At 37.0% G+C, this 72,089-nt stretch overlaps 1 protein-coding gene across 1 annotated transcript; it reads right to left on the bottom strand.

The window, feature by feature from the left end:
* Nucleotides 1–47,184: 47,184 nt before the first annotated feature.
* Nucleotides 47,185–71,019, bottom strand: ALX1 (ALX homeobox 1). The gene is made up of 5 exons (XM_065935481.1): nt 70,930–71,019; nt 70,380–70,841; nt 67,056–67,360; nt 63,928–64,056; nt 47,185–49,771 (listed from the first exon to the last, which is right to left on the bottom strand). The coding sequence occupies exons 2-5, from the start codon at nt 70,603–70,605 to the stop codon at nt 49,451–49,453; spliced, it is 981 nt and encodes a 326-aa protein (XP_065791553.1). The 5' UTR covers nt 70,606–70,841; nt 70,930–71,019; the 3' UTR covers nt 47,185–49,450.
* Nucleotides 71,020–72,089: the final 1,070 nt, after the last annotated feature.

Genomic DNA, 72,089 nt, shown 5'->3' with positions numbered 1-72,089 from the left:
CCTAGAGAATTCTATGGACAGAGGAGCCTGGAGAGCTACAGTTCATGGGGTCACAAAGAGTTGGACATGACTGAGCGACTTTCACAGTGAAATGACAACAAAATATAACACATGATTCTGAACTCGTTTCTTGTGCTATGATGGACATGGTTGAAATAACTAGTAAAATTTTAATGAGACATGGGTTTAATCCCTGGGTCAGGAAGATCCCCTGGAGTAGGAAATGGCAATCCACTCCAGTATTCTTACCTGGAAAATTTCATGCGCAGAGGAGACTGGCAGATTACTGTCCATGGGATCCCAAAGAATCAGACATGACTGAGCAACTAAGTACACATGCACAGTATCACCAGTCTAGCCAGGCTCTTGTAGGGATTGAATGAATCAACTGATCAAAGAGCTCCAGTACAGTGCCTTACATAGTTGATACTCATCATCTATTCCATTTATTTACCAAATCTTTATTGAGTAATGTTCGAGTCCCTGGCATAAAATATGCTCTGGGACTACAAAGATAAATAATACACATCTGTATCCCCAAGGATTTCATAATCTAGTGGATAAAATACACATTTTATGATATATGGAGATAAAAAAAGAGAGAGATGTATCAGGATAAGCTTCCCGGGTGGCTCAGATGATAAAGAATTTACCTGCAATGCAGGAGACTTGGGTTCCATCCCTGGGATGAGAAGATTCCCTGGAGAAGGGAATGGCTACCCACTTCAGTATTCTTGACTGGAGAATTCCATGGACAGAGGAGTCTGGCGGGCTATGGTCCATGGGGTCACAAAGAGTCAGACACAACTGGGTGACTAACCCTCATGTGTCATGATGTCATGAAAAATATTAGGATAGAGACATTCAACAAATACCACTTCTGAAATGTCAGAATAAATAAAATCATCACTCCATTCCAAATCTAATATTAAATATCAATCATTTTCTATTATTTTATGAGGCTGCTATAGAAAAATATGCTTGAGAGATGAATATGTAGGAGAAGCATGTTTTGTCAAATAATACAGTCTTTATTTAACAGCATGATTTGGGGCTTACTACATCTGAATAGGGCTTCCCTGTTGGCTCAGAGGTTAAAGCGTCTGCCTGCAATGCGGGAGACCCAGGTTTGATTCCTGTGTCGGGAAGATCCCCTGGAGAAGGAAATGGTAACCCACCCCAGTATTCTTGCCTGGAGAATCCCATGGAGGGACGAGCCTGGTAGGCTACAGTCTACGGGGTCGCAAAGAGTAAAACTGTCTCATTCTACTGTATTTTAAGTAAAATAATCACATTTAATACTCACTAAGGACTGTGTGGTGTTGGAGAAGACTCTTGAGAGTCCCTTGGACTGAAAGGAGATCCAACCAGTCCATCCTAAAGGAGATCAGTCCTGGGTGTTCACTGGAAGGACTGATGTTGAAGCTGAAACTCCAATACTTTGGCCACCTGATGTGAAGAACTGACTCATTTTAAAAGACCCTGATGTTGGGAGGGATTGAAGGCAGGAGGAGAAGGGGACGACAGAGGATGAGATGGTTGGATGGCATCACCGACTCAATGGACATGAGTTTGAGTAAAATCGAGGAGTTGGTGATGGACGGGGAGGCCTGGCGTGCTGCGATTCATGGGGTCGCAAAGAGTCAGACAAGACTGAGCGACTGAACTGAACTGAACTGAACTCCTGTCTTAGAAAGTCTTTCCTCTATACTTGTAAACCTTCTCCTTCTCCAAATGCTATATTCCCAGTGGAATCTTTCCTAATGTCCCTGTCAAAAGTTCACCTCAATGTATCCCTGCATTTCTTATCTGTCTCCTTATTTCCTCTTTTTCCTCACAGCACTTCACTAATTTGTATATGTTTTTGTTATTTTTGTCTATTAACTGTGTCTGCCTTCCCCCACTAAAATGTAAGGTTCATGACAGAAGGAATTTTTGTTTATGTTGTTCACTGTTCTTTCCTGAGTACTGAAATAGAGGGTCTGGCACATACTAGGCTCTTAATGAATACTTTCAAATGTTTGATCAAACTTGCCTCATGTAGCAAGAGGCAGAATCAGAACTGAAACCCAGTGATCTGATTCCAGAGTCTCTGTTCTTACTCTTTGTATTGTACTTGTGAGATTACCTTTAGCTCATCTCCATCTCAACCCTGAACATCGGTTCTTTTCATCACTCCTCTCAGGAAGCTGGACCACTTCCTAGAATTTCTTCAGTGTTGCAACTCTGACAATATGTAAAAATTGAATTAATGAATGCAAAATATTGTTATAGAAGAGTGGGTGTAAGAGGGGATGTACTCCTGAAGGAGCTCAGAATATGTCAATTAGGAAGATACCTGATCGTATGTCAAGTCATAACAAAACTACATATGGTTCTAGAGTCAGTGCGTATGTATATGAGCTCCTGAAATACAGCCAGTAAATTTGGTAAACGGTTTCTAAGCAATAGAAAACTTTATACTTTACAGATTATCTGTAACATACACACAAAAACATTCTACTCCTGTTCCCTCTAAATTGGCACTGATATTCCGTAATATTCTCCTCCCCAAACATAGACACACCTGCATAGGTTAGTATGAAAGCCAAGTTGACAGCATGTTTTATGCACTAGCTTATTTCTTGGCCAAAGATTTGTTTTCTGTCATGGATACCAGGCTTTGGAGCTGTTTTTAATGCAGCATAATAGAACACATATAAAGAGATCTCAGCCAATTTAAAAAGTGAATATTGAACACCTTCTCTGTCCAAGGTGCAATGAGGCTAGAAAGAAGGGCAAAACATAGTTGTGTCCAGGAGTTTGCAATTTGGATGAGGAAAGAACACATTATAATATATACATAAAATAATTATCAAATAACTGAGACAAATTATAATCCTGACTGGAGAGAATTAAAGTAAAAAGATGGAACTATGAACCAAAGCAGTTAAGGAAGGCTCTGTGAAGGCATGAAAAAGAACACTTGGTAAGCACCTGCTCTGTGCCAGGTGCTTTGCATATATTGCCTCACTTAATCATCATAGTAACCATATGGGTCTGAATTATTATGTTACATTTCTAGGTGAGGAAATTGCATTGAGGTTAGTAGAGCAAGAATTTATTACCAGGTTATTGCAACCATTTTGTATCTTCAGTTTGGTATTATGTTCCTGGCTGAAGATACAAAATGATTATTTTCTGCCCTTTTTGAAACATCAATCTTAGCTGAAGGGGTTGGTAACAAGATAGGTAAACATAATTTCAACTGAATGTTGAATCATAATAATAGGACTAAGAAGCTTCTACTCAAATTTCTGTGGGAACAAGAAGCTTCTACTCAAAAATGTGGGTTCTAAGGAAGTTTTTCTGGAAGAGGAATGTCTTTACTGAATCTTGAGTGATGACAATGGTGATACTGTGATTTTCCAGACAGAGGAGACTGCCAGAACAAAGTCATAGAATTCTGATACTGGATGACATGTACATTAGTCAAAGTCATGCTAACTGCTATAACAAACCAACCTGAAAGTGTAAATTGGCTCAAACCTGATTCAATTTCATTTTTCTCATGCTTCTACTATCAAAGTAAGTGCCCCTGATGTCAGAGGCTGCTCTGAAGGTGATGACTTGGGAACCCAGGGTCCTTCCATCTTAAATCTCCACCATCATCAATGTGTGGATTCCAAAGTCTTCAAACTTTTTGGCTTCAGGTTGAAAAAAGGGTAAGAAAACCTACAGAAGTTTCCTTTCAGGGCTGGAAGCAACTGACCTTACTTCCATTTGCCTAGAACACCATGGCCATTCCTATCTGCAAGAGAAGCTGGGACTTCAATATATATATATATATATATATATATATATATATATTTTTTTTTTTTTTTTTGTGGGGGGAAGGAAAAATTTATTTTTTTGCACACACTAGTGGTGTCTGCCAAAGTATATAAACTCTGTATTGCTGTGGAATAAAGTTCAATGGGGAAGAGAGGAAGAGCCCCATCATAGGACAACCTTTCATTTGATGATAAATTTCAGTTCCAAGCAACAAACATTTATTGAGCATAGCCGGATACTATATTCGGTAGTAGAGGGCAAATAAATCACACATTTGGCCTTCAAGCTGGTTATATTTTAGTAGGCTTATACTGAAAAGTACATTGGTAAGAGAAGATTCGATTTTCATCTTGTAGGTGATGGAGACATAGGGAAGGGAGGAGCATTGAAGTAACGGGATGGCATGATCTGATTGACTTCTACGTGTATCATTTAGAACAGCAAGCATGATGCACTTGAGAACAAAAGACTAGAGGGAAACATAAAATTTTGACTTAAAATAGGTAAGTGTGAGTGGAACGGAAAGAAAAAATGAAAAGTAAGAAGTGACAATTTACTACATATGGAGAAGAAGGAAAAGGCATAGATGACTAAGTTTCTGACTTGAGTAAGTGAGGGGATCGCTTTACCAACAACGAAGGTGTGGAATGAGGCTTCCCAGGTGGCTCAGATTTGGTAAGGAATTCACCTTCGAATGCAGGAGTCAGACACGGGTTTGATCCTTGGATAGGAAAGATCCCCTGGAGAAGGAAATGGCAACCCACTCCAGTAATCCTGCCTGGGAAATCCCATGGACCGAGGTGCCTGGCAGGCTGCAGGAGTCCATGGGGTGGAAAAGAATCAGACATGACTTAGTGACTAGACAACAGCAAGAAACAATAACAAGTATGGAATACAAAAGGGAAATTTGATCTAGGAGATAGGATAATAGAGTGAATTCAATTTAAAGTTGAGCTTGAAATGCCTGTGAAACACTTAGCTGGAGATATTCATTTGAATTTTAGGCATAGTGGTAAACTGCAAATAGCCCACAGATATGCTTATGCCTCAATGCCTGGAAATTTACATGGTAAAAAAGACTTTTTATGCTAATTCACATGGTAAAATGGACTTTGCAGATAGGAATAAATTAAGATGCTTGAAATGGGAAGATAATCCTGGGGTACCCAAAATAATCCAATGAGCAGAGTGGCATCACAAGGGTCTTTGAAAGAAGATATCAGAGAGAGAAGATAAGAGGATGGAAGCAGAGGTCTGAAATGAGAGAAAATGCTACGCTGCTTGCTTTGAATGTGAAGGAATACAAGAGCCAAGAAATGCAGACTTGGAAGAAGAGGTGGGAACGGCAAGGAAGCAGATGCTCCCCTCCAACCTACAGAAGGAACTAGCCCTACCAACACCTTGACTTTAGCCCAATGCAACTGATTTTAGACTTCATACCTCCAGAACTGTAAGAGAATAACTTTGTGTTGCACTAAGCCATTAGAGCTTATGACCATTCTAGCAGCTGTAAGAAATGAGCACGGGCACACAGATTCACGTCCCAGGAATAAACATGTAAGTAAATGACAGTTAAAACCATTAAACTAGGTGCACACCCAGAAAATGTGAGGAAAATATAGAGGATAGCATCCTGGGAATTACAAACTTTCAGAAGAAAAATACTTATGAGGATTGAGCATACTTCTGATACTGATGAGTAGTACAGTATCAGAAGAACCGGAAGGTCATGGCATCATAGAACTCAAGGTTAAAAACAGAATCAGGATGGGAAGAAGTTATTAGCAGTTTCAAATGCAGGGGAAAAAGTGTTCATAACCGGATGGACATAAATTTCTTGAATGGGAACATGAAGGTGTTAGGCTGGAAAATAGATTGGAAGAAAATATCAACTCGAAGCATATATATTTGGAAGTATTAATGATTCTGTGGACCTTTCTGATTTGAAGTTTTCATATTAAATCGGATTCAGGACTTAACTCCACTGTGGGGGTGAGATAGGGAGGGAAGAGGTTTCCCATACCTTCGACAAGCAATGTTCTAGACACCAGCGAGGTGTCCCACAATTCAACTTAATTCTGACACTATCTACGTAGAGATAGCATCAGAGTCCACAAGTTAAGGGGTTAGAATTACTAGACTGACACCCCCCTCTCCACCCACTTCAGATGCCATTTGCAAGCCTAAGTTGTTACCTGCCCTTCTAACTGACCAGCTACAGATAAGACATTTCTACAGTCTCCTCCTTGGATCTTAGACACCAGTAGCCAAGTCCAGATTGTCACTTGTCCTTCTAAAGGAATGCCTATGAATCAGCGGTTCTCAAAACTCCCTCCTCTGGGTTAGTTAGTACGCTAGGGAGGCTCACAGAATTCAGAAAAGCATTTTACCCACTAGAGCACCAGTTTATTCTGAAAGGATATATGTAACTCAAGAATAGCCAGGTGCAAAAGATATATAAAGCAAGGTCTGGGAAATGGGCAATCACATTTCATGATCTCTCCAGGTGTGCCACTCTCTAAGACTCTCCATTTGTTCACCAACCTGGAAGGTTTCTGAACATTTTCCTTTGGGGTTTTTACAGAGGCTTCTTTACAAAGTCAGAATTGATTAAATCATTGGATATTGACTATTGATTCGCCTTCCAGCACTTCTCCCCTCCTGGGTTGGGGGTTGGGGGTGTGGTACTGAAAATTTCAACCCTCTGACCACCTAAGCTGGTTCCCCTAGCAACCAGCCCCCATCCTTGGGTTTACCTAGTGGTATGTATCTCATGCATGCTAAGTTGCTTCAGTTGAGTCCGACTTTTTGCAACCCTATGGGCAGTAGCCTGCCAGTCTCCTCTGTCTATGGGATCTCCAGGCAAGAATACTCAAGTGGGTTGCCACACCCTCCTCCAGGGGATCTTCCCAACCCAGGAATCAAACCTGCATCTCATGTCTCCTGCATTGATGGGCAGGGCCTTTAACACTAGCGCCACCTGGGAAGCCCAAAACTGGCCTAATAGTGGTATGTTTACCTAGGGACTTTCCAAAGGTTGCCTCATTAACATAACAAATAATACCTTTATTGTTCTTATCACAAGAGGTTCCAAGGGTTTTAGGAGCTCCAAGCCAGGAACTAGGTAGAAGACCAAATGTACTTTCTTATTATAAATCACAATATCACAGATATCAAGTTCAGCCTGTGTTTTGTTTTGCTTTGTTTTTAACTCCTATTCTGTCCATCTGCATGGCATTCTAATGTTTCCAATTGATACTGCCTTCTCCTCTTTGTAATACAACTTACTTCATTGGATATGTAACTGATTTTTTTTAAAAACGATGTAATGTGATACCTATCTTTGGAGTATTTTTATTCCAAACTTCTTATAAAATAAGATTTTGTTCTACTTAAAGGAAGACAAACATCAAGAAGGTGGGGTTTCTGTGAGAGGAAGTAGCAGATCGATTAACAGTGAAATCTGAATGGTTTGACAGTGTTTTTCATGGTATCATGGCTCCTCTGCATTGAATTGACTTTGCATCATTTCTTTCACATGCCTGACTCTTTATACTAGGTAGGTTAGATATCATGATCTTCAATTTACACATGCAAAACTACAGATCTGAGAGTTTAACCAACTTGCTCGAGGCCATAACTAATAAATAGCAAAACTGGATTTTAATCCCTACCTACTTCAATCAAAATTCCAGTTCATTCCACTGTTCTATTCTATGTTGGTCTATAGAATGAAGCAAATAAGAAGGAAATTGTGTTTTATAGGCAATAAATTATTAATCTGTCCCCCCTAAAGTGACATTTTATTAATAAAAGGAAAGTCTTCAATAATTTTTTTTATATAATGGAAAGTTACATCATTATATTTTTTAATACGGGTTAATTTTATTTGATTAATGCAATATGCTTCTCAATTGATATGTACTTGATGAAGATAAAACATAATTTTCACTTTTACCACTTCAGTGACTTTAGCATTTGGTAACTGAATTTAATGTATGAAAAAGTATTTTAAACTTTATAAACTATTAAAAAATATAAATTGGTATATATTCTGTAATATTCTCCCTAAGTTAATAACATATGATGCTGCTGGACTATAGCTTTTATAAAGGCTATAATTATATGAAGTGTGCAACATATAATAATAAATTCTGACTTCCGTATTTCTCAAATATTCCATACTTTTCTCTAAATGAAGTGTTTCCTCTATAAACGTTAACTGCTTTATTGTTTTCATGTTTTCCTCACTTTCAGAGATTTTCCTGCAATTTCACTTCAAGGATTGACCCAAGTGCAGCTGTGGTTTTTAAGGAGGTGTTTACACCACTTCTTGCACAAAGAGTTCATCCATCTTATTATACTCACATACTTCATGAATTAAAATAAGAATGACAATGGCAAATACATTTGACACAAAATAGGACTCCAGAAATGCAACATACATAAGGAAAAGTTGAAATCAACCAAGTCAAAACATAAATATAGGGAATATGCCTATATGACCTTTTGCTCAAATGAGTGTAAAAATGTTTAAGATTTTAGTCTCCAGCTAGGTTTAATATTGAATATATGTTTGGCATTGAAAAGACATTATTTTAAAAAACTGAAATGTAAAATTGCAAGATTTACTTCTCTTTTCACAAATCACCATTTCCAATGAGTTTGATATTTCTACATCCCATCCTTTGGTTCAAGAAAGTGAATATCAAAGTCGCTCAGTCATGTCCAACTCTTTGCAACCCCAGGGATTATATAGTCCATGGAATTCTCCAGGCCAGAATACTAAAGCAGGTAACCTTTCCCTTCTCCAGGGGATCTTCCCAACCCAGGGATGGAACCCAGGTCTCCCATATTGCAGGTGGATTCTTTACCAACTGCGCTATCAGGGAAGCCTGCAGGGAAGAGCCTTTTGATTTAAGAGGATCTTTTTAAAAACAGAAAAATTTCATGCTTCTTTCCAATAAATTTGATTGACTTCCTCTGGTTCCCACAGAGTAAGATTAAAAGTGCTCTACTACAACATCCTCAAACCCTTTATGATCAATATGAATTATTATTCAGACTTACCTCTTATCTTTTCACTGTTGCAGAATCATCACTGTATTTACTATATCCCAAAACATTGCAGATGCAATCAAATTATGTATATACTGTGTAAGAGCAAAGTGTCTGGCAACAACAACAAAGATATTTTTTATTAAAATCTATCAGAAATGTGTATCATTTTCTCTGATGCCTACTCACCTATTAGCCCATGCTTCACCTGTCAGGTGAGATGCAACCTCTATCTGAAATGATTCTATTTATTCCAGGCTATTCACTCCCTAGGGACTTCCTTGGTGGTCCAGTGGTTAAGACTCCATGCTTCCAATGCAGGGGGTGTGGATTTCATTCCTGGTTCGCGAACTTAAATCCCACGTACATTGTGACACAGCTATGTCATGAGGCCAAGTAATGCTCAAAATTCTCCAAGCCAGGCTTCAACAGTATGTGAACCATGAGATTCCAGATGTTCAAGCTAGATTTAGAAAAGGTAGAGGAACAAGAGAACAAATCATCAACATCTGTTGGATCATCGAAAAAGTGAGAGAATAACAGAAAAACATCTACTTCTGCTTTACTGACTATGCCAAAGCCTTTGACTATGTAGATCACAACAAACTGTGGAAAATTCTTCAAGATATGGGAAATCAGATCACCTTATTGGCCTCCTGAGAAATCTGTATGCAGATCAAGAAGCAACAATTAGAACAGGACATGGAACAACAGACTGGTTCCAAATTGGGAAAGGAGTACATCAAGGCTATATATTGTCATCCAGCTTATTTAACTTATATGCAGAGTACATCATGAGAAATGCTGGGCTGGATGACGCACAAGCTGGAATCAAGATTTCCAGGAGAAATATCAATAACCTCAAATATGCAGATGACACCACCCTTATGGCAGAAAGCGAAGAAGAACTAAAGAACCTCTTGATGAAAGTGCAAAAGGAGAGTGAAAAAGCTGGCTTAAAAGTCAACATTCAAAAAATGAAGATCAATGGTATCTGGTCCCATCACTTCATGGCAAATAGATGGGAAAACAATGGAAACAGTGACAGACTTTATTTTGGGGGGCTCGAAAATCACTGTAGATGGTGACTGAAGCTATGAAATTAATAGACACTTGCTCCTTGGAAGAAAAGCTATGACCAACCTAGACAACCTATTAAAGAACAGAGACATTACTTTGCTGACAAAGGTCCATATAGTCAAAGTTATGGTTTTTCCAGTAGTCATGTATGGATGTGAGAGTTGGGCTATAAATAAATCTGACTGCCAAAGAATTGAGGCTTTTGAACTGTGGTGTTGGAGAAAACTCTTGGGAGTCCCTTGGACTGCAAGAAGATCAAACAAGTCAATCCTAAAGGAAATCAGTCCTGAATATTCATTGGAAGGGACTGATGTTGAAGCTGAAACTCCAATACTTTGGCCATCTGATGCAAAGAACTGACTCTTTGAAAAACACCTTGATGCTGGGAAAGATTGAAGGCAGGAGGAGAAGGGGATGACAGAGAGTGAGATGGTTGGATGGCATCACCAACTCGATGGACATGAGTTTGGGCAGGCTCCAGGTGTTGGTGATGGACAGGGAAGCCTGGTGTGCTGCAGTCCATGGGGTCACAAAGAGTCAGACACAACTGAACGACTGAACTGAACTGATTCCCTCCCTCCTCTGTCCTCTCATCAAATCTCTAATGGAACAAGTCATGCATTGCATTGAAAGCGTATGGCTACCTGTCTGTCTCAATTGGACTGTGAGCTCTATGAAAATAGGTACCATGTCATCTTCTTTTACTTCAGATCCCTAAATCTCAACATAGTACTCAATTTTAACTCCATCTCTGAAATTTTGTCTTGATGGAATCCAAAATCTTTTGGACTTTAGAAAAATGATATGGTCCTATTGATATGTAATCTCTAAGAGCACATCCAGGTTTCAGGGACTGGATCCTGTAATCACCATTACATTTTTAAAGTAAAGCAGTTTGATACTCATTAGTTTTATTTACCAAATATATGTCCATTCCTCTTTCCTTCCAGGCACAGGGTAGGATTATACTTCTTGTGATTCGGAAAAGCCATGTGGCTAGTTTTGCTTGTGAGTGGAAGTGATGTGTGTCATTTCTAAATTCAACTGTTAATTGTTAAAGTGAGATTGTCCATAGCTCTCTACCCTTCTGGCATGACAGTCAGTGGTATTTGATGTGGTAGATAGCCCACCAGCCTAGGTTCTTGAGTGATTATACCAAACTATAGTGGATGTGTTGTTTCAAAGTCATTATATTTGGATATTGTTTATTGCTACAGCATAACCTAACTCTTCCTGACATATAGGTAAGTATTCATACTAAATCAATAAAAAGTTACTGTTTTATCTGCTTGTTTTATAAAAATTACATATGTAAATGGTAATAAAAATAAAATAGTGTAGATCCACTAATACTTATCTTTTGCTTTTATTTTATGCAAGGGAATAGAAGCAAAAAGGAGAGCAACTAGTCTAAGATCACAAAATTAGGAAGTAGACCACATCTAGACAATCTGACCTCAGAACCTATGCTCTTTACAACTATATCACAGGAACGATGCAGTAATTCTTCAACCTAAGGAAACAAAAATACCCACTAACACTTCTTTCATTTCATTTGTCCTGCGTCTCATTCGTCACTGCTGCTGTGCTGTGCTGAGTCGCTCATTCGTGTGTCCAACTCTTTCCAGCCCTAAGGACTGCAGCCCTCCAGGCTCCTCTGTCCATGGGGTTTCTCCAGGCAAGAATACTGGAGTGGGTTGCCATATCCTCCTCTAGGGGATCTTCCAAACCCAGGAATTGACCTGGGGTCTCCTGCAGTGCAGATGGATTCTTTATCATTTGAACTGTTGCAGGAAGGGGAACCCCTTCCAGGGCCTGAAACTGGGCTCTTGTCTAACACTTGGAAATGAATTGTCTGAGGAGACACATGCTGACAAAGCAAGAGATTTTATTGGGAAAGGGCACCCGGGTGGAGAGCAGTGGGTAAGGGAACCCAGGAGAACTGCTCTGACACGCGGCTCACAGTCTCAGGTTTTATGGTGATGGGATTAGTTTCTGGTTGGTCTTTGGTCAATCAATCTAATTCAGAGTCTTTCCTGGTGGCGCATGCATCGCTCAGCCAAGATGGATGCTAGCAAGAGGGATTCTGGGAAGTGGACGGACATGCGGTGTCTCCCTTTGACCTTTCCCAAACTCTTCCGGTTGGTGGTGGCTTATTCGTTCCATATTCCTTATCAGGATAGCCTGTCATAAAGTAACTCATGCACATGGTTACTATGGTGCCTGGCAGGGTGGGCGGTTTCAATCAGTGTACTTCCCCTAAAAGAACTAGCAGGGAATCCCTCATTTGTCATTACCTTAATTATTTTTTGGATCCCCACTGAAGTTCTCTTTGAGTTCTTTGATCCTGAGTGGTTGATTCCAAAATTTCTAAAAGAATCAGCATCAGAGAAAAACTGCTTAACCCAGCAATATTATATCTGTATTGTCTTTAAACATTTGTCTTTAAACATTGTCTTTAAACATACCGTTTATATGTTGCTGATCCATATTTTGCCAGTCATTAAATACAAAGTTTATATTTTGAGAAAATATGTTACAGACACCCATCTTTCCATTTTAAAATGCCTTTCAAGAAATATTTCCATTGAATGCACAATAATAAAGTTAATAGTAGCTACTACTTATAAACACATAATATCTGCCAGATATAATACTAGGCATTTTGCATTCATTACATCACTTGGTCTGTACCACAGGCTTTCAAGTTCTGTATTCTTAATTTTATTTTACAGATGAGGAAATAGACTCAGCATAGATTTAGTGTTCATAATTTACTCAGAGGTAGAGCAGTTATTTTTTCAAATGCAATCAGGCCAGCCTGAAAGAATGTCTTCTGTATTCTACAGAATATCAGGTATTTGCATTGCCATTTCACAAGTAAACAGGCCAGAAGCATCAATATTCCACATAAGGGTTTTGGAATTTTTCCTCTTTCTTTTTTCTTTTTGTATCTCAAGAAAATACCATAATAGTTGACATAAAAATGCATTCCATTCCAGTATATATTTTAAAAATTAGTGAATTAATAAATATTCTCTCAGAAAACTGTAACAAATCAATTTATACAATATTGTAGCACATAAACTGGGAAATTGTAGTTTGATTGATTTAAGAGTTTACCTTATAAAATTCAAATTTACAATGAGGTATCTCAAGGAGGCATAATCATTTCTTGAGCAACAAACCAGGTACTTTTCATTTCAAAATGTAGCCCATATAAGTATTCCTTACGCAAAGACATATGGTCTTCCTAGCTCTTTATAGGAAAAGTATATTTTAGCATGTGTTTTCTGTAGCTGATCCACATCAACAAGCTCCAGTGCATACGACCCTCTTAAGAACTTTGATGAATTCAGTTTAAAAAGTACATCCTGATGAAAAGACGCTCAACGTTGCTAAATATTAGAGAAAGGCAAATCAAAACTACAATGAGGCACCACCTCACATCGGTCAGGTTGACCATCACGAAAATGTCTATAAATAACAAGTGATGGAGAGGGTGTAGAGAAAAGGGAATCCTCCTACCCTACTGGTGGGAATATAAATTAGTGCACCCATTATGGAAAATAGTGTAGATGTTCCTTACAAAACTAAAAATTGAGTTGCCATATAATCCAGAAATTCTACTCGTGGGCATATGTCTGGACAGAACTATAATTTGAAAAGATACACGCAACCCTGTGTTCACAGTGGCACTATTTACAATAACCTAGATGTTCATCAACAGACGAATAAAGAATATGTGGTATATATAGATAGATAGATGCACATATAATGGAATATTAGTCACAAAGAAAGAAGGGAATAATGCCATTTGCAGCAATATGGATGGGCCTAGAGATTATCTTACTAAATGAAGTAAGTCAGAAAGAAAGACAAACACCGTATCACACAAACCTCCCTGGGCTTCTCGATGGGGCAGTTGGTAAAGAATCCACTTGCCAACGCAGGAGGTGCAAGAGATGCAGGTTTGATTCCTGGGTTGGGAAGATCCCCTACAGAAGGAAATGGCAACCCGTTTCAGTATTCTTGCCTGCAAAATTCCGTGGACGGAGAAGTTTGGCAGGCTACAGTTCCTGGGGTCGGAAAGAGTCAGACATGACCAAGCGACTCAGCACACACACACATGCATGAACCTATTTATGAAACAGAAAACGTTCTCACTGACACAGAGAACTGACTTTTTGCTGTCGAGGGGTAAGTGAGGCGGGGGAGGGATGGAGTGGAGTGGGAGATTGGGGTTAGCAGATGCAAATTATTATATATAGAATGGATAAATAACAAGGTCTTATTGTATAGCACAGGGAACTATAGTCAATATCCTGTGATAAACAATTATGCAAAGGAATATAAAAAAGAAAAAAATACACACACACATATAACTGAATCACTTTGCTGTACATATTAGAAGTTAACACAATGTTGTAAATTAACTTAATTTCAACTTTAAAAAAAGGTGCATATTATTTTTTAAAATGCATGCATTGCACAATTTAATAGATAGTTTGGTAGAGAATATGACAACACTTATACCAAGAAATCTATTTCTAAGAAATTGTGGTGGTTATCAGCAGATACTGCCTAGTTTTCCTTAGGAATAAAATCGAAGCAATCAACTCCAGAAACACTCATGTCTAAGAGAACACCAGAAGCAGCAAAAATCCACTCACAAGAGCAATAAAATACCTTTCCAAAGAAACCAAATCCAGATTCCATACCATAATTCAGGCAGCACAGCCCATCATAAACAAAAATTCATTATGCTTGCTGTGTGGAAAAATGTTAAGCAAGAAGAAATAAACAGAATGTTTTAACAAATCATATTAGCCAAATGAAAAAAAAAAAAAGGGACAAAGCCACAGTTCTGAATGAGTCTGCCAATAAAGCTTACAACCGAGCCAAAATTTGGAAGAAATCTAAACACAGCCAGACCAAGTCTGAGTCTTCCTAAGACATTATATTCTGGTGTGTTTTTTTTTTTTTCCAACTATTTCCTTTAGTTTATAGGGGAAACCTTGACCAGATCTAGAGATGTAATATTAAACACACACAGAATGAATCTGAGTCTAAACTGAAGATGCAATCGAATGAAATTTAAAGACATGAAACAGAGCATCATTCTCATACAAGAATTACAAAATAACCTAAAGAGAAGATGAAAATGTTTGCAGTTCTAGAATGCTGCCTTTAGAAAATTCTAAAAATGGTTGTTATCATCCAGTTCTCCATCAATGTGCAAAACCATGAGTAGATGCACTATGAATATTCTTCAGAAGTTGAGCGGCATGCTCAACACTGTTATTCATGCTATAAAATGTCCTGGTCTGTGCAGCCAGTACAATCAAAATATTTTTTTTATTTGGCACAACCCACACAATAACAAAGAGCTGCCTAAGAAAATCTAAAGTAAAATGAAAACTCCCAGCATGAAATAAAATCTGTGATTTGTAGAATAAGGCAATCATTTGGTTCTCTTCTACCCTGTTCCTTCGGTCAGGTACTCCCTGCCTAAGGCAAGTTGACAGATATAAATTGATTTCACTCTATGGCTGAGAGAAGGTCCTCTTCATGTGCTGGTCATTGCCCACAGCTGTGATCTTGCAAGAGGAAGGAGATAAAGTGAGGGGGAGAAGAAGAGGGAAATGAAAAGAAGACACTTTACAGAAGAAGGTAGAATCTGACTGCTTCACCTCTGCTGGGGAGATTGGAAAGTTAGGCACACCTTTCTTTCTTGGGGAATGTTTCTTACACATGTGTACAAGAACAAGCTGGGGTGCAGAGGCAGGCTAAATGTATCTTTGTGAACTATTCTGAGATCTTAACCACCATTTTTAACACTATTTACTACTGGAGTTATTAAATTCCAATTAACCAAATCATGAAGGTGTTTTTAGAACACAATACCATTAGAAACTGTCATATATTTTATATGGTATAATGGAAAGCCTTGGGCCAAACACTTTCAAGGTACTGAAAGTATTGAAACAGATCTGAACAGTATTGAAACAGTTGAAACAGATCTCTCTATATTCACAGTAGGGACTCTAAAAGAAACAAAAGATGAACCATCTGAAAGTTATAATTGATTAGATGATTATACAAAAGCTGTGTCACATTCTTCAGTGTTCAGTTCAATTCAGTTCAGTCACTCAGTCGTGTCCGACTCTTTGCAACCCCATGAATCGCAGCACGCCAGGCCTCCCTGTCCATCACCAACTCCCGGAGTTTACTCAAACCCATGTCCATCGAGTCGGTGATGCCATCCAGCCATCTCATCCTCTGTCATCCCCTTCTCCACCTGCCCTCAATCCCTCCCAGCATCAGGGACTTTTCCAATGGGTCAACTCTTTGCATGAGGTGGTCAAAGTATTGGAGTTTCAGCTTCAACGTCAGTCCTTCCAATGAACACCCAGAACTGATCTCCTTTAGGATGGACTGGTTGGATCTCCTTGCAGTCCAAGAGACTCTCAAGAGTCTTCTCCAACGCCACAATTCAAAAGCATCAATTCTTCGGCGCTCAGCTTTCTTCACAGTCCAACTCTCACATCCATATATGACCAGTGGAAAAACCATAGCCTTGACCAGACGGACCTTTGTTGGCAAAGTAATGTCTCTGCTTTTTAATATGCTATCTAGGTTCTTCAGTGTAGACTTTTAAAAATAGTGTTCCAAATACTGAATTCGTTGCTCATGGAAACATTTCTGAAATAGATGTGTGCTTTGAATCCATCATTGTTTCTTTGTATATTTCATAACTATATATACTCAAGTGATCTTAAAGAGGGAAAGAGAAAACAGAGAAAATGAAAGAAAAATGTGTAGCGCATCTTGTCCTCACACCTGTCTTATCACTTAGTGTCCTAAGACAAGTCTCTCCCGCTCTTGTCCCTTCTTCACACTTTTACCTTTTATACACTGAAACTTACCCATTTTATTTAAATTGTTGTTTTCTGATATCGCTTTCTAAAAGAAGAAAGAGGTTGTATGGTGGAGGGAAAGAGAGTACAGAAGTGAGAAACTCAGTAAAGACCATGAAACTCTGAGTATCAGAATTGCTAGAATGAAACACAGGTGTCATCAGGCAGATAAAAACTGCAAATATCTGCATGCTCATTATGGTCTTAGTCCTAAACTAGGGTGAGGCTAGTTATCTAGCCAATTTTTGAAGGCGATTTTTTTAACTCTCCACGCCTAATTTTCAGTGAATGTATAGTTTTATTTCTTCTTTGGTGTCCTCTTTCTCACCAGAAATGCTAACAAGTTGAAATAAGGATTTGAGGTTTCTCTCTTCAGTCCCTACAGTAAAATTAATACATGTGTGCTTCTGTGTGTGTGTGTGTGTTTATGTGTGTAAATTGGGAAGAAACAGTGAGTCTACAGTGAATAATTAGACTGAAAAAAAATGAGACTCAAAAAGGCTGATACACGGTTAATTCATAAATATTATAGGACACGGCTTGCAGACAATATTTTTTTTCTTATAATTTACCCCAGCCTTATTCTGAAACACAGTAAATTTTGAAGATGACTGAATTCAGCAAAAAAAAAAAAAAAGGTAATAACCTTGTTTATTGCCTGATTATTATCAGACTTACTTATTTGTCTAAACATTTTTAATTGTTTATTTTTAATTTATTTTTAATTGGGGGAATGCCTAAATTCTTTAAAAATTTGTTTTGAAAAAGCCTAAAAAATGTACTCATCAGTATGAAGCTAAGACTAAAATTTCCTCTTCAGGCTTTAAAAATACCAGAAAACAAAGACCCGATTATTTATTTTCATGACATCTACTATTTCACATCCTTTAAATGCTATCAGAATAAAAATTATAGCAATGAATCTTTTTCAGACTAACAGCTAAATATTCCAGCTAAAATAGACATTCTTTCTTCCATGTGCTCTTCAACAAAAGCGTTCCTTATACTAAACTCAAGGCTGACAAATTCTAGTTAATTTACTGAAACTGAAATGTCCATATTTATATGTATCACAAATTTTTAACTTAGCCAGATTACACTAGAGATTTCAGTGATAATTCATTATAAGCAAATACAATGTGGAACTACTGACAAGAGGAAACATTCAGAACTAGAATAAAAAGGAAAGATGAGGATTGCTTTTTGAATAAGCTGCTTTACCAAATAATCTATGTTATTTTAAATTTTTCCATATCCTGTTTGGGGGAAAATGTTTGTTTTTTTATGCTTTCAAATAATATACAAAGTTGTGTTTTCACAAGTAATATGAAATCAGATTACTGAAAAATAATAATTACACTGAATAAATGTCTCATATAGCAAAAATTTTAAACTTTTTGAGCTATTTCTTCACTTTAAGTTATGCAGGCATATTGCATAATCTTTGTTAAGAATAAAAACCTGAGTTGGTTAAATTCATCAAACAATTATCCTAATTTGACATTCTGTTGTTGTTGTTTAGTCATTAAGTTGTGTCTGACTTTTTAGCAACCGCATGGATTGTAGCCCACCAGGCTCCTCTGTCCTTGGGATTTTCCAGGCAAGAATACTGGAATAAGTTACCATTTCCTTCTCCAGGGGATCTTCCCAATCGAGGGATCAAACTCAAGTCTCCTGCATTGGCAAGCGAATTCTTTACCACAAAGCCACCTGGGAAGCCCAATTTGATATTTCACTGTATATTTTAGAAAGCAAATCAATATAATTTTAAAATTTCTTAGAAATGGAAATATCTTCTTCTATTTACATTTTAATTAAATACCCACACTTGTAATACTAAAAGTTTGCATTATCTATATAATTGTCATTCACGATTAGCATTCTAATTTTTAATAGCAATTTTTAATTGTCACTTTGGGTAACAAAGTATATTTAAAAATTAGAATATATACATATTCTGCTGCTGTTGCTGCTGTTAAGTCAATTCAGTCGTGTTCGACTCTGTGCGACCCCATAGACGGCAGACCACCAGGCTCCCCCGTCCCTGGGATTCTCCAGGCAAGAACACTGGAGTGGGTTGCCATTTCCTTCTTCAATGCATGAAAGTGAAAAGTGAAAGTGAAGTCACTCAGTCGTGTCCGACTCTTAGCGACCCTGTGGACCGCAGCCTACCAGGCTCCTCCGTCCATGGGATTTTCCAGGCAAGAGTACTGGAGTGGGGTGCCATTGCCTTCTCCAATATACATATGCAAAAAGTTTTAATACTCAGATTACATAGATATGAATACATAGAGAGTAAGTATAAAGATACAAATGTAATTGTTCATAAACTCCGTTGCTCACCGATCTCCTGCCAGAGGCACAAACATAAACATGCCACCCTACAAATGCATCCACTCACATGCATATTTCTTTCCTCTTTTTCTCTTCTTCCTTTTCACTCTATTCTTTACTCTGCCTGCAAATGTGTACTTATGATAAATCAATACATAAATACACTTTTAGATGGTTTTACTTGTCAAAGTACTAGAGTACTTAGATGGATTTATTATATTTTAGAAGTTGTAAAGTGGAAACATTTAAATAGATAAGGAGGATCTGTATCATTTTTATATCTATATTCATAGGTATAGTGTGTATACATTGATATACATAAACATCCAGAGAGCACATGTTAGCAATTAAAAGTTACATAAACTTAAATCTAAGTAAAATGTTCAAAGCTTGTTGGCATATGAAAAATGTACATTGCCTTTAATTCAATGAAGAAGGCAAAAAATACTTTCCATAAATAAGCACAAGAATTCTTCTATTATCTATTTTTTTCCACAGATCTATAAATTCAGGGAGGGGAATAGGCTAAAAACGAGCTAGTCTCAATTTTTGCTAAGTATAACCTAACTAGTCATTAATATAGTGGTGTCATAACACTTTTGCTTGTAATCAGGTATCAGATTTCTTGCTGCCATTTGTTTATGATCTTTCTTTTCTTTTTTGGTTACTGTTAACTCAAAATTTTAATTTTGAAAATCAGAATGCAAACATTCACCTATTTATAGAATATGTTCCTAGGCCCCTCCTAAATAAAAAGAACTCTATGAAATGCTAAAATTATTTAAAAAAAAATACTCTCTGTAGAATGTATAATCTAGCAAAGGAAACATTTGCTTGTTCGGCTAACTCTAACACATGAAGTAATGGAGGTATGATCAAAGTGTAGCGGGAGCATTTGAGAGAGAGCGAGGATTTCCAACTAGGGGTTAAAAAGCTGGAGACTTCACAGATATCTTTCTTAAGAAACAGTAGCAGCTGATTTCAAAGAAAATGTCATAACTTGAAATTTACAAAAATGTCAGGGAACCATGGCATGTCATAACAAACAAGACAGAGAGTGATGCTGTCTAGTCATATAAACCAGTTTGATGTTTTGACTGACTTAATCAGTCAGGTCACGAGAAAAAGAGAAGGGTGTACCCTATGATTGACATGCCTAATACAGACAGACAAAACAGCACCCTGGTGTGCGTGCATAAAGAATCAGTGTGCATCTGTGCATCCATCGCACGGGAGAATCACGGAAGTGACAGAAGTGACTATGCTAACGTATTTAAGGGTCAGATTGCTCTTTACCCTGCAATGTCCCTGAAAAAGAGATGAAAATGGTAAAAGGAAAAATAGAATTATTACTGCTAAGGAAATATAGAGAGGAATTATACAGTTAGGGGTGGAGAGACAGGGTCAAAAGTTAAAGAAAAGCAAGATTTGGCAAAATGAAAGGAAGGCAGTAAAGAAGAAAGAAAGAGGAAGGGAGGGAAAAATGTACATCAATCAACATAGAGAGAAACATGTTGAAGAAATACTGAGGAAAGACGAAGGTGAACATCTTTAAGTGCTATGTTTTGGGGAAGAGGGAAGAACAGGCAAGCTTATGCCCACAGACAACAGGGCTCACACTAAAACGCTTTCTTTGATTGTGTGTATCTAGAAAAATTTTCTGTTTATTTATGCTAGTCTGGGAAGCCTTTGGAAAGACAAGTTCTATGTTTTAAGCACTTTAAAATTTCTATTACCATTATCCATTGAAAATGCACATACAAATCTTGAATAAAAATGAACCACACTAAGATGTTTAATGAAAGAATTTGAAGGAAGTTATTTCATCTTAAGTTTGTTTTCTTTTGGCTTAGGATGATAAGGAATGAAAAATAATGCCATTTGAACAAGCTAGTGAATTGCCAATTGCCAAGCCTATTTCAGTCCCATAGAATTTATTGTTCCTCTTTTTTCAGCATCGTACCCTACCTAGAGCATTCTACCTATGTTCATAAATGAGCTACAGAAACTTTGCCTTTTTATTTTTATTTTTTGGTATTTTGACATAAAAATGAATTTGATATAATAATCATTAAATTAGAATATGTACCATTATTTTCAAGGACTATTTTCTACTAAGCTAATCTACTGTGTAATCAGCAAAATATCAAAATTACAGCTTTGGGAGCACTCTTCAAAAGACAATATTTATGTAACGTTAGATGGCATTCAACAGATACACGCTGATTCATAGACAGCACTGTTCTATTCCTGCTTCCAGACCTGGTAGAGTTGATGTCGGCACACATACTCCCAACTGAGAACTTCAGATGTGGAATACGAACTGTTTTTTAAAATTTTTTTAGTTTATTTTTTAATTGGAGGATACTTGCTTCATATATTGTGTTGGTATCTGCTGTACAACAGTGTTAGTCAACCATAACTATATATATATGTGTGTGTGTGTGTATATCTCCACACCCTTGAACATCCCTCCCATCCTCACCCTCCAACTCACCCCTCAAGGTCATCACAGAGCAAGAGGAGGCTACGCTCCCTGTGCTAGATAGCAGCTTTCCATCAGTTATCTACCTTTTAATTCCCTTTAAAATGTGCAAGGATAATTTTCCCTTAAAAACTAGAAATGGAATTACTGTGAAAAGATAAATACAGTTTAAATATATGTATATGGTTAAACCTCTTTACAGAAGAATTCCAAATAATAAGTGCAGAAGAAATGAAGGAAATAGAAATTCACCACTAGAACACCACAGTAATGATAGTTGACTACAGGCAAGATCCATGAATGAACACTATAATTAGAGATGAAACTTTAAGGAAAAACAGGATATTTGTATATCCTCAAAGTACCTCCTCCAATATTTATTAATTTCTGTGGTGGTTTTAATGTATGTCCACAAATCCTTTGATCTTCTTCCTCCCAGGAGGTGGAGTTTAATTACCCTCCCAAACAGATCATGGTTTGGTCAAGATTATAGTAACTTTGACAGTGGAGAAAATAGTGTCAAACACTGCCTTAACCAAGTGATCAAGACTATACTCACCAGTGGTGATCCACGTTGACATCACGTACCCCCGATGCAGAGTATTATGGAAATGGCATTTCACTTCTGAAGGTATTCTTTCCAAAATCTCATAGCGCTACTTGAATCATAAGTAAAAACAAAGACGATGAATCTAAACCGAGGTATATTCTACAAAATACCTGACTCGTACTCTTCATTAAACTTTAAGAAAAGGAAAAACAAAGGAAGATTGAAAGGCTGTCACAGACAGGAGTATGTTAAAGAGATGTGACAATTAAGTGCCATTTAGTATCCTTAATGGGAACTGGAGGAAAAGAAACAATAGCTGTAGAAAAACTAATGAATATGAGTAGAATCTGTAGTTTAGTTAATAATATACACAAAAGGGCTTCTCAGTGGTAAAGAATCTGCCTGCCAAAGCAGGAGACGCAGGTTCAATCCCTGGGAAGGGAAGATCCCCTGGAGAAGGAAATGGCCACTCACTTCTTGCCTGGGAAATCCCATGGACAGAGGATCCTGACTGGTTACAGCCCATGAGGTCTCAAAGAGTCAGATACAACTTAATGGTTACACAGCAACAACACTGTACCGATGGTAATGGATACATTTTGGAAAATGTACAGTGGTATGAAAAATGTCAGGGCCTCCCTGATTTCCTGATAGTGCAGTCAGTAAAGAATCAGCCTGCAGTGCAGGAGACCCGGGTTCAATCCCTGGGTTGGAAAGATCCCCAGGAGAAGGAAATGGCAACCCACTCCAGTATCCTTGCCTGGAGAATCCCATGGATGGAGGAGACTGGTGGGCTGCAGTCCATGGGCTGCAAAGAGTCAGTCACGACAGAGCAACTAACACTGATGAAAGATGTCAACATTAGAGGAAGCTGATCAGAGTGTAGGAGGAGTCTATGTACTGTCTTTCTGTTCTTCTGTCCATCTAACATTTCAAAATAAAAAGTAAAAATGTCAAGTTCTTATAGTAGCCCGCAGGTACCTTAGTGAATGGTCTCCTTCACACTTGGCCTCACAGAGAGGGGACCATCCTCCCCGGGGTCCTGCAGTCATCTCCTCGGTGTCATCGCCTGTGTCCCCTGACCATTTCGATTATAAGCGTAGCCCTTTTCCATTTCCCTACCTTCTCTTTCCCCTTCATTTTTTTTTAAACTGAGCACTTCTTTATAACATACCATGTTTTCACTCATTCCTTTAGAATACAGTCTCCATGGGGACTAAGAATTCTGCTCGTTTTATTCACCACTATATAGCATGACCTACAAGAGTGTCTAGCATTGATGAATAAATATTTCTTGAATGAATGAACTAATGAATTCTATAAGTATTGCATTTCTGATATGTTCCCGATTCTCTGATCAAAAAGGACATCGTCCCTATATTTGTGAAAAGTGATACTGCAGTGAGGAGATAAACACTGGAACAGCTGTAAGTACAATACTTGCTACAACCAGGGAAACAGAAGGTGAAGGGTGACTTTGAGCAGAACCCTAAGGTCAACGTTGCAAATGGTCAGGAAAGACCTCCTGATATAAATGACTTGATAAAGAAAAACAACACATTTTCCAGGTAAAGTTAGTAGAAAAGAATCTCAAAAGGAAGGACCAGTTCAGATGGTCCTTCCACCAAGACTCTGAGAATAATTACAAGGAATACTCCTTGTGGTGCAGGCTCTAAGATTTGGGATCATTTTCAGATCAGAATCTACAAGTGATTCACTGATTTACACAGTCCTTCTGAGACAGTCAAGTAGATTACTTCCATCAGTACTGAGCCAGGAGTCCAGTCTGAAGTCACCATTGCAGATGCTTAAATCAGTCTATTTAATAAACTGACAGTCAGTTGTTTAAAAAAAGAAAAAACACCCAAACCCTAAAGATCAAAAGAGAGCATAGAGTGCATTCAGGAACCAAACCACAATTAGCCAGGAGATAGAGATGTTAACAGATGCTGGATCACAGAATCCCTTATCAACCATGTTACAGGGTTCTGACCTCAATCTAATGCACTTGAAGACACTGAAGAGTTTGAAGCAGAAAAGTGATTTGACATAAGATGTGAGTTTTACCTCTTTAACAAGTGGTGCTGGGAAAACTGGTCAACCACTTGTAAAAGAATGAAACTAGATCACTTTCTAACACCATACACAAAAATAAACTCAAAATGGATTAAAGATCTAAATGTAAGACCAGAAACTATAAAACTCCTAGAGGAGAACATAGGCAAAACACTCTCCGACATAAATCTCAGCAAGATCCTCTATGACCCACCTCCCAGAATATTGGAAATAAAAGCAAAACTAAACAAATGGGACCTAATGAAACTTAAAAGCTTCTGCACTACAAAGGAAACTATAAGTAAGATGAAAAGACAGCCCTCAGATTGGGAGAAAATAATAGCAAATGAAGAAACAGGCAAAGGATTAATCTCAAAAATATACAAGCAACTCCTGAAGCTCAATTCCAGAAAAATAAATGACCCAATCAAAAAATGGGCCAAAGAACTAAACAGACATTTCTTCAAAGAAGACATACAGATGGCTAACAAACATATGAAAAGATGCTCCACATCACTCATTATCAGAGAAATGCAAATCAAAACCACAATGAGGTACCATTACACGCCAGTCAGGATGGCTGCTATCCAAAAGTCTACAAGCAATAAATGCTGGAGAGGGTGTGGAGAAAAGGGAACCCTCTTACACTGTTGGTGGGAATGCAAACTAGTACAGCCACTATGGAGAACAGTGTGGAGATTTCTTAAAAAACTGGAAATAGAACTGCCATATGACCCAGCAATACCACTTCTGGGCATACACACCAAGGAAACCAGATCTGAAAGAGACACGTGCACCCCAATGTCCATCGCAGCACTGTTTATAATAGCCAGGACATGGAAGCAACCTAGATGCCCATCAGCAGATGAATGAATAAGGAAGCTGTGGTACATATACACCATGGAATATTACTCAGCCGTTAAAAAGAATGCATTTGAATCAGTTCTAATGAGATGGACGAAACTGGAGCCCATTATACAGAGTGAAGTATGCCAGAAAGATAAAGAACATTACAGCATACTAACACATATATATGGAATTTAGAAAGATGGTAATGATAACCCTATATGCAAAACAGAAAAAGAGACACAGAAGTACAGAACAGACTTTTGAACTCTGTGGGAGAAGGTGAGGGTGGGATGTTTCATAAGAACAGCATGTATATTATCTATGGTGAAACAGATCACTAGCCCAGGTGAGATGCATGAGACGAGTGCTCAGGCCTGGTGCACTGGGAGGACCCAGAGGAGTCGGGTGGAGAGGGAGGTGGGAGGGGTGATCGGGATGGGGAATACGTGTAACTCTATGGCTGATTCATGTCAATGTATGACAAAACCCACTGAAATGTTGTGAAGTAATTGGCCTCCAACTAATAATATAAAATTAAAAAAAAAAAAAGAAGAAAAAAAAAAAAGATGTGAGTTTTACAGCTGATTGCAGCATAGAGCTGGGTTATGGATTGTGACAGATAGGACGACAATCAGAGATGTAGGGATTCAGGTAGACACAGGAAATAGATTACATTTTTATTACCATGTGGAATTTTTTTTTAAAAAGTTTCTTGTTTTATGTGGAATATTTAGGAACAGCTATAAGGAAATGTTGCTATTCAGTCACTAAGTCATGTCTGACTCTTTGCGACCTCATGGATAGTAGCACACCAGACTCATCTGTCCTCCACTGTCTCCCAGATTTTGCTCAAATTCATGTCCATTGAAACAGTGATGCTATCTAACCATCTCATCATCTGCTGCCCTCGTCTCCTTTTGCGTTGAATCTTTCCCAGCATCGGGGTCTTTTCCAGTGAGTCAGCTCTTTGCATCAGGTGGCCAGAGTATTAGAGCTTCAGTTTCAGCAACAGTCCTTCCAATGAATATTAAGGGTTGACTTCCTTTAGGGTTGACAGATTTGATCTCTTTGCTGTCCAATAGACTCTCAAGAATCTTCTCCATCATCACAATTTGAAAGGATCAATTCTTTGGCACTTACCCTTCTTTATGGTCCAACTCTCACATTTATACATGACTACTGGAAAGACTATGGCAACCCACTACAGTACTCTTGCCTGGAGAATCCCATGGACAGAGGAGCCTGGCGGGGTACAGTCCATGGGGTCGCAAAGAGTTGGACACGACTGAGCGACTTCACTTCTTCACTTCACTTCACTGGAAAGACTATAGCTTTAACTACGTGGACTGTTGTCAGCAAAGAGATGGTGATGTCTCTGCTCTTTAACACACTGTCTAGGTGTGTCATAGTTTTCCTTGAAAGAAGCAAGCATCTTTTAATTTCATGACTGCAGTCACAGTGTGCAGTAATTTTGGAGCCCAGGAAAATAAAATCTGTCCCTGCTTCTACTTTTTCCTCTTTTAAAAAATATTGATTTATTATTTGCTGTGTGGGTCTTCACTGGTACAAGGGGTTTCTCTAGTTGTGACGAGCCGGGGCTCGTCTCCCGTTGCAGTGTGGGGGCTTCTCATCCCAGTGGATCCTCTGTTGTGGACCACAGGCTCAAGGGCATGCAGGCTTCAGTAGGTGCAGCGGGCAGGCTCAGTACAGCACACGATCAATAGTTGTGGCTCAAGGGCTTAGCTGCTCCGTGGCATGTGGTATTTTCCTATATCAGGGATCGAACCTATGTCTCCTGCATTGGGAAGCAGATTCCTCACCACTGAGCCACCAGGGAAGCCAGGAAATAGGGTCTTTATTTGACTGAATTCTTCTATAAGGTACTGGTCTACTTAATAGTGAAACTTCAGTTTCTTAGGAGCTACATGAGTTCTTTAAAGAGCTAAAGTTATCTATCCCTGCCAATGGAAAGTCCAAATTAAAATACTTTTAAAGTGGGATTTTTTTTCATTCACTCAAAGTCAATTTAATGGAACTGACATCACATAAGATTTTAAACATTTTTATGATCATGGTTAAACTATAAACCCCAGAAGGCAGGATCAACATCTAAGGATGCATTCCTGTATCCTCCATGATACTTAACACAAAGTATACATTCAGGTTTGACAAACAGCTGTATTGTCCATATCTGACCCTAAATTAATTCAACAAAATTTTATTGAGAACTTCCTATATGCTATTCATGGTGTGATGTATTGCTGCCCATCAGTAAATCTTATCACCTTATTTTTTTTTTTAGATTTTATGTATATTAAAAGAAGCGTTAAATAACATGAGAAAAAGATACATAACAATGCTAAGCAACAGAAAATAAAATAGAAAATTATATTCTCAAGTATAGGTATGCAATTATATTTATTATAATGTAATTAGTATTTCAAGTGTGCATAAAAATGGATTCCAACTAAGGTAGTATTGTAAAATAGTTTGTGACAATAAATATATGAAAACTTTTTCAATTCTTTGTCTCTTTCTATACTTGGAAATTTTTCTGTTCTGATCAGGTATGACTATTATAATCAGATAAAACAATACTTCAGTTTCTTTTTTAATTTGATATAGAATAGGAGGCAAAGACAACATATGATTTTACATCAATTTTTATTTTGTTATTGTGTAGTCACTAAGTCATGTTTAGTCACTAAGTCATTCTTTTGTGACTCCCATGGGCTGTCGCCCACCAGGCAAAGACAACATATGATTTTACATCAATTTTTATTTTGTTATTGTTTAGTCACTAAGTCATGTTTAGTCACTAAGTCATTCTTTTGTGACCCCCATGGGCTGTCGCCCACCAGGCTTCTCTGTCCATGGGATTTCCCAGGCAAGACTGTCGCTATTACCTTATTTAATTAACATGCTGTGCTAATTATTTCCTTAGAAATACTTTGCACAGAAGGTGATTTTTGGTGGCCGCTCACACCATTAATATCATAAACGAAAAATGTTGTTTTTTATCCTTTCTTTTCTTTTCCTTTCTACACACCTACTTTCAAGAAGTTCTTCTCCAGGATCGCCCTGGCCTCCAGGGCTCTCGTGTCACTTGGCCTCCAAAGGTGTGTAATGAGGTGTCTGAGCCAGCGATAAGCCCCAGAGGTTCTCAGCGTTCCAGAATTCCCTCTCTCCCTCCCCCCTCAACAATGAAAACTTGAGGCCAGTATTTTGGAAAAGCACTTCTGGAAGGCTGCCAGCCCCTGCCCTGGACATTAGTGAGGCTTGATTTTCATTCCATTCATGTGACCATACTTCTTAAAAAAAAAAAAGAAAAAGAAACAATATGGTAGGTTTTTCAGAGGTGGGAGCATTGATAGCAAAGACGATAGACGAAGAAATTAAAGTTGTTTTATAGAAGCCAGAGTGAGAGAATTCAGTTCATTTAACACTGTTCTGCTCTTCTGAGGGCCGTATTATATGCATGCTTATGATTAATTGCACATTTACACTTTTTGATGACTCCATCGTAAAGAGCTTTTGCCAAAAACGAACCCTTGATACTCTGCTTTTCTGTTTGCTGTGTCTGTCTGCTCTCAGATTAACTGGACATATATATCTCAAGGCTTTGAAAGAAGAAATATCAGCACACAAAAGCTTGATTCAGCGATATAAGCTGGAAAATGCCCCAGAAACAAGTGGGACTTCCTGTAGCTGTGCCACAAGCAGGAATTCAGGATGTCCAGTAGATTCCAGGATTCAATCACCACTTCACCACTATATCCACCGTGAGCTTACACTGCTCAGTTTGCATCCTGGGTAATAAGACTTCATAGCCAGGTGTCTGAATGAGGGGCTCTGTAACACAACTTGTGGACGGGTGTGTTGTGAAGTCAGTACTAGGCAGCCAGTCTCCTATGGGACCTAAAAGCATCTTAAAGCCTTACATTCAAAGTTCAAAAAGTGATTAAAGACTTGGGGGCAGTAGGTTTCTCTGAAACTTGTACCCAAACAGCCATGGAAATCAACATGGCTGGCACTTCAAAACATATGTTAAAAGTGAAAGGTTAGTGGAAGGTCAGGAGGGGGTGACAGTTCACCTTCTGTCCTTTCAAAATGGCTCACAGTCAAAAGTACCTTGTTTGCAAGGTTACCTAATTTTCCCCCTCTATCAATGGAATCAAAATTAATAATCCAGAGAAGATCTCTTCCTCCTTGAGGCAGGAAGCTTCCACACTATGCCACTCATATATTCCTTGCAACTGATTAAGATCGCCTTAGATGTGGGAAAGCTGTTTCTGATCCCCTTATCACAGTGTAAAGTAAAACATGCTTGACTGGTTAATAAAAATGGAAGACGGAGTTACAAAGAGGAAAAGTTCACTTGAAAATCCAAACAAAGACCAAAGTTCTTTGGTCACACCCAAGAAAGTCAGACAAGTATATTTTGGAAATAGAGGGTTAAAGGGTCAGAGGCAAAATTTTTCTAACTTACTATTAATTACGAATATATCTAAGAAAAATGGTACTCTATATTAGCTGTATGAATTCAAATACATAAGACAAAATCCCCCAGAATGAATGTTTTCCAGGTTTTAGTTAGGTATGTATTTGCCAAAGGCATCTGTAAAAGTAATTTTTTCATATGTACAGGGAACACTAAATGAGTCCACTGTACTTCATAAGTTATTAATATGTATGATTTTAACGTCTTCTTTCATAAATCACTATTCATTCTCTCTAGATTTTCCATGTATAATAGAATCCATTTTGGACACTGCACAAGCAGTCACTTTCTAAAGTTTTCTATGACAATTAGAATCACAGGGCATTAGATCTTCAGCGAATCTTCAGACTCAACTAGATTTGGCTTTATCTTACAGATGAGGAGTCCAAGACACAGAAATTAAAAACAGAGCTGTGTCAGAACTGGTCCCCTAACAGTGTCCTTTCCAAGGAAGACCACATATACCATGATGGTTACAAGTATGGTTGTGTAGTCCGCTTGCCAGAGTTTGACTCTTTGGATAAATTACTCTCTAAACCTCAGTTTCTTCATCTATAAAGTGGGGAGAATAACAGTATCTGCCTCATAGACTGAATTTGAAGATTGTTGATAAAGTGCTTAGCAGAATACTAGTTAGCTCTACTAACCTTTGTAATATATCAACCATTTTTAATAATCTCACCCCCATTTGGGCTGTAAGAGCTAAAACCAACATTTTTCTCCAGGGTAAGTTTTCTTGAATGAGGATGTTGTTTGGAATCAAACTATCACCATAACAAGTCATTAGTTCCTATATTCCAAAGCCTCTTAGCAGAGTATCTGATACCACTAATTGCCATTTTTTAGTAACATCAATGTCTATTACCCAGTCATTCAATAAGATGCAAGAATTATGAGATCTCTGCATTGTGGTAGACCTGGGTTTGATCCCTGAGTTGGGAAGATCCCCTGGAGAAGGGAATGGCTACCCACTCCAGTGTTTTGGCCTGGAGGATTTCATGGACTGTATAGTCCATGCGGTTGCAAAGAGTCAGACATGACTGAGTGACTTTCACTTTCACTTCAATGGGCTACTACATATATAAAAATATATAGAAAAATAATTAAAAACCAATTATGGAATATAAAGAATATTAAGCATATACTATTTAATTATTATGGTCTTTAGAGGCAAGTTTTCAAGATTGAATTCTTCTAATTTTCAACAGGAAGAATGTCTTTTACTCACACTTGTTTTCAAGTAAGAAGCCCCACCAACTTATATCTAGCTCTTGTCATATCACTTTGAGTATATTTTCTTAAAGCATACCCTCTTCCATGGTTGAAAAGTTCACAAGAGGCCCCTTTCGTTTCTCAAGCCTCACATAAATGAAGCCGTTTCAAGACATTGCTAAGCACTTAGAAGAGTTTGCAATGTGGTTCATTTTAGTGCTGGGAAATCCTTCTTGGTGTTACCCTGACCTCAAGTGGTCTATTTCCTAATGCTTTTAGCAGCAAAAAAAATCATATTACATTCAAACCTATTTTATTACTTATACAGTTTATAAATTAGATAGGAAACACCAATCAACATTAAACAGCCAGTTTTGCTTAAAATATAAAACAGAATTATTCAGAAGGCCGACTTGCTCTTTGCAGTTCATCCTACTTCATTTTCGGTCCTCCTTTTCCTTACCTCCCCTCCAAGAAGCGAGCATCTTTTTATTGTCCAGGACCTCACATCTGATGCTTCTACTTGGTAGTTTCACACAAATCATACCTTTATTTTCCCACAGTGAAACCTGTGTACCTATTCTCTCAAGACCCTGGGCAAAGCAAGATCTATTTTCTTAGCCTTGGTTTCTCCCATGGTGAGAAGTTATAAGGATACCTATATATCAAGTGTTCTGAGATCTACCAAACTGTGGCATTATCACAGCAGAGTGGGTAAGACCGCAGGCTCACAGGTCAGACAGAGATCATTTCAAAGCACTTCTCAGCTTCATACTATGCTTCTTGAGTAAGTCACTTAAGTTGTCATCATCTGTAAAGTGGCTATAAATGCTGAGGCTGACTTCAAGGGGCTGTTGAGATAACTAAATGAAACAAAGCAAGTCGAAAACTTCACGTTGTGTATAACACACGAAGTACTCACAAAGACAAGCTACTGTCAGCGTGGACAGGGGAAGCAGCTGGCACAGTACTTACCATGTGTGGGTAAAGGAGATGATTTAAAAAATTAGTGCTAAGGCATTTGACAATAATAGGAACAAACGCATCCTCACCTCTAGGTTAATAGGAGATGTGTCACATTTCAGATGCAACACCTTGTACATTAACTCTTGGGTGACACTCAGCCCCATTCAGATGATGGAGAGAAGTATGACTTGGAAGTCAAATCTGTGGTTCAGGACTCTCAAACTCACAGGGGCCCGGCCTTGTACTCTGATCACAAAGCAGGCCTGCCCTGACTGACTGTTGCCTTTGGGGCTTCAGCCATATCACATGTGCTTTTCATTAGTGAGAATTGTATTTTACCTTTGAAGTTCTTGTTTTTAAATCCAATAATACTAAATATTCAGCCATCCAAATTATATATAACTGCTTTAGGATTTTACATACCTCCTTATGGGCTTACCAATTTCTGTGTCAAATACAAACTTTATTTTTTATACACTAAATCCCAAAGACATTTATTTTGGAAACTCTTTAGCACTCTCTTTCAAAACAGATGAATGTGACCCAGTGAAGCTACATTTATTCAATAAATTATGTGATCACATCTCTGAGTAAGGCATTCCAAAAACCTGTTTTTAACAATAAAAAATCCAGTCAATATACTTCCTTACCCTGAGGAGAGTATCAAAATCTATATTCCTATTTCCTAAATTAGGTGTTAACTAACAAAAGAAATTCTGTGATTAATTAGACTAGAACAATTCCAAGCATTATATATCACTTCCTAGAGATTCACATTAACATGTTAAAGTTCTGAAAATTCCTACAGGGCAGAAATCTGTTTAAACTAGTGTTGCCTAGCTGATAAACTTATGTGTTTTCATTTGAGTAACACCTATTATCAATCTGAGGAACTAGTGTTCCTTGAGACATATTATGGAGAAAAAAATATTAATTCAGATGACTAATATAAATTGTTTTTCTCTTAGATTGGGTAAATGAACAATATTTGGCATCTGAGCTGTCATGTCCAGCCTCTGGAAAGGAAAGAAATTCCAATCTCTTGCTACAGTCTAGGTCAGTTACATACTTAACGGCCTACCATTGAACTTTGCATACCTCTGTCTTTGCAGTTAGAGGAGCTGAGGTTGGCCAGGAATTAACTGAAAATAATTTATCTAGTTTCACAAAATTCTAGACCAAGAGCTTTAAAGTTAAATACAAAAAGGAATTTCTATAAACATATCAAAAATAGGTGTGAAATATATCATAATAGTTCATCTAATAGCAACCTACAACAGCAAAGTATTAGAATGAAAGGTGTCATATTCATTCACTCAAAAACATTTAAGAAATATTTGTTAAGCACAAAATATTGGCTATCTAGATGCTGGAGCCATGCTGTTGGAAAAGATACAATCTCTGTTCTTAAGGAATGTAGGAGAGATGGATGTATTACACGAATAACAGAAGTGACTACAGTGATGAGGTGAGCATAGGAGGCTATGGGAGCATATCAGAGGGGGCACTTAACCAATCCTAGGGATGCAGTTTCAGAGGTTTCCCTAGGACATAGGGTTGCCAGAAAAAAAAATAGAGAATGCCCAGTAACATTTGAATTTCTGATAAACAATGAATAATTCCTTAATATATGTTCCATGCAATATTTGTAACTAGGTGCCATGTTTTTATTTGCTAAATCTGACAACTCCAACTAGGACATGATGTTGAGGTTGCAATCTGAAGGATGAGTCAAATGGAAAAACAAAAAAGATCAACAGAAGCAAATGGACCCATACGTGCAAAGACGCAGATTTAAGTATGCCTGCAGAGAAGTTCAGGTCAGTATGGTAGACTTAGGAACTGGGGAGTTGTAAACAAATTTTGGAGTGTCTGTTTTCTTTATAGGTGATGGGGAGCCATGGGATGGTTTTATGTTTAGTGTTATCGGATTTGTGCTTTAGATATAGCAGTCTGGAATAGGGCCAGACTGGATGCACGAAAGCCATTAAGAGAGGGCTGTTAGTAAACTTACTGAAAGATGACGGTGCCCGAATTAATATGGTGATAATGAGGATGAAGAGATATGAGTGACTTCAACATATATTTAGAAATTAGTGTCACGGTTGGGGGTTTATATCCTGAAGTCAAACTGCCTTGGTGCTTGTGATCTGTGTCTGGTAATACACCATGGGGTTTAAGAATAAAAAAAATGTTTCAGTCTATTTAGAGAGTCCCCTCTGAGCTCAGGTTTTTACTATTAATATAAGCCTAAATAATAATGTAGGATTATTGTAGTATTACATTAAATAACACATGTGAAGTCCTGAGCACAGGACTTGGTGGATAATCAGCTATGACTGGCTATGAGAGAAAAGAGAGAGGAATCAAGAATGCCATTGAGAGTTCTCTCTGGGAAATTAGAATAAGAGAGGAATAAAATTCACAGTAGCCCAGAGATAGACCCACACAAATATATTCAGCTGATCTTTGGCAACAGAGCAATGGTGATTGAAGACAGAAAGGATGGGGACTTCCCTAGTGGTCCACTGGCTAGGCTCCACACTCCCAATGCAGGAGTCCTGAGTTTGATCCCTGGTCAGGGAACTAGATCCCACATTCTGCAACCAAGAGTTCGCATGCTGTAACTAAAGAACCCACATCCCCGCAATGGAGGTTGAAGATCCTACATGCTGCAAATAAGGCCCGGAGCAGGCAAACAAATAATTTTTTTAAGCTGATTTGAAAAAAGAGAGAGAGAAAGAACAGTCCTTAAGAAAATGGTGCTGGAACAGGTGGGCAGCAACATGCAAAAAATGTGAATCCACACACAGACCTTACATTTTTTATGAAAATTAATGGAAAATGGACCAAAGACCCAAAGATGAAAGCCAAAACTGTAAAACTCCTAGGAGATAATAGAAAAGACAATCTAGGTGGCCTTTGGTTTGGTACCTTTTAGATACAACTCCAAAAGCAAGGTTCATGAGAACAAAAATTGATAAATTGGACTTCTACAAAATTAAAATGCTCTGCTCTGTGAAAGACACCAACAAGAGAATGAAAAGACATGACATAGAATGAGGGGGAGAATCGTCACAAAACATATATCTGATGAACTTGCATCTGACAAACACAAAAACTCTTAAAACAATTAAAGAAATCTGATTTTTGAAATGCACAAAGGGTCTGAATAGACACTTCACTAAAGAAGATATACAGATGGCAAATAAGTATGTGAAAAGATTCTCAACATCATGTGTCATCAATGAATTGCAAATTAAAACAACAGTGAGATTCCATTATGTACCTATTATACATCCATTATATACCTATCAGGAGTGGGGCATGGCAATCCACTTCATTATTCTTGCCTGGAGAATCCCAAGGACAGAGCAGCCTGGTGGGCTACCATCCATAGCGTCACACAGAGTCGGACGCGACTGAAGCGACTTAGCAGCAGTGGCATATACCTATTAGAATGTCCCAAATCCAGAATCCTGACAATACCACATACTGTGAAAATTTGGAACGCTCATTCATTGCTAGTAGGAATGCAGTTAATACAGTCATTTTGGAAGACAGTTTGGCAATTTCTTACAAAACTAAACATACTCTTACTATACAATCCAGCAATGATGCTCCTTGATATTTACCCAAAGTGAATACTTACAACCACACAGAGATCTCCATATATGAATGCTTACAGCAATTTGATTCATAATTGCCAAAACTTAGAAGTAATCAAGATTCCCTTTACTAGGTTAATGGATAAACAAAATGGGGTACATTTATCCATACAATGGGATATTATTCAGTGTTAAAAACACATGAGTCATCAAACCACTAAAAGACATAAGGAAACTCAGATGCACTTTACTAAGTGAAAGAAACCAATATGAAAAAGGTTCCATGGTTTCCTATATGATATTCTGGAAAGGCAAGACTATGGAAAAAGTAACAAGATCAGTGATTGCCAGGGGTTAAGGTGGCACAAAGGGGCAGAGTATAAATGACTTTTAGGGCATCAAAACTATTCTGTATCCTACTGTAATGATGGATACATTTGTCAAAACTCGTAGAATATACAACACAAAGAGTGAAGCCCATGTAAACTATGAACTTTGGTTAATAATAGTATGTCTAAATGGGCTCATCAGCTCTAACACATGTACCACACTAATGCAAGATGCTAATACTTGCAAGATGCTAATACTGGAAGAGGGTTACACAGGAAGTCTCCGTATTTTCTTTTCAATTTTTCTGTGAACCTAAGATTTCTCTCAGGAAATAAACTCATATATATGATTATATGTGTATATATTAAGAGATGTACATATACACACACCTCTCCTCAGAAGAGAGATCTGGTGTTTGGTCACAGATACAGTTATTGCAGCAGAAACACCAGCAAAAAATGTTGAGAGTGAGGAAAGAAGAGGATAAAGGAGAGCAGCCAGAATCATTGCCATTTAGACACAGGAAGCGTGGCCTGGGGAGAGCAGTGAGAGGAAGAGGATGACTAGGGGCCTGGGGAGCCGTGGAAGCCAAGATGGAAGAGAGCATTTGAGGTGGAAGGGGTAGTCAGATTTAGATGTGCCAAAGGGCTCTGAGAATTTGTATGAGTTTGTGCAGGCTGCTGTAACAAAGTGCCACAAAATGGGTGTCTTAAAACCACTCGGAGCAATTGACCTGAAATAAAAGCTTTAGGCACTGCAGTTCTAGAGGCCCTGAGGGAGAATCTGCCCCCCACAGTATCCCAGCTTTTGGGGACTGTCAGCAATCCTTGGTGTTCCTTGGCTTGTAGACACGCCCCTCCAGTCTCTGCCTTCATCATCGTGGGATATGATCTTCCTGTCTGTAAGACAGGGAGGGAATATTATTTCTCTCTTCTTGTGAGCTTAGCAGTCATTGGATTAGGATCCATCCTCAACCAGTATGACCTTATCTTAATTGCATCCTAAAGGAGATCAGTCCTGGGTGTTCATTGGAAGAACTGATGCTGAAGCTGAAACTCCAGTACTTTGGCCACCTCATGCAAAGAGCTGACTCATTGGAAAAGACCCTGATGCTGGGAGGGATTTGGGGGCAGGAGGAGAAGGGGACGACAGAGGATGAGATGGCTGGATGGCATCACCGACTCTATGGGCATGAGTTTGAGTAAACCCCGGGAGTTGGTGATGGACAGGGAGGCCTGGCGTGCTGCGATTCATGGGGTCGCAAAGAGTCAGACACGACTGAGCGACTGAACTGAACTGACTGAACTGGATCACAGCTATAAAGACCTTATTTCTTAATAAGGTCACATTCACAGGCACTGAGGGTTAGGACATTTGGGGGACACAATTCAGCCCAGTACAGAATTGATCAACAGAGTGACCATGGGATTTAGGTTGGTGATCTGCAAATGTGCTTTCCATACTATTCCATATGTCTGAAACGAACACAACATTGTAAAATAACTATATTTCAATTTAAAAAAAAGAATTAAGGTTGTCCAAAAATATTTAGCTAAAAAGATGACACGAAAAAATATTAACAAGTTAAAGATCACTTAAGCATATTGTATCAATACAGTAGAATACTTAGCAGCCCTTAAAAACCCTGTTGTCAAGAAGATGTAGGTGCTAAGTGAAGAAAGAAAGTTATGAGAAATTAAATAGGGTATAAACCCATTTTTTAAAAGTGTGTGTATAGAATGTAAATGTATTAAAAAAAGAACTGGAAGATGGGGAAAAAATCCTCACAGTATTTTCCATGGATTGGTAGAAATCAAAACCTAGTCATGGAGATTTGACTAGTAAATGCTAAGTGAAAAAGATATTGAGGGCAGATGCACCTTCACAGGAAGTTTTGGGGCAAATCTTTACTACAGGAAGTAATGAAGGGCCATGAAGATTTTTTCCCCCATGATTATTATTGCTTATCAATTTATTTTTAACCAATGAAATTAGGAGAATGGCAGAAAGGAGAAGTTTAAATAGACAGGACATACTGTAAAAACTCTGACAAGATGGAAAGAGATGCAATACAGAACAAGGGGTAGAATTAGAATATCTCTTCCTCTAAAATAAACCAAAAGAAAAACACTTATGGTTTCAGGTATGTTTGTAGATACAGCGGCAGGAAATTGACGGAGTTCCCATGCGCTTTTTCTTTTTTTTCTCATGAAGAAGATGCAGCGAGGTGGAGGAGCATTAAGGTAAAGGATTTGAAGAGTGGACAAGCTTGGAAAAGTTTATGGTTGAAAATGGGAAGAAAGAGTGACTGCCTCAGGCACATAGAAGGTCCCTTTGGGACCAAAGGCCCTCATTTTTAGTGTAATTAATATGCATTCTTTTAGTGGAGATAATCTGCTTATATTTCTGACTTTCTTTTTAAGTGATATTGTTTAGCCCAGGTGGAAGCAGGTGTGATAAAAGGAAAACAGCAGGCATTTGAAGGGCTTGGCCAAAGAGCAGTGAAAGAAGGGGCTATGATGTCTAAGCTGGAGAGGAAAAATGTAGACATGGAAGGGAATGTCAGAGAAAACATTCCGTGGCTGAGGGACTGGAGGATTTGATGGGGTCAGATAATAGGCACACTGAAGAAAGTTAACATTTGTGAATGGCGTAGGGAACCACCCCAGAATGGGAAGGTGGAATCTCAGATTTCCAAGAATGGCACAATTTTGGGTAATCTGAAGTTCTGAGCTGTCACTAGGGACCAAGACGCCTAAAGGAAAGGGGAGGCAACAATTACTGGAGTTGATGTTGCCACACACTGAACAAGCTGTAATCTGTTTACTAAAGTTTTTAAAGGTATTTTCTACATCAGCCAGAATGTAAAATATAGTTGAACAATATTAAAAATATATATACCTTGAAAATTTATGCAGCATCCTGTTTCTAAATAAAGTTGCAAACTGGTGAATTTTACGGATTAGCATCCTTTTCTCTTTCTTGGTGCTTCTTATTACTGTTACTGTGCCCTATTTTCCCGCATAACAGACCTACACGTTCCCTCCCCTTTGAAGACCTCTTTTCTTTCTCCAACATTACCTCTGTGCTCCTAAAACTTCTCCGGTTCTCGAACTGAAATCTGTCAGTTTTAATACCTTAGATTTTTCAAGTCAGCTCTTTAAAATTGTTGCTTAGATAAATGAGTGATTGATGTCAGTGGATTGAAAGGGAGCAAAGCAGAGAGGACACATACTAGATCAAATGCCTGGGCCAATTCCTAGTCCTACCACTTAAGTAGCTGTGTGACATTAAAGAACCTTAACCTTTCTGAGCTTCAGTTTTCTTATCAAAAAGAGGAAATTGAAGGACTTGCTCATCTGTCATATAATAAGCACTGTTTAAGTGTTTGGCAAGTAAAATAAGTGTTAATGAATTTATGCTCTTCCCTCACATAAATTTGTTGGGATTCCTGGATGTAATACTATTTTTTAACACTGAGACAGAATTCTAGTGGTGGGCCTTTCACACCAGCCGTGTGGTTGATGAGCCTCTCTTGTAGACATCTCTTACACCTGTGCAGCGCCATCTACTGGTAAAAAATAATAATAGGTGGATTTACTATTTTCCTCGATAAAATTTTTCAAGTTTCTGAACTTTTAAAAATACAAAGAGATTGCTGATCTTTTGCTGACTGCATATCATTCCCCTAATCTGATTTTTTGTTTTTCAAAAGGTAGAGCCTGCCCAATGAAAAATAAGATAAATACAACAAATGCAGAAAAGTTTCCAAAGGAATGGCTCTCTACAAATATTCTGAAATAAAAGAAAGTGAAAGTGAAAGTTTCTCAGTTGTGTCCAACTCTCTGCGACCCCATGGACTATACAGTCCATGAACTTCTCCAGGCCAGAATACTGGAGTGGGTAGCCTTTCCCTTCTCTAGGGGATCGTCCCAAACCAGGGATCAAACCCAGGTCTCCCACATTGCAGGAAGATTCTTTACCAGCTGAGTCACAAGGGAAGCCCAAGAATACTGGAGTGGGTAGCCTATCCCTTCTCCAACGGATCTTCCCAACCCAGGAATCAAACGAGGGGCTCCTGCATTGCTGGCAGATTCTTCACCAACTGAGCTATCAGGGAAGCCCACAAATGTTCTAAACTGATTATATTATTTGTGGGATAAAACAATAACTTAATTTGTAACTAAATGTCTAATTGCTGAATGGTTCTGATTCAGGAAGACAGGTGAAGAGCAAGACCAAAGTGTTGCAGGTCCATGGTATGTTGCCGCTTCCCTGTGGTTTATCAGCTGGGTTTACTCAAGATTATGTCATTCACCTTAATAGCATCAGCCAAACGTGCACTTTAGGCAAAGTAAGAAAGTTCCTTCTTACAGTTGCTGTGTTGCCCGGGGACTGCGAACTGCTCTTTCCTCAAACGTCACCTAAGGCATCAGACTTGAAGAATGGGTTTTGGCTAGGTATGGCTCCAGGAAAAGAGAGAATAGATAAAAGAAGAGGGGATAGATAAGGAGTCGGGGAAAGAAACTATAGAAGAAAGAACACAAATTAAGAGATAAGTAGATTAAACAAGCTCATACAGTGAGCCGAAGAGAGAGATACAAAGTGCAATCAATCTTTTTTCTTAGGTACTCACATTGAGATCTTCACCATTTTTATAATGGGCTTTAAAAGCTGAACTCTATAGTTTGGTTGGATATGCTGCCATCAAACCAGTTTCATGGATTTCTTTAATGATTTCTGGTTTTCTTTAATGATTTCTGATCAATTTGACTGATGATTGTGATTGACTTATGATAGCCAAGGATAAATCCATATGATTTTTTAAATGTCCATGAAATTCTCTTTGCACGGGAAGGCTTAAATGAGAGATGATTTCTTATCCTATGTTTTAGATTTTTTTCAGGTGATCAGATTCAACAGTCTTCACAGCAAAGCTAAGAGCACATCCAAACGGGAAAAAAAAAAAGCTTCTGTTTGTGGACCAAGATAAAGGCAATCTTCCCCAAAGGGGTTTGTTTGTAAATTGCTTTAGTCCACTTTACAAGGTCAAATCCATTCTCCTAATGATGAATCTCATCTGTTCTGGCAGAGAAAGAAATGTTTTCTTTCACTTCTATGTGTGGCAAGAGCTCATTCATCTCAGTAAGTTCTGAAGAGAAATCTAACTACATCAGAGAGGAGTATTCAAAGGGCAACGGATGGCCAGGAAGATATATGGAATTCACTTTCCTGAGACGGACATTCAAATGGTAACAAGTGATAGAAAACAGCTCTATATTTCAGCATGATGTGTGTTCGCTCCCGATGATTAAACCCCCTGTGAGCCATCTGCGTTTAATGGGTTAGAACTACTTTGTAGCTGCAGTTTTTTCCTCCCAGAGCTCTCTTATTTATTTGAGAGGAGACCGAACTCCACTATTTAAAAGTTAAGCATGTAAGAAACTCTGCCAAGAGAATCAGAAAGAAAAGGCAAATTTATAGCCTAGTGTTGTTTTAAGCATTTAGTAGTATAAATAAGAAGTGTAGATAAATGTGTACAAGTAGACGCATAAGTGACCTTCTGTTTATCTCAGTTACATTATTTGCCTAAATTCCAGAGCAGAATTAACCCAATTAGTTTATATAATGGCTAATGCTGTCCCTCAGCTAAGCTATTAGGGATATGTATAACGAATGCTAGACCAGGGATGGTGTTATTTTACTTCTAAGTCAATCCTTGGGGACTGTGGTTTGTATCCAGTGATTCATGCAGATAAAAATCAGAATCCAGTGTGGAAATTAGTGTCGCTCAAAGCAATGTACACTATTGGTGTTATTGATGCAATTAAATTGAACTTCTGGTTTAAAATGCAAATGATGATAATGACTTTCTATATGCGACTCGGTCTTGCCTGAGACATGTCACATTTTACTAACATCTCATTATTTTTCTCTGACTTAAGCAAGTCAGCAACAATAAGCACTCAATAAATATTTGTTGAATTGAATTGAACTCTGAGATCTGAGAGGTGAGGTGGCACTGACCATCAGTGACACATCTGGGATCAGCATCTTGATTCTGTTCTGCCAACAGTTAGTGATCCCAGCTAAAGCCAATGGGAATATTACATGAAGAATTTAAGAAAATGTTCACACAGCTACAGATGTTAATCTGAGGCATATAGTTATACAAGCCTAGGAAGTTCTCTCTTGCCATGTATTTTTACTCTTAATACATTGACTAATTTCAGAGTTTTTCCTTTTCATAACCTCTAGCTATATAGCTCTCTTCCCAGGTCATTAATTTTTTTTTCCCTAAGATATTTCCCTGAATAATTTCTCCTGCCTTTTTCCCCCCTTTCCTTTGAACCAGAAAACATATCTCCAAGAGGGAGGTTTCTTAGGTCTTTAAAAAACATCAATCAGTTTCACAGCTGAGAATGGAGAGATCTCAATGAGAGAGAGCAATTCTTCCATTAAACCTCTGTTTATAAATTTAGGCAAGAGTTTTGCATGAAATGAGACAAGCTTTGACCACGTTGAGGCAGACAAAGAGTTAAATTAAAGACACAAAAGCAGGGCCCAGCTGCACTTCTTTTGCTTTTCCCTCTCATGGAGTAGGGAGTATTTTTCCTGTAATGACCTCAGAATCTTCTGTCTTTTTCTTGGTCAGAGATCAAGGGGTACAACCAGGGTGAAACTTTCTTATCAAATTTTTCTATCAACTTTCTGAGTGTGTATTTTGAAGTTGCATTTACAAATTTTCCTTTTTTTCTGTTAAAACATTTATATAAAATCTTACTGAAATAAGTTTGCTGTATTTTCATATTAGGTAAGTTACAGTAAACATCATCTTCCAACTAAACGGACTATTCTTTGAAGACAAAAGTCATGGTTGCATTTATTAAAAACCTCCACAGCTAGCAAAGCACACTGTAATATGAGCTCAGCACATATTCACTAAATTATTTGAGAGTAAAAAACTTGAAAAATATTACTGAATAAAACAATTTCTCTGCTGAACCTGAGAACTTCAATCTAGTTAATAAAATACTAAGGAAAAGAAATATCTAAAATTAGAGAAAAGTTGTGGTATGATGTACATTAAAAGAAGTTTCGAGATACTTTAGCATGGACATGGCTTTCCAAGACATGGAATTTCTTTCCAAGACTTAAATTTTCTTTCAGAGAAATAGATAAAATGCTGTATTCCTATAAGTCTCTGTTCATCCTTCAATGTCTGGCTCAAATGTCACCTCTTCTCTACAGCTTTCTATGACTATAAAAGTTGACTTAATTGCTTTGTTACATGTTTTTCAATAGTATTTTGCTTGCACCTCTTCTAAGCCGTATTTTAATTATTTATTGTACTCTTTCATCTCCCCAACAAGCAAGTAGTTTCTATAAGGTCTTGGCACAAAGGGCGTTCTCAATAAATGATAAATTTAGCTTGAGTAAAACTGAATTTAAATATTAAAAATAAATTAAGAAAAAAACTAACATTGATTCAATAGGAGGAAAAATATGAAAAACCATATTTCAATTACATATTTCACAGACTATGACAAAGTGTTTTCAAATGCGTATCTGAATTACTTTTCTTCATAGCTTTAAGGAAAGCATGTAAAGTAAGAAGACAGGAGAGTTGTTGCACTTAGAAACTCCTTATACTGACCATAAATTTCCTCATCTGTGCAACAAAGGTGATAAGACCCACTGTCACAAAACAGTGAAAGTTCGGGAAAATAAATAGGAAAGTGTGCTGTTAATTCAAAGTTTTATATAACTCTTTCAATTGCCAGGAGAAAACTAAGGCTCAGAGGAATTGAATAACCTTCAAGACTTTAAAGCTAAAATGTGGGGGAACAAGGATCCGTAAGGCCAAACTCCTTCCACTGCACTGCCCAAACCGTTTGCCTCTTCCCAAATGCCCAGCAAACACCAAGAGAAGGAAACAGCAACCCACTCCAGCATTCTTGCCTGGGAAACCTCATGGACAGAAGAGCCTGGTGGTCTACAGCGCATGGGGTCGCAGAAGAGTCAGACACGACTGAGCGACTGAACAATGAAGAACAAATGCCTAGCACCCATCTGCTGTGTCCAGGTTCCTCGGTGACCCTCACTAGAATGCCTCATTCATTCATTCAACTGCGACTGCCTGCTTCAAAAAGTCCTGTTCTCTTTCAATCCTCCATTCAGCTAGTTTCAGATAATCTGATTAAGTTTTTATGTACTCTTTTATACTCTTTCCATAACATAGGAACATCCTCTAGGATAAAAATTACTTAATCTGAAGAAATGACCCTGGTTCATCAGAAGGGTATTTTGAGGGTACCTTTTGTGCTATGGACTCCCTCTGGAGTGATCTTTAGTGATCTTGTAAATTCCTTCACAGATGTTTTAAATAAATAAAATGCATAGGCTTAAGAGGGAAAGCAATTATATCAAAATACAGGTGTCTAGATACTTACAAAACTAATTTTAGGATGCAGTAATATCTGTGTATCTTTGTTGACACATAACAAGATCCAGCAAGAGAGTTAAAAATTACCCTAATTTTGAAATAGTTTGCATATGGTAAACATTATTTCAAGATATCATTTATACTCTATGTAAGTATCTGTTCAATTAGTGACAAAGCTCAGGTACTGGTAAAGCTACTCAGATCTGTTGTCCATATTAATAAATAAAATGCTATGTTTCATTCTAGGTGTTATTCAAAACAAAGACCTATTATTTTTCTATCACAGTTTATGGATCCTCTGAGTTCTATCCAGAGATACACCCTCTTAAACCTACTCTCATATGAATTCTGCTGTAGCATCCTGCATAGAGAGTTTGAGCATTTGAATCTTTTTCATATTCTCGAACTGGACTGTATAAGTAACTTGTGAAAGTGAGTCATTCAGTCATGTCTGACTCTTTGTGACCCCATGGATTATACAGTCCATGGAATTCTCCATACCAGAATACTGGAGCGCGTAGCCTTTCCCTTCTCCAGGGCATTTTCCCATTCCAGGGATCAAACCCAGGCCTCCCACATTGTAGGCAGATTCTTTACCAGCTGAACCACAAGGGAACTGTTTTTATAAGTAACCTATAAGGGGCTCCTTTTGCCTTCCAATAAAAACTTATATTTTGACAATGCTGGTAATTGTTCTGAATTATTGTCTTAAACCCTTAAAAGTGTATGTCAAATTAGGTATGAAAATATTACAAGTATATATTATATGAAGATGCATGAAAACCTTCAGTATGTAGTGTCTCTTTCCTAAAGTCAGACATGCTATAAAACAGTGTCATGATGAAATGCTCGAGTCATTTATTTGTCCCTTGAACTTGGAAAAATGCGAAGTGGTATACAACTCTTAAGAAAAACTTCTGTCAATTCTCTACTGTTTTATGCAGTAAAATGGAAGAAACAGCCGGACCTTGCCTTGGAGTTTTGCTCGCCATGTTTGGAATGTATTTCCAAGATAAACGATGGCAGTATGTTTATTTAAAAAGTACAGTCACTAAAATAGAACAAAATCTCATTCTAGCATTTACTGTACACTGTAAAACCAGTATTACATTTGCTTTTGAGATTCTGGGCCATAATTGCTGACTCTACTACTGTTAGGCATTTTACTTCTGATTTTGTTTTCATTTGCATCATTAGGGACATTACTGCCTGGCTTGTATAAAACACATGCAACATATGATCAAAACAAAAGTATAACTTAATATATAACATTTTATTAAATTCCCTCACAAAAGTCATACTTACTTTAATGCAGAATATGAATAGCTATAAGGAGGTGTCTGTTGGAATTTTAGATGCCTAATTTCTGTAAGTAGAAATGGCTTGACGTTAACCAATTATCGCTAGTGGTATAGAACCTCTGACTGCCAATGCAGGAAACACGATACACTGGTTCAATCACTGGGTCACAAAGATCGCCTAGAGGAGGAAATGGCAACCCACTCCAGTATTCTTGCCTGAAGTCCATGGACAGAGGAGCCTGGTGGGCTACAGTTCATAGGGTTGCAGAGTTAGACACAACTGAATCGACAGAGCACGCATGCACACACACATGTATCTTTATACTCCAATCAGGAAAAAGTTAAGTCAACCCAAGTTAGATCTTAATAATAAGCTGCAGCTGCTGCTGCTAAGCCGCTTCAGTCGTGTCCGACTCTGTGCGACCCCATAGACGGCAGCCCACCAGGCTCTGCTGTCCCTGGGATTCTCCAGGCAAGAACACTGGAGTGGGTTGCCATTGTCTTCTCCGCTTAATAATAAGATGGTCTCCATATTTTTCCGAAGATACTTGGCAGTGAAAGTGGTCATTATTTTTAACAAAAATATATCTAACATAATCATTCATCATTTACAATACTAGATGACTTAAATGTTGAAAGACAAAAGTCAGGGTCATTGGTAAGTTTAGAAAATTCTTTGAAAATTTCAAAAGGCTTATACAAACACTGTAGTTGATCTTTTCACTTCTTATTTTTAGCCGAGGAATTGTTTATAGTTACTAATAAAACTATAGCATTACATGTAAGACAGCATTACATAAAACACAGGGAGGTGATGTACGAATCGTACTGTGGAAGTCAAATAAGGACCCAGTCCTTGAACTGAAAACGTACATACTAAAAGGAAACAGTAACATATCATCTTTGTGAAAACTGTGTTAAGTGCATTGGTCTGCCCCTTACCCCTTCCTTGGAGGTAAAAAAAATCAACGGCCAACTGAAATGATGAAACTAATACACGCCAGTAATTTATACACACAATTTCATGAATTTCCTTAAGGTTATTCCGGTTAAGAAAACTGTTATTCTTTTAAGATATGTTGTAAGGACTGAGGGCCAGGATTACAATGGCTTGCTTTCTCTGCTTTCATAAAAAGTTACAAAAGAAGAAAATAATCAGTAGTTACTATCTATAAGAAATAAATGTTTTCAAAAATCTACAAACCATTTTCTGAAATTTAATGTTTTTAAAAGAAACAGCATCAATGTATGACAAAACCCACTGGAAAAAAAAAAAGAAACAGCAAACTTTAGCTAATATTCCATTACATTTGCTTCTTACCATAAGTTCAAACCTTAACCAACTCACTCAGGAAAAAAAAAAGAGTATAGGAATCATCTATTAAACCATCTGTGCAAGAAAAGTGTGGAGGCGACAAATAGAGGATATAAGATTGTTACAGGGACAAATGTCCAAGGGGATCAACTATATGATGAACAAAGACATCCAATTTCAATACTGTTGAGCCCAAATAAAACTGAAATGCTCCTTAGTTTTTCCTTTCTTAAATATGTACATTCAACATTTTTGCAAGTGTTATGAATTCTAGTAAAAATAAATTTTTTAACCTAAGTTCAGAAAGAGCAAGAGAAAATTCAGGAAGTGCGTCTATGCACTCTTTATTTTAGCTTTTTTTTTATTACATCAGAAGTAATTATATTTGTTAATTTTTTATTATATTTTAGCAACTTAAATACATAATAAAAATTTCAGCCAATAAAAACAAAGGTTGGAATGTTAACTCAAAAAAACATACAATTCTTACTGCCTTCATAAAATGTGAAGCCTGATTGAGGGTACAAACTTGAGGCACGCGTCTGTCCGAAAGACTACAAACTCATCAAAAATGAGAACTATGGATCCATTTCTTATTATCCCAAATAGTACTTCACACACTGTAGGTGTCCAAAAAAACCCATGTTGATTGAATTAAATTTATATAAGAACTGATGTAGAACTTCAACTAAAAACATATTACTAAACTGAAAAGAATTGAGTTACAGAAGCTCCAACTAATTATTAGAACATAATGAGGATAAAAATTTAGAGAAGGAAAAAATAAGGCATGAAGTGAAATTCAAACCTGGTTTAAAAGAGTTTTACCTTTCACTTTAATTAGGCAAGGGACCCTAATTTTCAATTATGAAAAAAGGCAGAGAAAAATGAACATGGACACCACTGAGTGGGGAAATTTCTGAAAAGAAAATCTTACATTTTAGTTTTAGTTCACAAATTTCTACTGACCACATACATGTGTATGTCAGAAGTCATTCTCTTCTGAAACATGAAGGATATTTAACAGCTGCCTAAACAATCCTTGAACAAAAGCTCCTGCATGTAAGCATAATTCTCAGGGCCAAAGTTGCACAAGTTTGTCTTAGGAACAAAACTAAAAAGAGAGAACACGAAAGTCATAAAGAACAGAGTGATTATGAAGTCAAAGAATGTTTGTTTAGGAAATCACTCAACTCTATCATCTGCCTAATTTAAAATTTTATTACAGAAGATGTCTAACTGCTGTAAATATTTTCCCACTAGAGACACTTACCGAATTTAAGTACTTTTTCTGAAATTTAATTTTTAAAAATCAGTTAATCTTGTCCTTTAGCCTTGAGGGCTTCCATGCATATCCCTAAAGGCTGTAGGAACCACAAGGAAGATTCTGAGTACAAAAAGCAGATCGTGCTCTGATCCAAGCCATGGAAGTCATCTTCATTTCAATTAATTTACTTTGCCTTTATGAACTTAAGAGTCTTTCAAGGAGGCTGACATTTCACTCATCTGAAAAAGCCTGGAATGTGACAGGGGAAAGGGAGGAGAAGTAAATCAAAGGGGTTAGCAGTTTTCCAGATGCAATGTATTTTTCTTCTCTTCTTTTCCACCAGAAATTTGAGAGGCTTCTGACATTTTAATTCCGTGCAAAACCACAGTAGCAAAAAATGTGTACAGCTTCTATGTCAAAAAAACACACACACGTGCACTTGGACATACTCATGATACAAATATACATTCCAAACTGCTGTTCCTTTAACTGAATATTTGAGTGTATTTATTAGATGTTTGTGTGTAGTTTCATTGACACCATTCTAGTTTAAAAGCAACAGCAGATTTTGCAATTTTCTTTTTGTGTGTGATAACTCATCGCTGAGGCCGTGCTGGCTTGTTCGTTAGAAAAGATGCTATTTATAGAAACTGTTCTCATAACTGTACTTTTAATCATATCAGGATATTTCAGTTATCACCTTTAGCCACATGGTTTCAGGAAACGATGCCCAAATATTTCATGTAAATGCTGGTCATTTCCAAAGAGCTCTTTTTTCATTGCATGGAAATTCACTAAAACATCTAGAGGTAAAAAATCTTCGAAGCCCACAGATAAATTCTCAGCAACAGAGGATATGCCCATTATGCCTTGGAGCCAGAGATGGAAAAATGGCAGTTAACTCCCCAAAACACCCTGCTTCAATATTTACCTGACAGCTTCAGTATCTTGACATTTTCCCCAGTGCATTTCCTCCTTTTTCAGATATTATTTTACAAGGGATTTCTTGTTATACAGAACTAACATAAATCAATCTATAACAGAGGAATTTGTTTAATACATTTATTCTTTTAAGAAGTTGCATGATCATATTTCATTGACTCGTACAATAGAAAGAAAAATCTTACTACTAAAACAGAGTTTGTGGAGATGGGTGCATGGTAAACCTATTTAGTCTTTTCAGAGGTTCATTCTTAGATTTTAATGTTAAATAATAACAACTATTCATTTAAGCTGGTCTCACTGTATATCTTGACCTTTAGCAATTCCACACACAGCAGCTTATTGTGGTATCCATTAAATAGGAGAAATAAGAACGTTTTACTTTGCCACTAAGAGAGAAAGAAAAGAGCACTGTATGTTACATGGCCCATGAAATATTGGCGGTGTGCTCCTTGGCCTTCATTCGAAGAACTGCGATACTGGAGGACCTCCTTTCAAACTCTGGCTTTGTTTCAAATGCATGTCCATTGGTAGCCCCGGTAAGAAGAGAGTCAGTGAAAAAATTGTTGAGGGGCACGTGGCTGAACTGGTTCTGGTGGTTTGAAAACCCCGTGTAACTGGAATCTGTCCGAGGCGAGTGAGAGTAAGGTGTCATACACGAGGAAGTGTCACGTGGTAACATGCATGAAGTAACCACAGAACCGCCACTTGCATTTCCTGCCCACAAATTGTTCTGAATCTGGAATATATAAAACAACAGATATTACATTTACACATTCTCACTTTGGTTCCTTACTTTTGGGAAACTGAATTTACAAAGTTTTGCTAGCTGTTCTTTGTCTGCTCCTATTTAGGGTGGTCTATAATTTCATTCTGAGTACATCAAGCAATTACTGAAAAATAATTATTTGAAAGATTCTTCTAGTTTGTTATACTGGAATGGATCACCAAAACCCACATGCCTGACCACATAAAATACTCTCAATACATGTAAATCTCTTGAGGATTCTTTTTACAGTCATGATTTTTAAAATGAAATCTGATTTAATCATTATTTTTGATCAATTCATGTGTTTAGGACAGTGATTAAAATATGATTAAGTTTAAATACAGTTTTCATCTTTCTAAAGAAAATTATAGAATTGCTTTTTTAAGTTCCATAGCTGACTCAGTGTGGTAGTTTTTGCTAGAAACCAATGCTGATACCAGGCTGGTTGTTCTTTAGAGATATTTTTAATCAAAATTCATTTTAGAAAATGTTTACTGTTTCATTGCTTCTCATTTCCTCTAGTCTTGAATATCTCTGTCAATAGGACAATTATATGCATATTTTAAATATTTATTCTATGATTTATATATGATATAATGAGGTTGCAGTAGACTTACAACATGTAAAGCAGATTTAGAATTCTAAAATTTGACCAGTACCCAATAATGGAAGCACAACTGAGAAAAATATTCAAGTATTAGCAAAAATACTATATGAATAAAAATTAAGTATGAGGTAACAACTTACATAAGATTGAAAACTGAGTTATCACTTGTGTCCAAGAAATTCACAATCATCATATTAAATCCCTATAGGAAACATTTCTATATGGTGCAGTATTATCAGCAAACACAAATTTCTTTAAAGTTACTAGCATGCAAAAGAAACACTAAGTCAAATTTGTATACTACAAATTTTAAATAGGAGGCATCTTAGACCAGCTATTTAAACAAGAGCAAGGAGAGTGATCACATGCGATACTGAGAAGCACAGAGAAAATCCTGACAGACGGCAGGAGCTGGGAAAAAGCAAGGAAAATGCTGCTTGGTATAGCGTAACAGAGACACAGCCTTGGAATACGAAATTTGAAAATTATATGCCTTTTACAATATTGTTACACTAGATTTAGACTTACACTAAAACATAACAGCAGTATATATGTTTATCCAATCTGGCTTTCTTTTCTTTTTTAAAATCATAATTAGAACAGAATAATCAATCACTTAACACATATAGAAGAATAATTTTCTTATATTTCTTTTTACATAGGAATTTCAGTTTACTACTGTAGCCTCTGGTATACTCTTAAAAAACCCAAGCTTAAGCCATACTTTTAAAGACAACTTATTTTCTATTAATAGCCAAAATATGTTAATGAATCTTCTAGATTACATTGTAGAGACGTTACTCTGTCACTCTGAAAGGGTCACTTAACCATATTCAGGACTGAACAAATATCATCCTTTAGGTGGGGCTTCAATGATTGGCAAGATGCTCATTTTAGTGTTGTTTTTAAAATAGTTCTTTCTAAGCTGCTTTAAATATGCCAAATCTGTGGGAGATATCTATAGACCTCTATCTAGCTATCTAACCAGCTGTCCATCATGATTTGCATACTTTATTAATCTTTAAATTGTCAAGGGCTATGCTGTTTAAATTTTGGCTCATCCTACGACGTGTGTCTCCCTTGACCCAAAATACGATGATTGGTGTCAGTGACTGCTGAGCTATCTATCTCAAACCAGCAGGAGGGGCTGTTAATGTCATTACTCTGTCAAACTAGTTCTTCCAACTTGATCCGGGTGATTTTCCTCTGACATTCAATCAAACATTGTGCTACACTGAAAAACCACAGTCACATGTCTGACAAAAGGGCTTTCAGGAAATGAAAGTGAATTTGCTTGCTTACTTTTGAAAAAATAAATGCAAGGCCAGATAGTGGTGGAGAAAGATTATTTAGGCTTTACGTGTATTAAAGGATTCCTCAACTTACAAAGCGTATTGCTAGAAATTATTATTGAACTCATCTACTTGTATCCCAAATGCACAGGAATATATTTAACAACTAGGTAAAAAAAATAAATAAATAAGGAGAGTAAAAGCAAGGAAGGTGATCTATGAATTTAAATTTTAAGTATTTTCACCCTAAATGAATTTAGGAAAATCTCTCCATTTTCTATGACATAAGCAAATATTGTTAATTTTGATCAAAACTTATTTCAACATGATCAAGCAAGTTAAATGCATTATTTTTCATGAAACAGAACATACAGAAAGGTCTTCTGAACAGAACAGATTAATAAAGCAAGTTACTAACAGCAATACTTTAGTTGGACTTTAAGAGATACCCAAATATTTTCATGACCAGTGAAGCTGTCACACACTTTTACTGATATGCTGGGTTTCCATGATTTCTGTCTCCCATCTCTTCCCTGTCTTTCTTTGATTTTCAAATTTCTGGCATGTTTTCATTTGACTTTGGGGATCTAGACGGTTTCTATATTAAAGTTGGATGCAAATCATAAAAAATAATATCCCCAGTGAACAGAGGTCTTGCCTCCTTGGAAGCATTTCCTCTGGAGGTGTAAAACATCTGATGAGGACAATCAAGACCATGCTCATGATATCTAACAGTTATCAATTAATGGCCACGTGTCAAGCATTTTGTTAAAAGCATGATGACTTCTGAATCGTTCCAATATACAAAAAGTTATGTGCCTTTACTATCCCCATTTCATAAAAGGTAAAACTATAAAACAGAGAGCTTAAGAATTTCACCCAAGATTGGATAACTCCCATGGAGAAGGTCAAATCTGAACCCCAGAAATCTTATGAGATGCTACAATGACATAAAAACTAGTCTTATGAGTTGAAATTATTTACTTATTCACAATCCTAAGCTTGTGTGTATCTATAAACTCCACTTTCTGAAAGCAAAATTCCCAATGATCACTCACAACTGTTTCTCATCCCCAGGCTTGACACAGTACATGATAAATCCTTAGTACACATTTATTAAATAATGGAAATCTCGAAGAATATGAAATTTGGACTGATTCATCTTGAAGATGTAATCAAAATTTTGTGGACAATTTATGCTAACATATCTAAATTTTTCTCTCATGATTTAAATGCCAGAATCACCATACTACACAATCTTAACAGAAATCATGAAAATTACACTGCTAGAAACCCTGTTGACTCTGTATCTTTAGGCAGGTAATCTTCTTTTTCTTTTTTGTTAAACACTTATTATCTTATCTTCTGGAGATTCTGATTCATTAAGCAGGCAGTGTAGCTGAGAGGGTCTGTACTAAAATAATGGCAAAGATGATAATGGGGCTTCCGAGGTGGGACTAGTGATAAAGAACCCACCTGCCCATAGAGGAGAGACACACATATGAGACGTGTGTTCAATCCCTAAAGATGGTAAGACACAAAAGCAATTCAGAACATCACTTCGGATAAAGAAACACTACTGAAGTCCAACTTCCTTCCAAATGCAAAAAATTCTCGTACATTTTCAATTATGTTCAATTTTTGGGATAAGAAAACTCATCCTGTTTTAAAAAGTATTCCATTCCCCTCTGGGGAGCTCTGTAAAAAGGTGTAATCTTCCTCTCTCTTCTCTTTCTGGACAGAACAAGCAGCATCCTTCTTACATGAGAAAATTTTCAAATATCATCATGAGATTATTATACAATCATAAGTCTCTCTTCTCTAAGGATTCTTCATGTTGATTTCCAGGCAGTATCATTCCAGTCACATTCCTTTGGATGAGATGGAGGTTGTCAATACCCTTTCACTCTTATAAACATCCAGCACTGACAACGGAATATCATATTCTAGATGTTGTCTGATCACTGTGGGGATAATCTAGCAGGTATCATCTTTGTTCTAGATCATCTACTTCTATTAATGTCTGAAGAAGTAGTGTGGTTAAACAGCAAAGTTGTTTGAGCTTGTAGTTTAATAAATCTACCATTGTCCAGGTGGGCTTCCTCTATGTCTCCTTCATTCCATTCTTCTAAGTGGTCATTTTAAAACGATGTGCTAGAATCTGCAAGTCATATTGTCTAAAACTACATATATATATATTTAACAACAGAGAAGTTATACAAATATCTTACTGACTTATTGAAAGAAATACTATATTTGCTGTTAAATTTTGAAATGAAAGAATGTTATTTTTTCTAAGATCACTACTTATCTTTCTAATATTTTTTATACTAGTTCATAGACACTAGCACCAAATAATTTTTTGTAAGCTTCTAACTGTATAATATGCAAGAGATGTACAATCAGGAGCAATGTTATTGAATGCCCACATTCTTTTTCAAATGTGCTTTAAAAAAAGGAAAAGAAAAAAGGAAAAAGAAAGATTGCCTGTCTTTACATTTTTTCTTCTTTGCTGTGTTTATAAGGAGTGGATAATCTAAAAATATTCCATGTTTTAATGTGGTTCACAGCATTTTTTAAAGTTCTGGGGGTATGTTCAAAGCATTGTCCACGGAATTTAGCCAACTGCCTCCCATTAGCATGAATGAAAGTTCAGCTGACTTACCACTCTCCACTTTGAATGTCTGCCCCTTAATGTTTTTCTAATCAAGTGAAAACTTTATATTTAATTATTCCACAGCTTTGAATTTTGGAGGAAATTTTTTTTTGTCTGATTCTATCCAAGCTGAAATCATTTAATGTTCACCTTCCTTCCAAGGAATTAAAAGCAATAGCTAGAAGGAGAGGGTTAATAGATAAGTATACACACATATATTAAGAGTTCTTCCTTGTGGATCTATGTATGTCATGAATTGAAGGAACAGAGTAAATCATGGATAGGAAATTATAAATCTCATTTACCTTCACCTTAGAAACTTGATATTAGATATATTCCTTACATAACCAAAGCTAAAAAGAAAATTCTAGTATGCTAAATGTGGTATATATTTCTAATGTTATTTTCTGATTTTACTGTAGTGGGGAGTTTTTCATACTTCTAAAAAACCTCTTAATCTAGGTTTATTATTCTTTCCCTTAGTTGTAAAGTAGCATGGTGTGTAAAAAAATACCAAATAGTTTCTTGATTTATATACTCTGTATCTCAATGTTAATGGTATTTATGGAGATATTAGCCTATAGAATTTAATCTGGATTTAATAGAAATACTGAAAAATTTGAGAATATAGGAGCAATTTTAGAGCATTCTTTAATTTTAAAGCATCTCTAAGCCTACTAAATAATTTTTTTTTCTACTAAAATAAGTTTACTTAATCTTACTCCTCCTCTACATATAGACTGCTTCTTCCTGCCACCAACATTTATATGTACACCACACACACACACACACACACACACACACACACACACACACACACACACACACACACACACACACACACACACACCAGGATACACATATTATCCTACACTCACGACCTTCACATCACAGTCCAAACAGTTCCCCGTGGGACTTAAAGGGCTGCTGGGAAAAAAGAGATCAAGGATTCACAAAGAGGTATTTGTGATGATGTTATAGCAATAGTTTCTTTCCGTTAAAATCAAAAAGTTGATTTTGGCTTTTCCTGTTTGACAGAATGCTTACTTTTATTGACTACTCTGAGTATTATTCAATACTTACTATAAAGATTTATTACCACATTATCACTATAGAATTTAATTTACCAGATTTTTATATGGCCTCTTTTAAAAAGGCAAACATCACTTTTGACAAAAGCAGTTTGACTTTTTAAGAGGCCATTATATTCTTTATTAGCATATCCCCTCCTTTAAAATTCAGAGGGACAAAGTATTAATAAGAATTATATGCTTATTAACTTGCAGATATTTCTAGCTGTTGGGACTTTAGGGTCCCATTAACTTTTCTAGTAACTACATCAGTAGGCTTCTGGCAGGGAGAAAGGATATAGGTGTTTTTCTAAACAGTGAATTTGCTACCAGTGAAGAAATAATATACACTGAGACTTTGTGTACCTAGGGGAAAAAACCCACTTGAATTAATCACACAGTGAAGAGATAATCTGTGCACATTTAGGTACTACTTGAGATAGAAATGAAGATACATTTTCATTAGCGCCCTCTTATTAGATGTAATTTTAACTATATATATATATATATATATATAAGTATATATATATATGTAAATACTAAGATTTTGGAGGAATTAATTTCAAAAATTTTAAAAATGTGTTCTCAATGCACAGCATTACTAAGTTGAAGTGATCAGAAAGTATTCATTCATCAGAAAAGGATCACATGTTAATTGTTCATTGCTACTTTGAGTTCTTAAATGAAATTTCATCTTAGAAATGTATATATGGATTTCAAACAGGAGGAATGCCTCTTCTGTTTAAAAAAAACACTATTAGATGTAATAGTCATGTGAGACTAAGAAACTGGAAAGAAATTTACCATACAGAAAAATAAAAGTGTGTGTCTCTTTTTAGTGCAAAACTTAAAAGACTATCTCAATTAGTCTCATTAGAATTGTTAATGTCTGTAAATTCAGAATGACATCATATAAATGTTGTTTAAATTTTGCATTATTCAAACAATATTTGAAATATGCTCCAAATAAAAGATAAAGGAAACATTAAGAACATCTTTCTTTTTACTGTCGAATGTGTTCTTAAATTTTAAATTGTGACCATTACAAAAAATTTTTATAGGAAATCTCACCCTACATACCTTAAAATGAAACTTTTCAAATCAACTCACTTTAGGAGAGAATAAAATCACAGCATTTGGCACTTGGTATTTTTTAAAAATATTTATCCAGCAACAATTATCATTTGAAGTATTTTCCAATTATTTGTCACCTTATTTTTCACCTATTTTAATGCATGCATCCTAACTACTGTTGATTCACGATTGCCTAATTCATTTTTAATGAGAATTCTACTACTTAAAAAGTTCAGAGTTATAAGAAACAAAAATGATAAGCTTTCTTTGTAAATTATTAACCTAAAATGTAAATCAAGTATGCAAACACAAAGTATTTATACAGTATATTTTTAACCTTAGAGTGTTTCACAAGGTGTCATATATAAGCTTGCAATTTATTCTTAAAATCCTGAGTCAAGTTATCAATTATATTCATCTTATATTTGAGTTAACTCTAATTTAGAATTTTATTTTTGCTATTTTAAAATCAACTGTGCATTTGCACGAATAAGTCTATTTAATGCTCCATAATTTAGAATAAAAATGAAAACTCACAGATGCATGTGGTTTAATAAATGTGGTGCACATACAATTCTGGATTAAGGTATATCCTGAGGTTCACACTAACAATAATGGTTTAAACTGCAGGTTTTAATCCAGAAGTTCTCATAGACTTCTCAGACTTTGATGCTTAATTTCCCCCCTCCTCCTTCCAGAAGGTAGTTTTAATATGTATGAACAATTTAATTTTATATTTTTAATTTTCACTTTTTATTACTTATTTTGATAATCTATTCAATTTAGTGATTTACTCTTTCCTCTTAAAATACAAAATATGTACAACCAAACCAGTTAAATACAAAACTTAACAGTGTTCACTTAACTAAAAGCAAAACGAATAAAAAAACCAGCTAAGTTATCACTACTATGTAGTCTTTAAATCACATTAACTTTGAATATTACATTTCAAAAATAAGTCTATTTTCATAATCAACAATGTGAAAGCACTTTACTTCTTCTAGAGGATATTCTTTACTTCTTTAAAGTATCTAGGATTACTTTCACCAAATAGAAGAATTATTCACTGTCTGTGTCTAGCTGTACCTTTACTTGATCGATACTAACAAAATCTACCTCCTGCTACACATAACTTAGTTTTAACATACACATATATGTGAAATGCACTTTATATGTTTTTACATAAATATATATATATTTAATTAAATTAGGAACGGTATCCATTGTAAAAACTATATTGATTTGAATAATTTTTATCTTTCTATAACTATAAATATTTGTGCTTACAATCACGTGATAAATTGTATCACTTGTTGACCTAGTGCTGTTAATATTTTGTCCCTCCATTCATAAAGGACGTTTCACTGTGCTACAATATATGACCATCTCATTGGTTGTTTGAAACATATGGAACTACTCATTACATGATGCATCATGTATAGCTACATTATTAACATTTTTAAAAGATCCTGGGGTCCTTGTTTACTTCAAATACTTAGGTGAAAAACAGAAATAACAGTGATAAAAATGATACTTTTTATAAAGGTAAAAACTGCTCCAGGTACCTTTAAATCACAACCACAATGGTTAAAGGAAATAAGCTTCATATTCTTTATTTAGCTTAAATAAAGGTAAACGTCAAGATTAGGAGAGAAACTTGTTGATAGAAGAAGGCAGGGAAAACAATATCTTCATAATCACTATTTTACAGAAACTTTAAAATTTTCTTTTAAAAACTGTATAGCAACGTTTGAAATAGTATGTGTTAAGCTAAAAATACTATTCAGCTTTTCATCTGTTTTTTAAATTATTTTAGTGACTACAAATTATCTATAACTTGAATCCAGCGTTTGCTAGGTTCAAACTTGAAGTGGCATATATTTATAAAGGCATCAATTAAACAACAGAAAGCAAAATGACTACATGGGTCCTTTTGTACATTTGGAAAATAGATATAATTATGATTCCACTATTTACTAAGTAAAACCTCGCTGAAAGTTTTGGTAGAAAAACTTTCAACCTTCTTTTCAAATTTTTGATGAAAAAATATTTTCTAAGTGAGAAAATAATTTTTGTGGATTAAGAATATACTCAAATTTTCCTAAAGCTATCATATTTATTTGGTTATCCTAATTTAAAGAAGAAAGTGTATTTAACTGAATTTGTTCTTTCCCTGGGATCCTCAAATAGTAAATTTACGCACAGAATGTATTGATTCAAATACTACAACAAAAAGGGGCATTCAAACCACTTAGCTACTTCTCTACTACAGAAAAAAAAATAAATGAATAATGACTAATAGCTATTATAGAATCATGACTATTTATTGAGCCCTCATTATGTACTAGGAAATACTTGGCATAAACTATTTTAATTCTCACAAATAACATATGAACGTCTATCACCATTTTATAAATGAAGAGAAATGTTCCTAGCGGTTAATTTATTTGCCAAAGGTCTAAAAATCTATTAAGTGGCAGAGCCAGGATTTGAACCCACAACTACCTGATTGTGAAGCCCGGAGGCATACATTAATCCATGGCCCACCCCAAATCCCAGGATTTAGCTCCATGGACTATTTAGAAATCATTTTAATCCTCTCCATAACAGAAAAAGTATCATCAACATCTTCATCTACACTAAGATCACCAACTCTAGTACCAACTGCACCTCAATTTTACAAATAAAGAATCAAGATTAAGGAAGTCCAGAGACTTTTTCAAAGTCACCCAGCTAGTAAATGATCAAGTTAATGTAAGCTTAATCTGAACTAAACCTAATGGTGCAAAATGAGCACTTCTTCTAAGAATGAAGGCTGGCTATAATCTTTCACTCAGTCATGTCTGACTCCTTCCAAGCCCATGGACTATAGTCCATGGAATGGTCTAGACCAGAATACTGGAGTGAGTAGCCTTTCCCTTCTCAAGGGGATCTTCCTAACCCTGGGATCGAACCCAAGTCTCCAGCATTGAAGGCAGATTCTTTACCAGCTAAGCCACAGGAGAAGTCTATAATCTTTCTAGAAAATGTGTATAACTTAACAAAAAATATTTTATTCACCAAAAATAATTATTTTAAAGATGCTTTGGTTTTAATAAATTAGAAACACATTAGAATCTAATGTTGATAGATACTTGCTTGGTTCTTAAACTCAAGGACAAAATTATGTAAGTCTCTTTTGGTGTGCTTGATATATAGTCTGCATCAAGAAATGTTTGCAGAATTTGTAATATCTACTTTGCAATCTGTCTAGAAAGCAGGAGATTTTGTCTGGATCATTTGTATAACCTCTGTGCCTAAAACAAGATCGAGCATACATCTGTTTGATAAAATGCAAAACTATAAAATGATAAAACTCTGGATGAAAACGCATTAAGCTGAAAGGGGTCTGCAAAATCTTTCTAGTCTATTCCTTTCAAAGAGGAAAAGTTAGCTGCTTAAGACCACAAGGCTGGTTGAGAGCAGAGATTCAGAAACCATCTGTTTTATAAAAAATAGACTAATTTTGTTTTATAATGTACTCCTGAAAACTGAAGTAGAACGAAACTTTTTTCACATCTATTCGGTGTACACATAATCTGCTTAATACTGTGATGATACACATGTGAGTAAGAACTGAATCATCTTTTAAATACTGTACATCCTAAATGGTGTGGCAGACATTTTTACACAATCCACCACAAGGTCGGTGAGAAAGTGAAGGCATTGACAGGGAAAATCGAGAGGCTTCCTGGTTTAGGTGAGGGAAAGGGAATTCAAGATAGAGGGAAACAGATTTAGCACAAGCAATGACTCTTTTCTAAAATATCATGTAATGGAGAACATCAAATAATTTAATTTAGCTATACTGTATTGACAAATGGAAACTAATATCGTGACCCAAAATAGAGCTTTAAAAAAAATAACACTACTATTTTCACTACATCAAAATATACTACCTTTAATTACTACTGACATCACAGTACTCACTTTTTTGTTTGCTTTCAAACATGAGCAAGTTTTAAAAAAAGAGTATCTCAGTCCGAAGAAGTATCTACATTTTTAAAATGTTTTATTATTTAGGCATTTTTCCTTTCCAAAGTAAGGCGATGTTTCAGGGTCAAAATTGAACTATTTCAATACTCAGTGTTGGTTAAAGGAGAAAATGTTGCATAAGGAGGCCGGGACTCCTGAACTCAAAACACTTGGGCTCCAATTCAATGAGTTAATGGCTAAAAGGAGGAAGCCTGGCTTAAAACAAGCCCTCAACTGGTAGTTACTATTTTTACTGTTACAGCTGTTGTTGCTAGTGTAATGAAGACCAGTGAAAACAAAGTATTTAGAACATTTTAGAAAGTATTAATTACTATTCATAAATAAACATTGTATGTTATATATAGATACTTTATGCTAGGTAAGATTATGATACAAAGGCTTACTATTATGAGCAGGCTGAAGGAGAACATTTTCTAAACCATTTCTGGTTTTGATGTATTTCTGTGTATGCTTTTGCTTCCCTGCCAAATTGCTAATTCTTTATTTCTGTCCTGCCGCCAACTTTTTCTAGTTCCAACTTTTTTGTAATTAATAATTTTTTTCTGTAATTAGTAACAGTAACCACATTCAATGTCTTATTGCACTGAGTTGGTTAGGCTCTTTCAATTCCTATTTTTCCCATTATAAACTATTTTCAAGTCACATGATTTTTTTTTTTTTTTTCCTTTTTAAAAAGAAGTTTCCTTAGGCTGAGTTTTGAGAGACATGACTTTGGCATAGCTATTTTTTCAAACAAACTAAAATAAAGTCAACCACATACTTTTAAATGAAACAGACTTTCCCCCTGACTTTCTTCAATACCTAGAGTGGGGAGTGGTAGACACTTGATTTCAGAATTTCTGGTAACCAAACATTAAATGACTTAGCAGTACAGAAAAGTACTGTGGATTTGACGGTACTGATTTTTATCAATGTTAATGAACTGCATTGTCAAAATAGCTTCAACATATGATGTCTGTGTTCCCATATTTAAATTATGAGGGTATAACCAAATATACATAAAAATTATGGAGAACCCACAAAGAGAAATTAGTGCAAAATTCTATTATCTCTGAGGGGAATTTTTTTAACTAATCCTTTGTTGGCGTGAAAAAGACCATCAAATGTATAATTTGACCATACCATTTCCTTTCCTGCTTGAGCTACTACGTGACCTAATTCTGCTAATTGCTAATATCGAAAGCTATGAGGCACAATAACATAATGGCAAGATAATTTTAGGAGGTGACTAAAATTAAGGCTGACTGGAGTGTATTGTTATATTAAGCTTTTATATAGAGCTTAATTGGTGCAAGGCCCTATTCTACACATTTTACGATATTCTAAAGAAGAAAGGGGGGCTAGCAACTAGGCAACTAAGAGCAAGGAGCAGAAAAGTGGAAAACAGAAATAGAACAATGAAAGGAATGAAGACTGAAATAATAAGGTGAAAAAAAGTACGCTGCAGTCAAGACTTAGCAGTAAGACTGCTTAAAGTCTATTTGAAAAGAGTTCATAATTTGTGACTTTATTGTTTCTAAAGTTATCACGATCAAGTAGTTTAAAAGTATGTAAAGTATATGCCATCTCTGTTATCGTTCTATTGTTTTTCACTGGTTGGCTGTGAACATCTTCTGCTCCCTTGAACTAAACTGCAGATCTGAATAATGCGACTTAAGTCTTATGTTACGCTCATACTACTTACCCTTAAGAGCCACATTGCCTCTGCTTAAGTCTGAGTTTTACTACACTAGTAAAAGTGAAAAGATATCTCACTTTTATTAGAGGCGGTAAATACCTCACCCCTCGGTGCCTCAGCTTCCACATATAAAAAATGGGAACAATTAATATCACCTACTACGTAACGGTATTGCAGGGATTAAATGAGTTAATAAAGGTACACTGCTTAGAAGAGTGACTGACAGAGAAGGCTATAGTTTTGTTAACAACTAGGAAAACTGCAGTGCCTGCTCCCATGGAACTTACCACCTAGAGGAGAAGCATCCTTGCAGCATTTTGCTTAGAACTCAACTAGGACACTCAAAACATGCGCTGATGGTAAGTAACCAGGAGGATACACATATTTTTAAAATAGGAGAAAATATAAAGGAAGTACTTTAAGATAAACCTTTTGAAGTAAGGGAAATAAGATTCTTCTTAAGGTATGGGCCTTTATTCAAAAGGTACCCATATCACTGGTCTTTAAGAAAACTGCAGTGGCAAGGCTTAGCTGGAGTAGCCCTTTATAGACTGCCCTGTAAGGAACCACTCGTGTGACCATGGACCAATTCTTTTTCTTAACTCATCTGGCTCTGGTTTCCTGACTTTTAAAACAAAGGAACTAGGTGATCTCTAAGGCTCTTATATTCACATATAATATTACATTAGTAAATTTCATGAATTAAAAAAAAAAATTTCATGAATTTACCTGGAAGAGTGAAAGTCTCAAGATAGGTTTTTTAAAAATCATGAAAGGTACAAGAACACAAAGACAGCATGAAATTAAAGGACTGAATTCATGCTCACAGGGTATGAATTTACAGTTGAAGAAAATGAATATCCTTAAGTTTGGAGCTATGATGATTTGTTTACTGGACTATCAAAATATTCCATCAGTATATGTGTTACATATTCATTTTCAAAGTAGTCTCTTACAACATACATCATTAAACAATAAGGAATTAAATAACAGATGGCTTGTTTCTTTTAGTACATATATTCTTTATGTAGCAAATACAATTTTCAATATTATAATTCAGTAGCGGAAAAATGAATATCCAATTACAAAGACAAAATATATTTTATTTATGTGCATTACAAAGTATGCAAAAACAACCCTCTCTAAATTAAAAGAAAAAATTAGAGGAAAAACATTTCTAAATACTCTTAATGTGATACAATTTAAAAATTAGGTCCAGAACTAATTCTATACATGTTTTAAGTCACAAAGGGATAAATGTTTCCTTGAAACAAGCAGTTTCAAAGCTGAAAAGACAACATAGGAGAAAAAATAGTTTTAAGTGAACTGAAGGTTTCATCAGCCACATTTAACAGTAGGTTATGGTACAGCTCATAAAAAAAGAGCCACAGAGCCTAGCAATGTTTTATGTATTTTAAAAGTTAACAAAGGGAGTGAGTCTGAATTATTAAAATGCAGAGTAATCAAGAGACAGATTATTGAATGATGCTACTTAAGCTCTTGCAATGTATACCAAAGAAAAGACCTTGAAATATTTTAAAATAAAAATAAATATTTTAGCAAAATAAAAATCTAACAAACATGGAAATAATTTTTGGAGATTAAGATTTTCATTCTTGACTATTATATTAGACGTGATAAAGCTTACACTAGCCCTTTGAAGAATATACAAACCACACTTGTGTATCTCAGTGTTCTGTGCAGTTTACCATACCTGTGGATAGCTGTCAGTTCTTGGCAAAACTGATATGTCATAGGTGGCAGCAAAATGGCTCTTAGCTTGTTGGATCTGGCCGTAACGTTCTCTTTTCCTCCACTTGGCCCTTCGATTTTGAAACCAAACCTAGTTTTTTAAAAAAGTAGAATTTCAGCTAAGGAATAGCTGGCAATGCAAATATGATGGTCAAAGACTTAAAATCAGAAAAGTAAACCAGGTCAAGAAAATTACAAAAGCAGAAATGTTTTTATATTAGAAAGGGACCCACAAGTTTTACTTTCTATTTTATTTTACCCCGATATGATAAGTGCCATGTCTACTAGGCAATATAGTTTAATAGAATGAGACAAGATGTTTTCAAAACTTTATTTAATATGTCTGAGCCTCTATTTTTTTTTTACTTATGGAAAATAAAAAAGAATTAGATTATATGACCTTGAAGATTCCTTATATCTCCAAATTATCATAGATAATAATCCTCTCTCAGAGAATGCAAGTCTGAAAGACACTCATAACTTTTTAATTTGGGGTTATGTATAGAACACGAACTCAGTCAATCTATAACCAAATTAATATCTAAGTCTGTCAAAACAATTATCTTTAAAACATGTCACAAAGTGAAAGCTCTTCTGGGTTGTACCCAGACTTACAAAAACTTAGAAAAATGTAAACAAACACATTACATCTAAAACATATGGCACCAGCAGAAATACAATGATTATTTAGAAGCAAACTAGTAGGATTACATGTTATATTGAGTATGATAAAGATTATGGATAAAATGGTATCATCTGAAGCTGAACTATGGTTTTAAAATATACAAACTGTTTAGACATAAAATGTATCACTTATAAGACTTATTTTCTCTTATAGAAAATGCTCATAAAATCTTAAAGATAATTTCTCCAATTTAAAATACTTATGGACAATATAAATTTTAAAATAGGACAGATATAATCAAGTGTCAAGAAAGACTGTGTATTAGTATGGCCTCCACACAGTTACTAAACTGTTTTCCAAATTTCTCTAATTAATTATACAGTAGAAACATGTCATCTATCTCCCTCAGAGGGTTAAATATTAACCAGTTCACACTTGTAAGATCTCCAGAATCTTCATTTTAATATTTTAGGTATTAAAAGGTTATACAAAAAATTAAATTCAACATGTATAATTTACATGAGCAGCTTTCAGAAAACTGTTTAGTCTTCAGAGAACTAGCTTCAGAATACAAAATATTTAGGAAAAAAGCTGAAAATGAATTATAAAAATGCACATTGTAAAAAAGCATTTCACGAAAATTTATTTGAACTTTTTATCCTTTTTTGTATTCAATTCTACTCTCTCATCTATTTTCCTTCACACTTATGGAGACATGTTAATATTCAGCCTGGAGTGTAAGCAAGTATTGCAAATTCAAGATGGCAGTTTGGAGAGTTCTCAGCAATCAGAAGAAGGCAGGGAGCTACCTGTTCAGATGGTTTCTCAGAGCCCTGCTGGTGAGTGTGTATTAACTGCCCACTATATTCAGGGCTTAAGACAACAGTAACAACAAAACAAAGCAAAGTACTTTTTCTCCATAGACGGCACCAAGAGCATACTAAGGGAATTTAGTAATGAGGGCTTTTTTCTTTAGAAGAAAACTTTGACAATCACCTTAAAATAGGTGCCAATTACCACTCTTATGCAAAAAGCAAGGAAACTACCTGAGTAAATAAGGTTCAGGCTGACTCTCTGGGCGTATTCTTAGACCAAAGTTAACCAGGACTTGGTGAAATGTTTAAGGGGAAAACAGACTTTGTGCACAGCTGATCATCTATGTGTAAACATATTTTTCTATGGTTGTGAGTATAACTAATTTAAATACATGAACACAAGACCAAAAAACACACGGGTGGGGTTTGTGCTAAGGCTTGACAAATCTCAAATTCTTTCTTAGGACTGACTTTCTCCATATTTACTTTGTGAACTAAGATAAAATAACCATTTGTCCCTATAAACTAAAGCAAAAATCTGCTGTTTGTTATTCATGCACCACCAGATGTTGTCTTTAACAATGTATAAGAGACTTACAATGACTCAGTCTTCAGAAGGAATACTATTACTCCACTCAGAACAAAAATTTATTTCTTTATTCTAGTGATTATGGAAATTGCAAAATTCAGTGTTATTTTTTTTAGAGTCATAAAAACACACAAAACGAAAAGGTCATTCTCCTGAATTACTCTTATTTGGGAACTAATGAAATAGTTTAAAAATATGAAGGCTTAGGAAAAATAGAATACGCTTAAGAATTTTACCCAGTATTTTTAATTTTGTTTTTTCAAATTATTAAAAAATGTAGTATGCTGAATCATCTCATTTGATAATTTGAATACAATTTTAGATATAACTTAATTGAATTTATACTTTTAAAAGTTACTTTTAAGACTATTATTCCTACTGCTTCTGAAAAAATCATGTATGTTATCCAGATTTTACAAATTACAATGGAAAGGCATGTATTGCTGGGACTAGAAAATTGTAGATGTGCTTATATAACTTTTCTTTAATTATGTATAGTGAAAATAGTTTACAGTATACCTAACAACTGAGAGTTTGTAAGACTGTCATTTTTTCCCTTTGTTTTATTATAACTCCAATCTTGGTAAAATTATAGATGCTAATGGGCCACTATACAAATAACTTACAAATCTAAGGTATATAGCCCCAAAAAGAGCTTCGACAGCTGATACAATAGAAAAATAAAATACATGAATTACTAAATTGGAGAGCTATGGTTCTGGGTTTTTGTCCTTTAAAGATCACTTTTTGAAATCAGATATTTGTTATCATAGTCTGTTCTTCTAAAATAAGCATTAGCTTTTATGCCTAATTCTTTTCTCTTAGGCTTGTGTGTGAGTTGTTAAATCGTTTGCAAGTAAAAAGTAATTTTAGTAGACTTACATGCCTCTGCTAGGCTATTCTCTGTCTTCAGCAGGAGAATCAGCTTCTGCCTTTGTGGTAAAACTTTGGAATAAACTTTGTGGTAAAACTCTGTGGCAACCCTGGAATCATTCTAACACTACCCCCCACCACCTCCCCGCTCCAAACACACACAGCCTCCAGCCTTCATTGGCTCCTACCTGGACCCTGGCCTCAGTCAGCTCTGTCCTCAGAGCAAGCTGCTCTCTGACATACACATCCGGGTAATGGGTCTTCTGAAAGACCTTTTCCAGCTCCTCCAGCTGCAGGCTGGTGAAGGTGGTTCGGTGTCTCCGCTTCTTGCTGCTGGACACGTTGCTGTCACATTTATCCCCAAGTTCGTCCAGTTCTCCCTTCTCTGGAATCCCTTTCCCAGGAGACAGCCGGAGACTGGTACAGGTGTCCATAGCTCTGTTTAGTTCAGTGTGAAGAGGCTGTCCTTCTACTTTAGTGATCCCATAGTTCACTGCACCCAGAGGGGGAAAAACAGTTCTCAGGATTGCAAAACACCTTGATGAATTAGGGTGAAGTGATACAGAGCATCAGGCAGGTAGTCTGTTACGATTTATCGTGCCGGCATTGATTTGATCATCATATTATCTACTATTGGGCTTCCCTGGTGGCTCAGATGGTAAAGAATCTGCCTGCAATGTGGGAAACCTGGGTTCGATCCCTGGGGTGGGAAGATCCCCTGGAGACGAGAACTGACTACCCACTACAGTATTCTTGCCTAGAAAATTCCAGACTGCATAGTCCATGCGGTCTAAAAGAGTCAAACAGGACTGAGTGACTTTCACTTTATCTACTATTATTAATTCACTTTGGGCAGGTTTAGAATCATCTAAAAATGTGTACATGGAACTTATATAATTTGCCAGCATCACATATAGCTCTGTTTTTCAGGATTAATGTAATATTTATCCACATAATTTATAATCAAAGTAGTCATATTAAAAGATTCTCTGGTTTAAAAAAAAAAACTAAATGACCATAATTTTTTTTAAATGAGCCGAATTTCATATGTCTTATTTATTCACAGCAGACAAAAGTAAGCTACTAACAGGGCTCAAAAAGGACATTTCAATTTTAAATACTGTCTGTAAACCAAAATCCATACTCTTCTCAAAGTTATGTTTCTCCTTCACACAAAACCTATGGACTACAGATTTAAGAAATGGCATTGTTTCTACTATATTTCCAATATTTCAACTGCATATCATGTCCACATTTAACATTTTAATTTCAAAAAGTGACCTACTAAGTTAAAAAAAGAATTTTTCATCAGTTTCTAAAAGTGTTTTTACAGAAAAGGATAAGATTTAAGTAGACTTCTTTAGCTGCAGTTATCTAAATATGTCAAATTTATGCTTAACTCTTTTAAAACATGAAACTGTCAAGATAGAAAGCTTTACTCTTCCTTGCAATAAAGCACAAAAATTAAAACATCTATTAGACGATTACAAAGGATATCACCCTGCATTCTGTTTAGGGGTGTTTTAATTTCAGTGATTTCCTCCAGATTCAATTGCGCCCCCCACACAAATGTAACGGATACACATAACGAAATAGGAAACATTTTTTTAAGTCGGCTCAGCCATAACAATGTAACAGTTCCAATGAACTGTTATACTTTTTTCGTTTTTGTCTATTTTTAAATTTTCTTACAATGTATTTTTAGAACTGCTTTACTTTAGTCATTATGCAAATGTATTGAACTCTAGAACCTAGGTAAATCAAATACCCAATAACCTTTAGGCAAAAAAAGATGTGATGTAAAACTAAATATAAAGGAGAGCCTTGACTGATTAACAAACAATACAGTTTTGTCTCCGTGGGCAGAGTTAATGGGGAACTGCGGTAATTAGCGATGGGGGAGGGGAAACAGGCGTGAGGGTAAGGGCATCTCAGGAAAAAGGCAGGAACTTGCCTAAATTTAGCGGACTCCCTGTTGCCTACATTCACCTTTCTTAAAAGTTTCCTATCAAAATCCATCCTAACAGTGTGATGTTCTTTTAAAACTTTATAAAGTATCAAAAATCACCTATTTCTCTTATTTTTGGAATCCCGACAATTTAAATAAAATATTATGATTCTTATTCAGCAGTCAACAGAGGACATTTCAGAACCATTTAAAAAAAAATCCTGTTCATGGAAATAACTTTATGGATACACTTAAAAATTCCAAAATATAAATCCTGCAATCTGAAATATAGACAGAAAGTCAAAACTTTAGTATATTAAAATAATTTGTTTCGCGTCTTTCTAAATAAGTGAGACTTAACGGATTTTTCTGTTTGTTCCTTTATTTTTTATTTAACCTTGCAAGTCAAAAGTAACTTGCAACGTTGAACAAAATGAGGCCTTTTTTAAAAAAAGGCTATTGCGTACTAAGTATTTAGAAGAGGAGCTACTATGAGCCAGTGGCTCGCCAGATTGTGAACCTCCATTAAAATAGGGGGCGGGAGGCTTGTTGTAAATATTTCACACTTAATTCGTTTGTTATTTTAAAGCAACCCGCTCCTTACAGCTTAACTGTGGAATATATACAATGATAAGGAAAAGTCCTCTTGGAATTGTAAACTTGCTTTAGCTGTCGCTATCTGAAAAAAATAGGTTTGTATTGGGTTACAAGATAGAAAAGATAGATGGTTTGTTTTGATAACATTTTGACTTTGAGATACTTGGCCATCCAAAGTTGAAGATTTCACCCAGAAGCATTCCGAAAGGCTTCTTAGAGGCGACTTCTACCGTGGAGTCAGAAAAATCAGACAATGCGGAATTCGCGAGTGAGTGATTATATTCGGGATTCTTTGCCCGAAGCTACGTAAAGTGATTTGGCGTTGGAACAAACATTTAGGCTGTTGTATAGCAAACCCAAAGAAGCAAAAAATCACAAATTCACAGAAACTCATCTAGTAAGCTTCCAACTTCACAAAGAAAGATATCGTTACGTCTTGAAAAATTTAAAAAACCAAAACAAAAGGTTTTTCACCTAAGTTTTCTTGTTCGTGACGGCAGTGACGTCCTCTAACGAGCTGTGATGGATTTCAGCTCCGCCGGCCCGGGGCAGCGCGGCGGGCTCGCAGAGGAAGCGCGCTGTCTCGACTCAGTTACGCTCTGCTTAGCGCCCTATCAGTTTACGCCCGGGTCCCGGGTAGCGGGACTCCAGGGCCCGTCCGGGACGCGACTCGGCAGCAAACGAAGAACCGCGAGGATGCACCCCGGGGACGCGGGCTCCTTCCTTGGCTCCCCGCTCCCCCCGTCTCCGAAAGTCTGCAGCAGCCCCAACTCCGCTTCCTAAAACCAGCACCGTTCCACCGCCTTCCTCCGCGCTCCAGCTCTCCCGCTCCCCCTTCCTTTCCTTCCTTCTTTCCTTCCTGTTTTCCTTCCTTCCCTCCGTCCTTCCCTCCCTCCCGGTCCCGACCGGTCCCCGCCCTCGGATCTGCGGGTGGGCTTCCGCGACCCCCCAGGAGCCGGGGACTCACCGCTGCTGTCCAGACTGGGCGAGGTCCTGTCGAGGCGCACGTGATGCTCGGCGCGGGGCAGGGGCCCGAAGGCCTGCACGCATTTGCCCGCCGACGCTTTGCTATAAAAGGACTCATTGTCCAGCGTCTCCATAACGTGCTCCAACGCGCCTCCTGCGCCCATGTAAAAATCACTGTTTTTACTCGGTGGGCTCTTGAGGGCAAACTTCTCGCTCAGAAACTCCATAATCCTGGAAGGCTGTCGCAGGGCTCCCCGGAGCACGGGGGGCTGGAGCGCGCTGGGGGAGGGAGCGAGTGGGCGGGAGGAGGGAGGGCCGGAGAGGAGGGAAGGGGAAGCGAGCGCTGCGGCGACTGGAGCTTCCCGGCTCCGAGCCTTTTAAGACGTCCCGGCTGGAAAGGGGGCACCCGAAGTTGCTTTTATATCTTGAAACTCAGCTGGGCTCCTCGGGCAACCTCCCAGTTCTAATGAATATGAAAATAGGCAGGCGACTAAACTCCACCCCGGGCCCCCCTCCGCCCCCCACCCCACCCCCATCTTCCCCCCACTTACCCGCGCAGGGCGCGTCCAGGCCTAGGTTAGACAGACAGCTCCATTTCAGACAAATGCCAGCAGGGACGAGGCTACGACACTCAGAAACATTGTCGCCGCGACAGTGGACTGGCATTTCGGAAGAGCTTGGTGAGATCGCGAGGCAGTTAACCTTCCACTCCCCGCGCTCTGCGCCCTCCGGGGCCACCCGCCCGGCACCGGGTCCCCACCCCGCCCCCACGCCGGCCACTCACTACCAGAAAGATTTAGAGGCGTCTTAAGAACTTGAAAGGAAGTAATGCTCTAAGGGGCTTTTATTTCATCCGTAAATCGTTTATGTGGAAGATCCACATTAATCCGAAGCCCAAGAAGCCGGATACGTGGGCAGCTATTAACTGGGCTGGCCGTGGTCGAGGGGCCGCTGATTCTTCCAATCCCGAGGAGTTCGGCGTCCGGGCGCTCTCGGCGCTTACGAACCCGTGGCCTTTCCTTTCTTTCTGGAATGCGGCGGCGTGTGGATGTGGTGGCAATGGGAGAGGGAAGCCGAGCAAGGCATTGAAACCATTATACCAATGTCAACCTCATTTCTCCACCCTCTCCCACCCTCCCCTTGGCCCACGATTTTATCATTAGATCCAGATTATTTTAAGAAACCTCGATAGGAAAAGTGCCTCCTAAGGGTCCTTACTATAGGCCAGAGGGGTCACACAAGAGGGTTTGTGAAAGAGGAAGGCCTTCATCGTGGTTTTTAAAAGATGATTACTTTACTTTTAAAGAGTCGTAGTGGAGTTTGGAAAAGCGCGTACGGGGAGCGACGGGCGCGCGCGGAGCTGGGCGCACTGGCGAGGCGGCGTCCCGGCGCGGGCTGGGCCGGGGCTTCGGCTCCCGCCCGACGGGATGGGAGGAGGTCGGGGGGCTGGCGGCTCTCTGAGGGCAGAGCAGCGCTACGGGGTGGAAAGCCCCTCTGTGAGGCTTTAGAACTGCCTTTGGTATCGGAGGATCCCGCCGCGTCGGAGGGAAAAGCGTTCAGTGCCTTGGGCAAGAAAAGGCCGCCATTAGCAACAGGCCTCTTAAACTGGCAAATTTGGTGAAAACGCCCACAAGTTGGGCATTAAGGGTTGCGCCCTCCACGAGAGGCCTCGGCCCGACAGCCTTTCTCCTACAGGCCCTGCCGCGCCGAT

Source organism: Muntiacus reevesi, chromosome 4 (assembly GCF_963930625.1).
Source record: "Muntiacus reevesi chromosome 4, mMunRee1.1, whole genome shotgun sequence".
In the NCBI taxonomy this organism is placed as follows: Eukaryota; Metazoa; Chordata; class Mammalia; order Artiodactyla; family Cervidae; genus Muntiacus; species Muntiacus reevesi.
This window is presented reverse-complemented; position numbering and strand designations above follow the sequence as displayed.

Coding starts and splice junctions, on each gene's coding strand:
- ALX1 (XM_065935481.1), bottom strand. CDS start 70,605: ATGGAGTTTCTGAGCGAGAAGTTTGCCCTCAAGAGCCCACCGAGTAAA. Junction 64,057..67,055: donor TGACTGAGGCCAGGGTCCAG/GTAGGAGCCAAT, acceptor TTAAAAAACTAG/GTTTGGTTTCAAAATCGAAG. Junction 49,772..63,927: donor GAACTGACAGCTATCCACAG/GTATGGTAAACT, acceptor TATATATTCCAG/ATTCAGAACAATTTGTGGGC.